Consider the following 72,089-nt stretch of genomic DNA (forward strand, 5'->3'; position numbering starts at 1 on the left):
ATGGAGCCCGGAATGGTGGGGACAGAAAGCATAAATTCCCCAACAGGGTCACCGGCAAGCAGGACACTCCTGCTCCAGCCCTTGGCTCTCAGATTCATGGGCCCCATCCACTGGGGACACGCTTTGTATAATGGCCGTTAATTTGGGATTTCTACTGTGACCTAGAGGACAATGCTCCATGTTTGCGGTGTCATCACCAAGCTGGTGCCTCAGTTGTGCCTTCAAAAAGCCTTCACACGTCTTCCTGATGGAAACTTCCAATGGGTGCAGTTTTGACAGGACCAGCGGATCCCCGGGTCGTGGACCCACTCCTGCACTTCTTTGCTGTAGAGCGGACCGTGCTCTAAGGCAGTATTATGTGGCATACCATGTCCATGGAGCAGGCACGCAGCAAGCCTCAGATCGTGGTACTGGCTGAGGCCTCCAGAGCAGGAAAGACAAACTTCTGCCCAGAACGTGTGCAGTGTCCAGCCAAGACAAATCACTGCCCATTCTGGGTAGAAAGGGTTCAATGTCATCAACGTGCCTCTGGTGGGTGTTGGTCTCCCCAAGGGACGGCGTCATCTCAGGGACCCAGCATTCCCTCAGTTGCTGGTGGGTGGCATTTGGCAGTGGTGGTAGCTAGGTCAGCCTTGATGAATGACAGCCAGGCTGTGGGCCCGCACAGCCTCAGCCCTGCTGCTCTGGCTGCTTCACCCTGTGCCCGTTGTGCCGGCACGTGGGCAGCTGCCGGCAGAGGCCGGTGGTGTCAGCCACTGCGCACAAGCTCTTCTGTTTGCCTGGCTATTTGGTGGCCCATCCACAGTGGTGGCTCTCTAATGAGCATGAACACAGGACACAAAAGTCATCACACATCACATTTAGGTATTTACATCCCTGTGCCTCTTCCCTCAATGTCTTTGACCCTGACCTTCCAATTTATCTCCTTCCAGATCCTTGACTCAGCCACTGCCACTGCCCACGAGTCCGCATGCGCACATTCCCATTCAGGCCACTCCGCTTCCACTCAAAGTGGATGATCCAGTGCGCTGTTCAACCCTCCACCAGTCGGGAGGACCCCCTCATTCCGTCTTACTTGAACAGCCGTACATGGGGTAGGGTTTAGCAGTGGTCATTTTTGACTCACTGACATAGTGAGAACACCCATGAACCAAGCTCAGCCTTTTCCTCCACTGTCAGCTGGGCTTAAGGACCCTTCCATGTGGCCACATGCGTGAGCTCAGAGACAGGTGTCAGTGCAACTGCTTTAAGGATGGGGGTCTGGGTCACACTTATGCTGTCTACTCCTGCCTCTGTCCAGTCATGGCTGGATGCACCACTTCGATTTTACAATGACTTGCTCCTGGGTCTGCTCTGCCTTGTAGCCTGGTGGTCTGACGATCCAGTTCACAGCAACCCGTCCTGGCGCTAAGCCCCGCTTATAGCCCCTGCTCAGGAGTCTCAGCTCTGCCAGAGGCCTGCAAGATGCCAGAGTATTTCTTTTTTCTTTTCTTTTTTTTTTTTGAGTGATATATAATCCTCTGCCACAGATGTTATGACTTTGCTCTAGAACCCCAAGCATCTATAAACTCGACATAAACCCCAAGCAGAATCCCAAGAGCCATTACCTCTAATACCTTAGGGTCTGCTGGGTCACATGGTCCAAGGGGCAGGGCTACTTGCACCACATCCCGGCCTGCGGAAAAGCCTTTCTTGCTGCTGGCTCTACTCGGAGCTGGCAGCCTTTCATGTCACGCGTGGGCCATGGCACTTCTCGGCATTCATGTGCGGAATATGCTGCCTCCAGCACCCGGTGGCAACCAGGATTTTGCTTTTTTCTTCATGGTAGGGAGTGAAAGATGTAATGTGTTTTTCCTTATAGTTGCATAGGATGCCCCAGCATGATTCAAATCTCTGGACCCCTAAAATTCTCACTATTATTGTAGGTCCTGAAACTTTGCAGGGTTTATTCTCCACCCTTTTGAGTACATGTGCTTCCAGTGCACTTGTTATTTCTTGATCACCTGGTATGGTCAACATGAAGCCCATACAGCGAACTAATATGACGTTCTGCTGCGTGTCTGAATGATCTGTATCCCTTCGGATACTCAACTGTCTAATGTAAACAGAAGGTGCGAGATTTAACATAGCACATGGGCAGACTGTAAATGTATGCTGTTTCCTGCCCCAAGTGGATGAGAGCTGTTTCTGACCCTTCTTAGTTACAGGAACGGGTAAAAATCCACTCCCTCACCAAGCACATAGCCCGTGCCATGCATCTGAGACTTGGGTAAATCTGCTTCGGCAAGATGCCATGTCTGGTGCACAGCTGTAATAGGAAAAGCCACCTGTTGAGTCTGCCACTGTATATTTTCACTCTCCAGGCCCCATCTTGCTTTTATGGAAGCCAGACCTGCATATCAGAATATGGTGGGGAACACCACACCTGCCTCTTTCAGACTTTAAGGGCGGCACAGATTTCTACCATGTACCTAGCTTGTGATATTGTTTTGCATTACTATCTTGCAGGATAAGGTAGATGAAAGTTTCCGAGGCTCCTACCTGGACTTCCCACTGTTACCCTACAAGCACGGGAACCAGTGTGGTGCGTCTGCTAATCACCAAACATGGGCACTGGGCGAAGTGACTCCTGGGTGGGATCCAGTGGCCCTGATAGGATCTAAACCTGGGTTAGGACTCCATTTAATACCTGGTCCCCAGATACCTCCACTTTAAAAGAAGGACCCTGTTCCAACACTATGCACTTGCCATAGTGGAATACCATCCTTCTTCCTGGGGACCTGGCCTCCCCTGAAGTCAGTTACTTGGTCTAAAGACTGATCAGATACAAACCTGTTCTGTGGACTGTATTTCTTTATTGGGACAATTGCTCCCACCTCTTGGTGGCACATCCTTGATCTCTTTGGATTGCACAGGCTAAACAATATAGTTGTTGGCTGCCATCTCTCTCACCCCTAGAAACACTGGGCTCTACTAACCATCTCTGTAGCTCTCTGAGGGTCAAGCCCCTTGGCTGGCACTCTGACCTGCCACTTATTAAACTAATTACACCTGTCCCGCTTCTGATGACTGAGCTGCCACCTCACCTCTGTTGTCGGGAGACTCTATCAGCCCTACTGCTACCAAGGAGCCAGTTCTGAAACAGAATTTCCTGTCATTACCCGCAACTGCAGAGGAGCCATCACTGCACTTGCCAACAGCGTCCGTGCCCTTCTTGCCACTGCATTCCTGTCACTTTTGCGAGTAGAGTGTGTCCTGGTCTCACCTGCACAACAGAGTTGCCGGATGGATTTTTGGCTTTATGTCATATATCCACTCCGTTTCCCACCTTGCCTAACCCTTTTGATCCCTTCATCCAGAGCTGCACTAGAAGTTCTGCCATTTTTACTTAACTGGGACCATCATGTCATCCCTGCTTCCCGGAGTCACACCGTCCGTGTGATACTGTCTTCTGTGTGCCCACGTGGGTGAGCTCTCCCTCATCCGACTGTCCCCTCGGTCCAGGAGCCTTAGTGTCCCGTCCGTTCATACTCTTCTCTCCCCTGCCGGGGCGTGGTTGCTGGGTCCCGCCACTCCCTCAGGGTGGTGCCTGTCCCCTCTCAGCACACCCAGGGCCTCCTTTGTTGGCTCTCCTTTTCTTCATGGCTTAGCCCTAGTGACTTGTCTGGCCGGGGACGAGGGGAGGCAGCCGTGTCTTCATGCGAGGGGCCTCTCCACAGTCATCAGGTGAGGAGGTTGTCATGGGCTGAATCTGTCTGCCCAAAATTCGTAAGTTGAAGCCTCAGCCCTGAATGGGACTGTATCTGAAGATAGAGCTAGGGTTAAATGAGAAGATTAGGGTGGGCTGTAATCTGCTAATATTAGTGGCCTTATAAAAGGAAAAATCTCTCTCTCCCCCCATGCCCCTTTGTCCTGTGAGGACACGGCAGTGACAGGGCAGCCGTCTGCAAGCCAGGAGGAGAGGCCTCACCAGAACCCAGCCATGCTGGCACCCTGACCTTGGACTTCCAGCCTCCAAAACTTCCAGCCTCCAAAACGAAATTAATTTCGTTTTTTAAGCGCCCAATCTATGGTACTTTGTTATTGAAGCCCAAGCTGATTAAGATAGATTTTTGTACCAAGAAGGTGCTAACCCTTAAGGGGGTGTGGGAGGAAGGGACCACCTTGATTAATTAAATATGGGGCTTGATCTTTGGCTTTTTATGTTCTTGGCTGCAGAGGATGAGATGCGGATCTTTTCCGTGCAGCCAAAGACGCCATATGGCTTTCGACTCAGCCTGTACTTTATGAGCACTCTCAGCCACTCATCGCCTTTCTCAGACACATGGATCACCCTAGCAAGAGCCACCCAGTCCACAGCCATCGCCACCTCCCTCACGCGCCTCCGAGGCCTGAGCCAGCACCTCGCCCAGGGCATTCTCTTCCACCGTTATCCCACCCGGTCCCCACCGGTGAAAGCCCTCACAACCGTGCTGCTCCAGCACTCTGGGGCTGCCCACACCCCACCCACCAGCGGGGTGGCGCCCGCAGTGTCAGCCAGTCAGCAGGGGACCCAGCTCCAAAGCCCCGTTTTGGAGGCTGCTTCTTTAACAGCTGTCGGCACCAGCTGTCTCAGGTTGGGTTTCTGGGGAAACAGACTCCGAGATGGAGCTTTCCGAGAGGAAGCTGGTGGAGGAGTGTCTTCAGGACCACATCTGTTGGGAGTGGAAGAAGTAGGGCTGCGCAAAAGGACGAGTTGACCTGGCCCAGTCGCAGCAGAGCCGCCCGCCACCCCACGGGGCTCTGCACTGGGGCTGCCTCCCGGCCGGCTTCGAGGGGTCGCCACACTCTCACAGCACCAAGCCGCTGTCTGGGAGCTCTTCCTGCGAAGAGGTCACAGCCCTGGATGAGATGGCTGTCTTCCTCTGAGGACAATTCCTGGAGGGCGCTCCGCCGTGATCTGTGAGCCAACGGCATGGCAGCAGCTGGGCTAAGCGCCTGGTCCCGGAGCTTTCTGGGCGGCACACCGCAGCCTCCGCTGCAGAGGGTTGCCGGATGTGTTGATGGGATGCAGCCTTGTTTTCCTCTCCCATGCACAGGGCCCCTGTGGAGGCGAGTCATAGACATTTGTTGCCCTGGTACCCAGGCAGTCCAGACAGGCAACATGAAATCAATAAAAATCACCAAAAAGTTTATAAGTTGGAAAAGTGTAAGCATGGCAGGGACTTCTATTTGTTCAACAAACCTCATCTCCTCTGGGCAGACAACTAGAGTACATTCCCCACCTCCTGTGCACTTACACGTGGCCATGTGACCACGTTCCGACCAAGGAAATGTGCATGACGTGAACTTGGCCACTCCCTGTCCTAGCCCGTAAAACCTCTCCATATGCAATCCTGTCTTTCCTGTCTTCCAGCTGAATTTGAAGGGTGCAGCAGGACTCCAGAGCCACAGAGGATGCTAATGCTGCAATATAGAAGGATTCTGTGCCCCTGGATCACCATGCAAAGGTCACCAACCAAACACCCACAGTGCACTGTATGAGGAAGGAATAAAATTTACTGTGCTAGGCCACTGAGATTTTAAGGCTATTTATTACAACAACTCACCGGCCCAGACTAAGACAGTAAGGTATCCCAGGGTGCCAAAGCTTTCCAAAGAAAAGTTGTTGTACTAATAACAGAAAACTCAGTAGAAAATAGAATAAGTTAATCCAAACCAAGCCCACTCTGAACACTTGGCTCTGAGTGTTTCATCTGTAAGGCCCTTTGTAGACCCTTAGGTGGCATTCAGAAACAGACATGGGTACAGCCTTGGACTTCATACTGTGAGTTCAAATTCTGCCTCTGCCACTCATTTGTTGCACAACCTCAGGAAAAATCATTTCATTTCTTTGAGCCTCAGTTTTCTCATCTGCACAATGTGTATGATAATATGACCTACCTCACAGAGACCCTGTGCAGCTCCCATCAGAAAGGCAGGCAAGGTGGTTGGCACATCAGTAAACACAGTGTCCATTTTCACTGCTGTTACTGTCGGCCTTTGAGCCCCAGGAAGCCCCAAGGGGCAGGAAGGCAGCATCATTCCTATCTTATAGATTGGGAACTCAGAGCTGCAGCGTTTATCAAGGCCCCCGTAAGAGAGCAATAGCCCAGCCTGGACTTCAGGTCGTGCGACTCCTGATTGCTTGCTATTCCCTGGATCACGGCCACATTCCCTCTGCGTCTCCGTCACAACACTCACAGCCGGCTCTGGGTGGTTTCACGGCTTCCTGTTAGGGTGCCTTTTCTGGCCAAGCTGCTGTGGCAGAGCTCACACCTGCAGGCTAAGGCACCTTGTCCCCGCCAGGCGCCAGGCGTGCGGTGCGGAAGGCCTGCTCCTTACTGCCGCGGGCACTCCCTGCCCGCTGCTCCTCATCACCCCCTCCTCCTAGCAGCCAGCACCTGCTCAGCATCTCCTCCAGGCACCAGCGCTGGGTTTCCCCAGGAGGACTCTCCCTCGGAGGACACTCGAGTACTTCGTGGTTACCATACCGTATTTTCTCAAAGGACAACAATAAAGAGGCAGGGTGGTCTATCAGGAGAGGAACAGACTTTATATTAGTTAGGACTCTTTCAGGTGCAATGACATCAACCCGACACAAACCGGCATAGGCTATCGTGATCATCCGTCCATCCCTCTGTCTCTATCCCCCTCCGTGTGGCCGGTTGCAAGCAATGCTGGGTCCGGGAGCTCAAATCATCATGTGAGGACCTGGCCTCACACTGGCTCACAGTTCTAGTTTGCCTTCTCTTATGTCCATTCGTAAGCAGGATCTCCCTTTTTGGTGGCGACCAGAAAACCCATTTAGAATGGGAGATTATCTATTTTCAACAATTTCAACAAAAGTCCCACAGCTGGATCTTACTGAGTCCCCTGGGCAGGTGTCCACCCCTGGGCCAGTCACTGTTGTGGTGCCCTGCCTGGAACACACAGCTCCAGAGGGAAGTTTGGGTGGAGTCATTTGCATTCAAAGCAAATGGACTGAAAATGAGGGAAATGTGGTTCCATAAGGAAAGTTAGGGCAATGTTGCTAGCAAAAGGGAAAAAGGAAACTGGTTAGGCAGAAAAAAATAGATGTCAGTACATCTGGGATTCAGGGTCCTGGAGTCTGGTCTCTAGCCCTAGCTTTAATCATTTCTAGGGACTCATGCAAGTCATCTTTTTCCTTGTTGCTGTTTCTTTGTTGTGGGAATTTGTCTCTTGAATTCTAAATTTCTAGACTTCCATTCAGATACTCCCCAGGGTTCTCACTGCATCATACATTGCACAGTTCAGAAATAACTTGTATTTGCATTGAGGTACAATGATTATATTCTCATTCTAGGGTGGGAAAACAGACTAATCAGCTTTTCAAAGTACCTCACATCAAGTAGTGGCATGTTGCCTTTCTCCTTTATCTCAGAAGATGCAGCCTTCTTAAAATCAGCAGCTGGTGTTGATTTTAATTTCTTTTGTGTAAATGTCCCTATAGGGCCTTAGTTGGATTCCAATTTTTGAACCGGCATTACTGTTTTAGAAAGCATGATCTTTAATTTATAATAGCCACAAATAAAACAAAATACCTAGGAATAAACTTACCCAAAGAAGTGAAAAAGATCTCTACAATGAAAACAATAAAACATTGATGAAAGAAATTGAAGAGAACACACAAAAAATGGAAAGATGTTCCAATGATCATGCATTGGAAAAATCAATTTTAAATTACAGATTCAATGCAATCTCCATCAAAATACCAATGACATTCTTCACAGAAATAGAAAAATGACACCTGCACTCGAATGTTTATCACAACACAATTCACAATTGAGAAGATATGGAATCAACCTAAGTGCCCATCGATTCATGAATGGATAAAGGAAATGTGGTACATGTATACACCGTGGAGTATGACTCAGTTATAAAAAGAAAAGAAATAATGTCTTTCACAGCAACTTGGATGGAAATGGAGACCATTATCCTAAGTGAAGTATCTCAGGAATGGAAAAACAAACACAAGTTCTCACTAATAACTGGGAGCTAAATGATGGGTACACACAGGCACAAAAAGATGTAAAGGACATTGGAAACTGAAAAGAGGGGAGACTGAGAGGGAGTGAGGGATAAAAACTTACCTGCTGGGTACAGCGAACACTATCCTAATGACAGGCACACTGAAAGCCCTGACTTCAGGACTATACAATGTATCAATGTAACAAAAACATTTGTACCCCATTAGTATTTTGAAATTTAAAAACAGAAAACAGAATTTTAAAATTTATATGGAATTACAAAAGACCCAGAACAGCCAAAGCCATCCAGAGCAAAAAGAACAAAATAGGAGGAATCACATTACCTGAGTTCCAATTATACTACAGAACTGTAGTTACCAAAGCAGCATAGTATTGGCATAAAAACAGACACATAAACCTATGAAACAGAATAGAGAACCATAAATAAATTCACACACCCACAGGTGAACTTATCTTCAAGTAAGTTGCCAAGAACATATAGTGGGGAAACGACAGTCTCTTCAATAGATGGTGCTGCAAAGACTGGATATCCATATGCTAAAGAATGAAACTAGACCCTTATCTCTTGCCATATACAAAAATCTAATCATAATGGATGAAAAACTGAAATCTAAGCCCAGAAACTATGAGACTATTAAGAGAAAACATTGAGGAAATGCTTCACGACATTGGTCTGGGCGAGGACTTCTGGAGTAATACCCTCAAAGCACAGGCAACCAAAGCAACACTGGACAAACGGGATCACACCAGCTGAAAAGCTTCTGCACAGCAAAGGAAACAATCAACAAAGTGATGAAACAACCCCAAGAATGGGAGAAAATATTTGCAAACTACTCATCTGACAAGAGATTGGGTTTAATAACCAGAATATATTTAATATAAAGAGCTACAACAACTCAATAGGAAAAAAATCAAATAATCTGACTTAAAAAATGGGCAAAAGATCTGAGTAGACATTTCTCAAAAGAAGACATACAAATGGCCAACAGGTATATGAAAAAATGCTCAGCATCATTAGTCATCAGAGAAATGCAAATGAAAACTACAATGAGATATCATCTCACCCCAGTTAAAATGGCTTTTATCAAAAGACAGACAATAATCAATGCTGGTGAGGATGTGGAGAAAGGGGAACAGTGTCCTTGCACACTGCTGGTGGGAATATGAATTAGTGCAACCACTATGGAGAACAGTGTGGAGGTTTCCCAAAAAACTAAAACTAGAACTACCATATGATCCGATAATCCCATTGCTAGGTATATATCCAAAAGAAAGGAAATCAGTGTATTGAAAAGATACCTGCACTCCCATGTTTACTGCAGCACTATTCATAATAGCCAAGATTTGGAATCATCCTAAGTGTCCATCAGTGGATGGAAAGATAAGACATTTGGTACATGTACACAATGGAATATTATACAGCCATAAAGAGAATGGAATCCTGCCATTCACAGCAACATGGGTGAGCCTGGAGGACATTATGTTAAGTGAAATGAGCCCAGAAGAGAAAAACAGATTTTCAATGTTCTCACTCATACACAAGAGCTAAATATTAAAACAACCGATTTCATGGAGCCAGAGAGTAGAATGATGGTTACCAGAGGCTGGAAAGGGTAGCAGGGATAGGGAAAAAGTGGGGATGGTTAATGGGTGCAAGAATATAGTTAGATAGTTAGATAGAATGAACAACATGTGATAGCACAAGTGACTATAACATATAAGTTAACTATAACTATACATATATATATAACTGTAACTATAGCAATAAATCATGGTGTATTTTAAAGAGTGGAATTGGAACATCCGGTGGATGCCCCAATTGATTAATACATATTGTATGTTTGTATCAAAACATCACATGTATCCTATAAATACAACTATTATGTACCCATAATAATTAAAAACAAAAAAAATTTTCAAAAGCATGGTCTTTATGAGAATAAACATTCTGTGTGCCTCTAAAATTCAGGTAAGCTGCTTAGATAACAGAAAGGTTATTAAAAGTTACAAGTTCTCATTGTTAATACTTTTTATTATGTAATAATAATAGTTTATCATTTATTGATCACTTTCTAGGTGCCAAGTACTGTGCTAAATATTGTAGAAACACAATCTCATTTTATCCCTTCTCAAAATCCTCCCAAGCACTCTACCAAGTCTGAGGAGTGCAGGTTCTTGTCCCCTGTCCCCTCCCACCATCCACACTGTTCAATTCTTTGCCACCAATATTTTCTAATAAATAGCCCACAGTCTTCTCTGACTTCTCTATTTATTTCTTCTTTCAGATTCAATCATTGCCTCTATTAGCATCACAAAAGGCCCCAGATGATGCTCAGGTAACACACACTCTTGTGAAAGCAGGAGGTAGGGAAAATGCACCAAACCCACCCACCGCTGCTTGGGCCAGAGGTGGCTCCCTTCAAACCCCAAAAGCCAGGCAGGCTGTGGAAGAGGGCGGGGAATGCAGCGCACAGAGCCTGCTCTGGCGCGGAGCGAGGCGGCAGTGACCGCCGGGATGAGCTGCGCCGGGCTGCGAGTCAAGCCGGCAGGCCAGCCCGCAGCCAGAGAGAACCGGGCGGGACAGCAGGCTTCCCGAGGACTGCCAGAAGGACCTCGCGGGCTTAAACCTGACAAACGGACAAAATCTCTTTGAGGTACGTCATTTAGGTACGTCAGTGCCAGCATTAGTATGTTTGTATTTGTACACCGCAAGCCCTTAATAAATACATTCTCTCTTGTCCCATGGAAATAGTCTGTACATAAATAACAGGACACCCCACTTCTGCTGACTAATCGTTTTTCCTTCCTATCTGTGTGCCAGTTGCACTTTATAAATGACTTTAATTTGCAGTGCGTCATGTTTCCTAGTATTTCTTGCCTCTAAATCCCCATGCAATATTTTGTATCCGTCCCCATGATAATTTAACTGTCTTTAACCTTTTGAGTGAGGTTTGTGTGAGTATACATATGTGTGTGTGTGAGAGTGTGTGTGTGTCTGTGTGTGAGTATATGTATGTGTTTGATAAAACCATCTACCTATTTCATTGCATCATTTTTAAATGGATCAATTTAACGGAGTCATTTTTAACATGTCTTGTGAACATTGTTACCATTAATATTAATTATTTGCTTTGCACAGATCTAGTCTCTGTGTCTGCAGCCAGAGTGAGCTAACCCCTTCGTGTGAATGCGGAAGTGGAGAGTGGGCTGGGCTGGGACGGTTCATCGTGGAAGCCAAAGCAGGTGTTGCTGATCAGATTTGTTCCCACCTCAAGTGAAATCCTCTTTCAAAATTCATCTGAAGCTTTTCCCAATAAACACCAAGGTGCAAAATTCAACAAAAGGCAAAATAATAAAAACTATTGTTTTTTAGGCACCTACTGTGTGCAAACTCCTCTATTTGCACAGATTCATTAATCTACACAAAGAAATTCTAGGAGGTGAGTATTATTATCTCCATTTCATAGGTGGGAACACTGAGGCTCAGAAAAGTGGATTCTTTCATCCACAGTCACACAGATAGTAAAAAACTCAGCTGCATTTTGATCTGACACCAAACCCTGCCTCCTAATCTCTGGCCAGTATAGCCAGAGTCTAATTTCTCGGTGGTAGGGGAATAAGAACTTTGTGCACAGTTCCTTTTGCCAGTGACATGGGCTCTTCCCTCCTAGCTTGGCCCTAGGCTGCCTATGAATTTGTCAAAGGTGTACTGCTGCCCCTCCAAGGCAGGGCCTGAGGCCATGCGGCAGCCTGCAACTGGCCCTGGCACCTGGGATTCTCACAGCCTAGTGGAGCTCTAGACAAGCCAAAATATACCCTAACCCACTTCAAAGTAGGACCCTTCACACAGCAGAGGTTGATGAAATTCTGTGCCAGGCACTGCCATAAGCACTGGGGCTTCAAGAGAGACAGTATACCTGAGCTCACACTAAATAAATTAGTAACGCAATATCCAATAATTAAAAGGGATCTCTATTAGTTTCCTATTGCTGTCATAATCCAGCACTACAAATTTAGCAGTGTAAAACAATAGCCATTTATTACCTCACATTTCTATAAGTCAGAAGTCCTGGCAGGCATGCCTGGTGGCTGATGGTGGCTCATGCCTGTAATCCCAGCACTTTGGGAGGCCAAGGTAGGAGGATTGCTTGAGGCCAGGAGTTCAAGACAAGCCTGGACAACATAGTGAGACCTCATCTCTACAAAAAGGAAAAAAAAAAAAGAAGAAGAAGGAAGTCCCAGAGGGCTCACATGAGTTCTCTGCTCAGAGTCTCCCAAAGCCAAAGCCCAGGTGTCAGCCAGCTGGGCTCTTATCAGGAGGCTCTGGAAAGAATCTTCTTCCCCATTCCGATCGATGGCAGCATCCAGTTCCTTATGACTGCAGGACTGGAGTCCCTGTTTCCTTGCTGTTAGCTGGTGTCCCTCTCTCAGCTTGGAAAAGCTGCCCGATTCCTTCTCGTCAGCCACTTCTCGCGCTCTGAGTCTCACCAGCTTTCTTTGCTGCCCCTGTCTCTGCTTTGAAGAGCTCACATGATTATACTGCACCTACCTGGATAGTCCAAGACAATCTCCCTACATAAGGTCAACTGATTAGCAACGTTAATTACATCTGCCAAGTCTCCTGTGCCCTGTCATCTTACATCTTCATAGATATACCAGGGACAAAAACCATGAGAGCCAAAGCACTGCCCAGCACAGGTTCTAACAGAAAAAATCATGTGACAGTCATTCATTCAATGAATACTTATCGAACACCTACTACACACCAGGCTGTGTTCTAAGTGTTGGTTACCTAACAGTGAACAAAACAGACAGAAATGCTTGGCCTCCTAGAGCTTACATTTTAGTGAATAAAAACAACAATAAACAAGACAAATGAGTAAACTGTATACTATATCTGGTGTTGATACACACCGGAAAAATTAATCGGGGAAAAGTCTAGGGAGGAGTTGGGGAATGTGGTTGCACTTTGACATGGAGAGATCAGGGAAGGGCTCACTGAGAAGCTGACTTGTGAGCAAAGACCTGGAGGAAGAGAGAGAGCAAGCCATTCATATAACTGGGAAAGAATGTTCTAGAAAGAAAGGACAATAGGTGCAAAGGCCCTGAGGTGGAGGCATGCCCGCATGTTCAGGCAGCAGCAAGGAAACCAGAAGCCACTGGAGCAGTAAGGGGCAGAGTGGAAGAAGAGGGGCACACGAGACGGGAAGAGCCAGGTCACGTAGGGCCTCAGAGGCTTGGGATGTGGCATGAGAGTAACAGGAAGTGCAGTGCGGAGGAGCTGCTGGTTCGTTTTTTGCGGTCAGACAGGGGATATTGGTTGTCTATTTCTGCGCAACAAATTAGCAGTTCAAAGCCACAAAGGTTTGTTTTCTTAGTTTCTGTGGGTCAGGAATCTGGAAGTGGCTTACCCAGGGTGGCTGTGATTCGCGATCGCTCACGAGGCTTCCCTCAAGCTGTCAGCTGGGGTTTCGGTCATCCGAGGTTCAGCTGAAGCTGGAGGATGCAGTTCCTTGCCAGGGGCACATCCCCACAGGACAGCTGGGCTGTCCTCGAGCAGGGCATCTGGCTTCTCCCACACAGGTCTGAGGGAGAGAGATGCCACACTGTCTTTTGTGACTGAGTCACGCACGCACGCGCACACACACACCTCCACCTGGTTCTAGTCTGCAGACCCTCGTCACCAGGGCCAGCCGCCACCCAACAGCAACTCGAGATCCAGATTGCTAACGCCAGGAGGCGCTGTCACTGGGCCGTCGTGGGGGCTGGCTTCCACAGAAGCCTCTCAGCAGACAGGGTATTTGATCTGAGCTCAGTGATGACAGCAAACCAGCCAGGCCTTCCAGGGCAACCAGTTCTTTCAAACACCGAGCGCAAAAGAAGAGATCCAGGACTGCAGAGGGAGGGGTCTGAGCAAGCGCAGCTCTGCCACCTCTGACCAAGTCCCGGACTCATCGTGCTCCCTCCACCTCCTCCCGTACCTGCCTGCCTCCTCCCCGGCCTCCCTTCCCTGTCTAGCCACCGGCATTCAGAGCCAAAGCCACACGCCCCAGGCGTCCTGGACCCTCTTCTCTGCAGGGGCTGTCCTGGCACCAGCACGTCCTCCGAGAGATGCCTCAAGGACGCCTCCCAGCAGACTTGGCTTAATAGGAAAGTCTGCCCCTCTCTTCCTGTGCCTCCTGTCCCCAACCCCATGGAAACGTCCGACAGGCAGGGACCCTGTTTCACTCACTTCTGACATTCCTTCCCCAGTCGGGTCCTGGTGGTCAAGGAACGGCTCGCCCAGACTCCAGCAGAAGCCGGGGCGGGGGCGCATGCTGCAGCTTCCGTCAGTCAGGCTCTGAGTGGAGAGGGTGGAGAACGAATCCGAAGAAGCCGATGGAAGCTTCCAGCGAAAGCCAATAGAACCCACCATGCAAGACCCACAGCTGGTGCCCGCAAAGGCTGCCAAACCCCAGGGCTTTGCCCAGTGATCTCAGAAGGCTGCTCCGTTCTCTGGTGCTTTCTTTCAGCCTTCTGCCCACATTTCCCTTGACAAGACGCCTGCCCCATCCGCGTCCCCCTTCTCCCACAGGGTTACCGTGGCTTCGCATGTGTGCGTTCGAGTGCGTATCTGAACCACTGACTTTCTGATGCAAACGTCCCAGGAAAGCAAAGCGCACTGTGCCACGGCTGACACTCTCCATGTCCACGGCGAGCTGACGGTGGGAGTAACCCCCTCCCCCTGAGGAGAGCAGGCGCCTCCGTGAGTAAGGAGCACTTTGGGAAGGGTGGGGACATTGGCTCTATGATAATTGCCCATTCTTCCTTCTGGGCCCTTTACAATGCTTGGAATTTATAAAGCCACTGTAGGAGTTTAAGCAAAAGCTCTTGCTTTTAATTAAGTGGCCTAGTTTCAGTAAATAGTGTGACAGGGACGAATCTATCAGTGGGGACTGATGTTATGAGCGAAAGAGCTGCCAGGCCCAGTGGAAAAGCAGTCCCCATATGGCGGGACTTGGAGGGAGCTGGTGCTGCAGGATCACAGACCAAACAGCGGCTCCAGACGCAGCTCCGGGCTGGAGGGGAGCCGAGACGACCTGCTTCCTGGGAGAGCAGCTTCAGGCCCCCGACCTGCTTCCTGGGAGAGCAGCTGCCTTGCTGGGGCCTCAACCCAGAGCCCACACGGCCGACGGGGGCCTGCGGACCATCTTCCCAGGCAGGTGCTGGGAGGGGTCCAGATGCCGGGCTGGTCCAAGGTGTGGTTTGCACCACATGCCAAAGAGAAATGCATGAAATGACAACAAAGTCATCTTCTTATTAAGAACAGCTAAAATAATTGAATTTAAAGAGTTACTTCTAATTTTGGATTCCTATAAATTATATTATTCCTTCTTTCTTTACCTAATGTAAAAATGTCTTTTCTTCAACAAGTGATTGTAATAGTAGACAGTTGGTTTTTTAACAAAACATATTTTTAGGGTCATAACTGGAATTCCATGCACCTTCTCCCACACACATGCACTAAAAATATGACTGGTGCATGGAATCCCAACAACTGACCACTCACATCTAGTGACATGTCAAAATGCCCGTGTTCAGGTGGGGGCTGAGATTCTGAGGCTGAAAACAGGTCCAGGAAGGTTGGTTAAAACTCCATCATCCATAGCCCTGCTGGTTTCTCCGGCCCTCACGCATGGTAACTTAGTGTCCCAGCAAGTGTGCAGCAAGTGTAACAGCAAGTATAACAGCGACTGACCCGGGAAAGAACCGAGCGGCACACAGAGGGTCGAGAATCAGCCTGTATTCCCCAGCGGGCTCAGGGGGGCATGCCACCAAATTCTGAGCCCTGCTTCGTTGTTCTCCCGGTTTTATACACTGGTTGGGGTTACACACAACCAATCAACTGTGAGCATGAGGAGTTATCCAATCAGCAGAAGGATTCAAAAAGTATCCAATCAGCAACAAGCTTTACATATCCAATCAGCAGTGGGATTCAAAAAGGATCCAGTCAGCAGTGAGTTCAGCCATGGGGCCCCGGGGTGGGGTTTCCCCATCATCAGCAGCACAGTGGAGGGGCGGCGTGAGGCGCCCATGACGTCTCCTCCAGGAGCGTTGGCCCTGCCAGGTGCGCTGGGTGTGGCATGGCAGAATGTCTTTATCCCGGTAAGAAACCAGCTGCTTGCCCTCCAGCTCTCTTTCCCCTTGACTGGCACAGGACTCAAATACCATCCACATCCACATCTCACGTTTTTAAGGTCCATGTTTTACTGCCCAAGAGGATGGGCCAGAGATCTGAAGTCAGGCAGGGCCGGCCACACAACCTGCAGGGACTTGTCCTTCGCAAGTTGCCTGACCTCTCTGATCCCCAATACTGGATTATTTATTTGCCTTCCACTCTACTAAACTCCATGTGGGCAGGGATCAGGTCACTCTTTTGTGTTTTTGTTTTTGTTTGAGACAGAGTCTCACTCTGTTGCCTTGGCTAGAGTGCCGTGGCGTCACCATAGCTCACAGCAACCTCAAACTCCTGGGCTCAAGCGATCCTCCTGCCTCAGCCTCCCGAGTAGCTGGGACTACAGGTGTGCACCACCACGCCCAGCAATATTTCTATTTTTAGTTGCCCAGCTAATTTTTTTCTGTTTTTAGTAGAGACAGGGTCTCGTTCTTGCTCAGGCTGGTCTCAAACTCCTGAGCTCAGACAATCCTCCTGCCTTGGCCTCTCAGAGTGCTAGGATTACCGGTGTGAGCCACAGCACCTGGCCTAATGTCACTCTTGTTTACAGCTGAATCTGCAGCACTTGACACAGGGTCATGCTTGCAGCTGGCATGCAAAAATATGTAATAAGTGAATCTTATCCTATAAAGGTCTCAAGGCTGCAAGCCCTAGCCTTTATCTGTGGAATGTGGGGGATAATGATACTTCCCTGGTTGAATTCTAGGCAGGTTTTGCAAAATTATAGCCGCAGATATACTGTCAGTTCTCTACCACGCAGACACCAAGGATGGTGGCAGGAACGTTTCGACCTGACCAGGGAACAAGATTTCCCATGACCCAGTCCTTGGACACATCAGCTGTGTAGCAGGATTCGTGGAAATCCAGGCAGGTCAGAGAGGCACTACAGAGGCTCCCAGAGTGGCTTTCCAGAAAATAGAGTAAAGGGTACATACTGAGCACATCCTCCCCCTCCCCCAGACGCAGGCTGCCTTGCTCAGGTATCTTTCCTGCCAGGAGACACTTGCACAAAGTTGGTATTTGTGTCACATGGGGAAATTTTAAAATGCTGTATTTGGAAACATGAATGTGTAATGTCTCCCTGGAAATCTACACCTTCTCAGTGAAAGATACAAGTGCAGTCCAAGACAGACATGTTTAATTAGTGGGCAAACTTGACATTTCCAGTGTTTGGACTAGACAGAGGAAAAGCCACGAGCAAACCAAGATCTTTTCTTCATCCCCTCCCCCGGCTTGCTGACAGAGAATAATTTATTGGGTTTAAAGAAAAATGAATGTCTTTACAATAACAGGAGAGAAAAGGCCAGAAGATCCAAGGGTGGTTATTAAATAATTGTCACCACTAAACATGCATCTCCCGCATCTCCTCCACGCCTGCCCTTTCGGGTCCCTGCTCAGTCAGCTCTTGTCCACTCACGCTGGCACTTCCACCCACTCACCTCCTGGGTGCTGGGCCTCAGAGGCCCTTCTGCACTGCCCTTTCCAGCCCCCACGTCTGAGATCTGCAATTCCGAGTTTGGCTATCTAACGCATCTGAGTGCCCCTGCCTTCCTCAAGCCCTTGGTTGCTGGCAGCAACTTGCTAACTGGATCCCCACCTCCTGCTGCTCCCCCACCAAGCCAGTCCATACATTTCTGCCAAACCAGCTTGGCAGAGCACGGCTCTGTTGTGCCCTTCCTCCTTACCAACATTTTCAGTGGTTCCTCACTTGTTCAGCAACATGGATTGAACACCTTCCATGTGCCGGGTGCCAGGAGTCGATGGTGAGTAAGGTCGCCGTAAGAGGAAGCCCAAACCTTTAATCTGGCGTTGAGTCAGCTTGCAGCTCCCTGCAATGTTGCCTTCTAGATGCGTCCACTGCCCAGCAGTTCCCTGATACACCCACCCTCAAAAGCACCTTCTCTGAGAAACTTCTAGGCACAGTGCTGACCACTTTTTGCCTATTTTTATTCATCACCCATGCATTGCTCACAAGACCAGGATTCTTGCCGGTCACGCCGGTGTTTACACAGTTCCCTCGCCCGTCCGCTCCTCTCCCTTCAAGCTCCCGCATTCTTTCATAGCCAGTTAAATGTCACAGCTGATGTTCTGGCTGGAATATTATTAATGTTATCCACCTTTATGTTATCATAGAAACTTCCTAGAAGTTCCGTTGCACTATGTGATATATTTTGCCCTATATCGCAGAGCACACAGAAACTGGTAACCGAGGGAACACGTCAGTTGGAGTCCAATCAGAAAAACAGAAATGAGAGGATGTCCCAGTTACTCTAATTTGGTCACCACACATGTATCAAAATATCACATGTACCCCAGAAATATGCATAACCATTATACATCAATTAAAAAAAGAAAACACTCCGATATGCCACATAGAGGGAACTTAACTGATGGGAGAGCAGAGAAGCCGAGCAGAGGGTGGCGAGCTGGCCGAGCGTGAGCAGCAGCAAGGCGCTGCCAGCGCCGGAGGCCGGAGGGCAGTGGGCTCCCGGAGCAGAGGCTGGAAGGCGGCGGCAGCCGGCAGGCGCAGCGCCTGAGGAGGCGCCAGCCTAGCGGGGCCGTGGAGGGAGACGGCCCGGCTTCTCTTTGCTGCTGCCCTTCGGCTCACGTGGCAGCTGCCTTGGGCTGGGCCCAGACGGAGGTCAGCGGCATGGGAGCCCGGCCGCCCCGCCCGCACGTGGAGCAGACAGGGCAAGAGTGGGGTGGCGCAGCAGCCCGGTTCCGACCTCACGCTTCTGACGCCAGAACACCGCAGCAGGGCAACGCATGGTCCGGCAGCTCGTCGCCGCCGCGGAGCCCACGCGCCGCTTTCGAGGGATGCGGACCCCTAGGGACAGCTCCTTTCCCTCGTCGTGCTCCGCCACCAGCCGCTCTTCTCTTCACTCCCTTGGGCCTGCCCTGGGGAAGCCACCTTGACTTTCTCCGGGACTGGGCTCAGGTCGGGACTCGTCTCTCACCGAGTCAGCCCTGGTTTTATGGAGTACCCTCAGTTGCCGAGTGAGGCTCCAGTTGGCCGTTCCTACTGATGCTCGGGGACCTGAGCCGCTTACCTTTGCCCCTTTGGTCCTTCCCATGACGCTGGGCCTTTGGCCCTGCAGGGCTAAGGGCAGTGCTCCACCAGGCTGTGGTTTGCAGCCCAAGAGCATGCTCCGCTCTCTTCTGGTCACTGACTTTGGCACTGGCGTGACCTCTTTAAAGTTACAGCTTTCTCCTCTGAAAAATGTAGGCAGTAGTAGCATCTACCTTACAAGGGTTATGTGGGAGTTAAATAAAATGATCCACATAAAACTTGGCCCAGTGCCCAGCATATAATACCTTTAGCACCTGAGAGCTGCCCTTGTTTATATACACAAATACTTACCGTTGCGTCACAGTTGCCTGCGGCACAGCATGCCAACGTGCTGGACGGGCTGGGAGCCTAGAAGCGATAGGCTGCACCACGTAGCCTCAGTGTGTAGCAGGCTGTGCCAGCCAGGTCCCTGGAATCACACTCCATGACACTCACACAATGACAAAGGGGCCTAGCGACGCACTCCTCAGAACGCATCCCCATGATTAAGCAACACGTGACTGTATATATCCTACCAAGAAGCATCAAGAAGAAAATAATATAAGTACATAAAAATCTACCAGTCACAGATAACCCACTTATCATTTTTCTATATGAAAATCAAGTCTCTTTCTTATTTTTTTCGTAAAAATGAAATTATAGTATACTCTTTTAAAAGTAACCTTTTTATCCAAGCAAAACCGTTTCTTCAATAACTTTCTGGATCAGTGCATTTCGTTTTTGACAGCTGCACTGATACAAATGTGCGGTAGTTCGTCTAATACATTTCACGTTTAAATATCTTCTTTTGTGGACATTCAGGCTGTTTCCAATTTTTCACCATCACAAACACGCCTCCAAAATGCTGCCGAAAGGGGACAAATCCCACCTCTCTTCTGAGCACTTTAAATCCTTTGGGCTACAATAAAACGTTGAGTTTTCAAGCACATTCTGTGGGTCCCTCAAAAGCTGCCCACACGCAGCAAGGTGCCCCCGCCTGCCGTCTTCCTGGCCTGTCCTCGGGGCCCGTCTTGGCCTGTCCTCATGCCCCATCTTGGCCTGTCCTCATGCGCCGTCTTGGCCTGTCCTCGAGGCCCCGTCTTGGCCTGTCCTCGGGGCCCCGTCTTGGCCTGTCCTCATGCCCCATCTTGGCCTGTCCTCATGCCCCATCTTGGCCTGTCCTCATGCCCCATCTTGGCCTGTCCTCATGCGCCGTCTTGGCCTGTCCTTATGCCCCGTCTTGGCCTGTCCTCATGCGCCGTCTTGGCCTGTCCTTATGCCCCATCTTGGCCTGTCCTCATGCCCCATCTTGGCCTGTCCTCATGCCCCATCTTGGCCTGTCCTCATGCCCCATCTTGGCCTGTCCTTATGCCCCGTCTTGGCCTGTCCTCATGCGCCATCTTGGCCTGTCCTCGTGCCCCGTCTTGGCCTGTCCTCGCGGCCCTGTCCTCATGCCCCATCTTGGCCTGTCCTTATGCCCCGTCTTGGCCTGTCCTCATGCGCCGTCTTGGCCTGTCCTCGTGCCCCGTCTTGGCCTGTCCTCGCGGCCCCGTCTTGGCCTGTCCTTGTGGCCCCGTCTTGGCCTGTCCTCGTGCCCTGTCTCTGGCCTGTCCTCGTGCCCTGTCACTGGCCTGTCCTCATGCGCCGTCTTGGCCTGTCCTCGTGCCCCGTCTTGGCCTGTCCTCGCGGCCCCGTCTTGGCCTGTCCTTGTGGCCCCGTCTTGGCCTGTCCTCGCGGCCCCGTCTTGGCCTGTCCTTGTGGCCCCGTCTTGGCCTGTCCTCGCGGCCCCGTCGCTGGCCTGTCCTCCTGGCAGCCGTGGGGGCGGCTCTTGCGGGACTGCTGGGCCCCCTGAAGAGCAGGTCCAGGCCGCTGGTGTTGGCGGCCTTTGCTAGACGGAACCTATCCAGGTGTTTTCTTCATGCCGTGGCCCCTGGTTGGGGTGTGAGCGCCTTCTCTGAGGCTCCATACGTGTGTTACTAAAAACGATGCGTATTACTAACACCAGCCAGGACCCGTGACATGCTTTCTGTGTCTCCTGTTTTCTTGGGCCCTGCAGGGCAGGCTTTGTGTCCTTCTCGAAGCTTCTGGAATTTGCTCCTGAACTGGAGAAGCCACTGGGAGAGTTGATCAGACTCCGCAGATTGGGGAGAACTTTGAAGCCAGTGCCTAATGCTCTTTGGGCGTGGCCAGTGATGTGCCTGTCTCTAATCTCAGGCTTTCTGTGTAGTCATTGTAGGAGACGGACCTCCTAGACATAATTATAGGGAACTGGGAATCGTTCTTTGTCCCCAAACTGATTCCCCAATAACCTACAATAGTGCCTAAAACTCCACCCTGACAAGAGAGTGATATTAAGGTGATATGAAGGTTTTTGTAAATTCCTCTGATAAAATCCACAAATGCCAGGGAGAAGCAACATATTGGTACATTATCAGCCACTAGCCCCCTGCAGGTATTTCCTTGTGGAATGGAGTCTGTGCTAGTTTGCCTAGGCTGCCACAACCAAGCACCAGACTGAGTGTCTGAGACAGCAGAAATTTGTTTCTTGCAATTCTAGGGGCTGGACATCTTGAGATTGTTGTAAACCAGCAGATCAAGGGGACCCAGACACCAATCAGCCAAATTAGTTTATTTCTACCTGCGCAGGTGCTGTCACCACTCCATGCAAGGAGGGAGAAGCAGCCCCGAACAAAGCCTTTGTGGTTTTCTTATACCCTGGGGGCTGGCAGCTAGGCAAGCGAGCAATCACAGAAGCAGAACTTTGCGGTTAGTCGTTAATCAAGTGAACAATGGAAAGGTACATTGAGGGACAAGGGACTTTTCCTGGAACAGGACCTCTCTATTCTTTTTGGGAACAGGTCTCCTTGACTCCCTCCTCCCTCTTCTGGGAACTTTTTACACGGTCGGGACCTTTTACTAATAGTTAGAGCAAGACTGACTCCATTTTTAGATTTACAGGAGCCATCTTTGGTCTGTCTACTTCAAGACAAGGTGTCGGTAGGGTTGGTTCCTTCTGAGGGCTGTGAGGAAAGGGTGTGGCCAGGCCACTCTCCTTGGCTTATAGACGGCCGTCTTCTCCCTGCATCTTTGATAGTCTCTCCTCTGTATGTGTCTGTGTCCAAATTCCTCCTCTTATAAAGAGACCAGTCATAACTGGATTAGGGCCTGCCTTAATGACATCACGTAGTCTCCCCTTTAAAGGGCCTCTCTCCAAATACAGTCACATTCTGAGGTAGTGAAGCTTAGGACCTCCCAAATAAATTGTGAGGGGCTGGAATTCAGCTCATAATAGAGTATAACTATATGAAATAACATGGAAAGATCTCAAAAAAGTGTAGATAGGAAAAAGCACATTGCAGAGTGATATTCTATATACCATCATTTATAAAAATGTTTTAAAACATATAATATCCTACATTTGTTTATGAACTCATAAATGATAAGACAAGAACAGGAAAAATAAACATATATGTCATAATAGCTGTTCTCTCTGAGGATGGAGAGAAAGAGGGAATTGTAAGGATTTTAGAAGGTAAACTTTACTGTGTGTATAACGCATCTTTAAGCTGTGCGCACACGACAGCACCGAGGTTTGCGCCTCCTGGGCGTGATTGCACCTGTTACATAGGACACTCTATATTCCTCTCTGCTTTTGACATTTCCCATGATTTAGAAAATGGAGAAAAGAGGCTACGGACCACTGAGGAAGCACTTGCTCTGCTTTGCGTTTCGGATCCTCTAGGAGGGCTGGTGTTGGTGGGAGGGTGGCCCGAGCTGGGAATGGGCATGCTTCATGAAAAAGGCTGCCATCACTGAGGTCCCAGCCCAGGTTTCTCAGGACGGGACCCCAGAGGCCTCTAAAATGGAACTGTAAAAGCCCAAAGGACAGCCCCCGACAGAGCGAGATGGGCGGGGGCTCTTCACAGCCTTTCCCCTTTCCCACCTCCGCCCACCACTTTCTCCCCTCTCTGGCACCAGGGCCTGTGAAGTGCTTCCAGCCCCGGGAGGGAAGAAGGAGCCCTTGGTGCCCCCGCAGGCTTCGGAAGGCAGCGCTGGGCGGCCTGCATGGAGGTCTCCGCTCTGCGCCAGCAGGGAGCCAGCCAGGGGACACCCGCTCTGTGAAGGGGACATCTCGCCGGGCTTGCCAGCCACTCACAGCACATCTGGGGCTCCTTCAGATTTTTTAAAACTGTCTTTGTGGCTTTTTGGTGTCCATAGTATCACCTGATTCTCATCATAAGCCACGGGCCAGTCAGGGCAGACAGAAATGGGCCTGAGCTGGGCTGTGGCGTGCCCACCCTCCCCCTGCCCTTGAGCAGCTCACTCTCCCTGCAGCTCACCAGACCCCAGCAAGCCCCTTGTCTGCCCTGCTCTGGTGGCATCTCCCACCCTCCTCCGACTCGCTTCCTGCTTCTGTCCGATCCTTCGGTTGCATTAACGTGTGTGATGAACATATTGCAATTCAGACGCTACACACAGATGTGCAAACATGTGGTATTTTTTATGTTCTGTAGCAGAATTAAATTTCCTATGAATGCCTCACTACTCAATGGTGCTGGGGCATAAGGAATTTAAACTCTCCAATGGGTATCTCAGTATCAAGGAGTTACCAAAATGCTTGGGTAAACATTTAGGAAACTCAAAGTTTAATTCATACTGTTTCTGCTACACCTTCCCTGGCCTTTGTGTTTCGAAGATGACACTGCACTCAGGGGCATTTTGTGTGGTAGCCTAGTGACCGTGAGGCAGGAGCTTCAGAACCAAGTGCTATTGTTTTGCGGGGAGGGCGCTTGGCCTGCTTGTTTTGGGCGTGGCCATGTTTTAACACACACCACTGCAGTCATGGTGGTAAAATGTGCAGTGCCCCAAAGGACCAGGCCTCCCTTGGTCCCAGCTGACGCAGACCTTCCCAAGCTCTAGGCGTCCCTGCAGCGCAACTCAACCACAGCCTCGCCCCTTCCGACGGCTGTGAGACCTTGTGCTTCACTGGAGGCAGGGAGACCTGAGAGGTGCCAACAGCCACCACCCGGCTCCCTACGCAATCCCCTAGGCTGATCCAGACTACAGCCTGCGTAGGCCCGTGTTGCTCCAGCCTCACGTTCAACATGAGGGTTTTTCTAGGAGGCTTGCAATATTTTCCAGACTGAACCCCAAGATACAAAGAACAAGCTCCCTCAACCGTAAGTTCTCCAATGGAAGCTCTCTATGGAAGTGTTCCTGAGTTTGCCTAGCCTCCACAGCCTCTGCCCTCGAGGAGAGTGCCGAACCCCAATTTATGACCTCTTCCCTTCCTTACTCCACTTTTTCTCCCAGGAAGACCTCCTCCCTTCCTTCTTATTGGACACTCTCTTTATATCAGCTCCTGAATTCTCTCTGTCCACGGTTACTAGTAAGGCTCTAGGGTCCGGAGCAGCTAGCCTTGGTTATTGATTTGTAAATAAGGCGGCTCTTGGAAATTATAAAACAAGTTTCCTTTTGACAACCTAACTGTGGTCTTAAAAAGTAAGCTTTGAGACTCAAAACTCACCAGGAAAACAGGATGTACAGGAAATAAATACACGTTAGATACTATGAACCCAGTAGCGCAGCCCTAATCGCCCTGGAGGGCAGGGCCCCAGCACAGACCGGGTGAAGCGTCAGTGGTCACATCAGCGTTTGCTAACCTGAGGACAGAAGATATAGAAGCTGTCCTGTCCACCTTGCACCTCCTCTGCAGCACCGAAGTCTCACCAGAGGTATACCAGATGGCTGAAGTAGCACTCCCGAGCTCTAGGTTGCCTTTTCCTTCAACCCAAAGAAATTCCTTCAGGTTCTCTTCATTCATCTGCCCCTCCCCCTCACTCATCTAATAGGAAAGTGGGCAACTGCTTTGAAATGTCACACCTGAAGTTAGCTCAACTTGAAAAGCTTAAAGATAGTCAACTATTTCGAATAGTTCTTCAACTATTCAAAGAACAACAGTGTTTCCCAGAAACAAATACTGTTAATAGCTCCTCCGACATGCACTTCAAGGTCCCACAGGGTGACAGGGTTGATGTGTGAACAAGGACCCTCCTGCCTCCCTGCCCTGATCCTTCAGGCTTCGAAGTCCCTTCTCCATGGACACGCCAGGTCTCTGCAGCCCCAGAGCGCGTAGCACAAGAGGTGCCCCCACACCTGAGTCCTCGGACCTCGGCAGGCCGGGCCACTCTCATCTGTCAATATCAACGTATAAAAAAGTACATGTTTTATCTCAGCACCTATTATTCTGTATTATAATCATTCATTTTGTTTGTTTATAGAAAGATAATGTAGTAATCAGGAGCTTATGCTTTGGAGCAAGAGTGCCTGAGTTCAAATTCCTGGCTCTGCCACCTGCTATCTGCGTGATCAAGGCAAGCAATTAGCCTCTCTGTTCCTTTGTTTCCTCCACTGCAAACTGGGATGGTAATTGTTCTTCTCTCATAGGGTTGTGCTAAGAATTACGTGACTTAGTAGAGAAAGCCTCGGACTAGAGCTTGCCAGGACGCGTGCTTTGTGTGCGTGTTTGCTGCCATTAACATTCCTCTGGACCCCTTTCCTCCAACAGGCAGGAAGCCACTGACGGCAGGTGTTAGAGGGTTTCAGAACCGTGGACAGCGCCACACACCATAAAGGTTGTAGTCACATTTTCCCCTCTCAGTCATATTTCTAAAAACACTTTTAAAATCTAATGATAAATAGTAGAAATAGGTACTTGTTGAGCAATTTAACTCATTAATGAATGAAGCATAGCTTCAGCTTTTCAGGACCATCTCTGCACCCAGCATACCTACCCTCCGTCTCCTAGTGGGTGTTCTCTCTCTCTCTTTCTCTGGCGTTTCCTGGTCCCAGTCACATGCACATCCTGGTCACTGTCTTGAGTTTATCAGGAATGCTGATGTGAGATGGGCAGGGCAGGGGAGTTTTACAGTCTGGAGTTGCAGACACCTGAATATGCTCAAAAGTCCTTTCAGATAGGCCCTTCCCAGAACCCCCTATCTAAAATCACAGCCCTCACTTTGGCATTTCTGATTCTTCCTCCATGTTTTAGTCTTTATCCCTAGCATTTATTGCTATCTACCTTCCTAGTTATTTTACATATCTTATTTATTTTCTGTCGCCCCCACTAGAATGTAAGCTCCCTGAGGACAGGGATATTACTTTTGTTTGTCCTTTTATACTTAGATTCTAGAACAGTGCCTGATGCATAGTAGGATCTTGATAAATATCTTTGAATGAATGAATACATATACATAAACACATACTTTTAATAATATAATTCATACAAATTTCCAGGGCTGGAGATTTGAGTTTGTCTTAACACATAGACCTAGTTCAACTCCCCTCCTCCAAGTCCTAGAACGCAGTCGGCAAGCGAATCAAAACTGCCAAACTCTTCTGCCTGGGATCACAGAGAGATGATCTTGCTGAGGTCTAAAAGCAGGAGGAAAACGTTCACTTGACATTTAACAGTTCATTGAAATAGCAAACCCAAAGCAGAGACCCACTGCATTTTCAGCAGCTGCCTGGCTCCTTTCCAATCAATGTCTCACTTGGTTCTGCATCCTGACATAACTCTTCAACTGCACCTGGCAGCCCTCGAGGGAAAACATCAGTCACCTAGAGTTTGGTGCTGCCCACACCCTCACCGAGACATCTGAGATGGCTGTGAGACTACAATGAGCTAACAAAGGTAACTCATACTTGTTAAGCCATTACTGTGTTCCAGGTGCTCTACTGGGAGATTTATTTGAAGATCCACCTAAAACCCTGGCTACTCCTTTGTAAGTGACAAAACGATGACACAGGGGTATTAAGGCCCCGCAGCAGGTCAGATATAGAGCCAGGATTTTCATTCGAGCCCAAGGCTTCCATACTATGCCACGTTGTCCTGCACCATTGAGGGGTAGGGGACACAGACAGGCTGCCACTTTTGTCCCATGGGGCCAAAGATCAGAAAGGCACAGATTCTCAGATTCTTCCCCCAATGTCATCACTTCCCCTTACAAATCACTGGCCAGAACTGGCCAGCAAGTGCCACCCAACCCCAAGGAACTCAGGAAGTGAAATCACACCACAGTCCAGAAAGGAAAAGGGAGCAGGATATTTGACAGCCAGCACTGAAGATTGCCTCAATGCATAGCGCTGCAGTGTGCGGGCACCTCCTATCTGGCTGTGACTAAATTCCTTGCTAACCTGGTGGGATGGGAGCTCAAAGTTCAAAGCAAATAAAGGCTAGACATAGTTCCTGCACTCAGGCATCTGTGGACTGAGTCCTACACCTGCTAATTGTCTTTGTAGTGTAGCAAATGTATTTGAATTTTATACCAAGGATTCGGGCTCAGTCAATACTTCCATGGATGGATAACTACAATCAAGTACAACCTGTGCTGTAAGCTAACCAAGGGCCATTCTTCATAGTGTAAGAGTGAACCTTGATCCATTTATTGTTCTTCCCATGGGCCCTCATTTACTAGAGACAACACTGTCCAAAACTGGATTGCTGAGATGCTTGGAGTGGTTATAATTTCTGCTATGGCTGATTAAAACCCCGGTGTTTAAGGTCAGAAGAAGCCCTGCTTCAGTTCTAAAAGCAATAACTGGCTGCCTAAAATGAATGGCAGTGATCTGGCTGGGGCTGAGGAATGGAGGCTATCTGGAGATGAGACTCTCATGCATCCAATGTCTTCAGCTATCACTGAAAACATGCTTTGTATATTTACACTAAGATCACACAGTGCAAAAGGACAAAAGAGAGACAGAGACAGGACAACAGAGAGAGACACAGAGGCACTAGGGTTGGCATCACAGTGTCATAATCAACATTCACTGGGCACTTAGCTGCCAGGCACTGCCATAGATTATGGCATTTAGTCCTCACCACCATTCCGTGGCATGAGGATATAATTATCTCTATATTAGAGATGAGAAAACTGAGGGTCAGAGAGGCTCCGTGACTTTCCTAGGGTGCTGAGGCTAATCAAAAGTAGAACCCAGTTCCTTCTACTTCAAGGCATGCACTTTTAAGCACAGCTGTGGTGGCCTGCCTTGGGCAGACAAATCTGCTTGTATTAACAGAGCCAAAAGTTAGGGGTGGGACTTGGGCTGGTCAAATAATACAGGGAGGAGCCAACAGGACTGAAACAAGGTCAGGAGCCTGGCCTGACCCAGGACAGATCCGGCCACGTAATTGGGCTCCCAGGTAGGGGGCACTATTCCAATCTGCATGTTACATCAGCATAATGTAGTGTCCCCTTGAACTCCCCAAATTGTTCTTGTTTGGACCTTAAATTAGACGGCCATCTAGCTTGGGCCCAGCATGGGGTGAGCCCCTCGGTGGGGCTGATGCCCCACTTGTTTTTCACTTGTGACTTAGTAGCTTGCTTCACAGGAGCAACTTTGGAAGAGAAACCCTGGGACAGAAAGAAGCAGGGCTGGGGGCAAGTGATGCTCCCCAGGATCCTGGGGGTGGGAAACTGTCTGTGCAGGGAGTCTGGGGAAGCCGAGACCCTGGTAGGCGCTCAGGGAAGGGAGGGCTCAGAGACCCCCACCCCCGCTTCTCTCACCCAAAGCTCCAGTCAGGGTGGGCGTGGGGCGGGGCTGCCTCGCGTTCTCTCTGACATTTGGAGGGTGAGCTGTGTTCCACACTATTAGCCCGTGGCAACCAGGCAGCGAGATGAGACTCTGCTGCGTCCCCCAGCCCATAAAGCCTGCCCTGCGCACGGTGGAAATGACAGGCTTATATTGCAGGGCGCGTGTTAGGGAAGTAGCCGGAGGTAGCTGATACCATTAGAGGGCAGGTAGTTTTATTGAGAATTGCGAAATGAAACTGTGTAACCATGTGCCTGAGTTTGAATGAAAAACTTTCCCCCAAAAAAGCAAAAAGACAAACAAAAGACAATAACTGAAGCTATGTGGTTTTTTCCTTCTCTATAGAATTATTATAGCAAGCTGTAGCCAGGAGTCTAGAATTGTTTTTCCACTTAAAGACAAAGCAAGATTTCCACAAAATACAGTTAACACCCTAAGGACCAAAGGAAGGAAGATGATTACTGCCAGAGCGGCCCCAGGGCTGCAGTTTCCCGCAGTGTTTCTTGGGAAGCGAGGTGCCAAAGACATACCACAGAGGCCTGGGGGCGACATGGGCACCCAGAGGCCAGGACTCTGCAGCCACATGCAGCCCTAACTGATGTTAGTCATTGCAAACACTGAGGATCTGGACATGAGTTCGTTAGAAAACAATTTTTTGTTTTGTTACTTTTTAAAAGTTGTTTTTATTAAGGCAAAACCTAACTATGGTGGGAAAAAAATCAGAAAATGAATGGTCTCTGATGGGTGAGAGCAGAGATGGTCCGGGCAGGGTGGAAGGGACACTTCTGAGTGACAGAATGCGCCATGTCTTGAGAGGGTTTGAAATACGGGCACGTACACATTTGTCAAAACCAGTCCAATGGCATGCTCACGGTATCTGCATTTTACTCTGTGAATGTAACCTCAAAAGAAAGAAAAACTGTGAACCCAAAGATTGAACTGTAGTTAATAACATGCATCCTGCAGAATTTAGGGGAAATGTTCTGATGCCTGCGATTTACATCAAAATGCCCCCAAACGAAGACAGCTTGGGGCATGGCGAGAGAAAGGAGAGGTGGATGGACGTGTAACAGACAAGCGCTGTCAAACACAGAGGTGGAATCCAGGCCGTGGGGACACTCATGTTCACTTTAAATGCTTTGAACTTTTTCTGTATGTTTGAAAATTTTCATATTAAAATATTGAGATAAAAGATTACTTTCATTAGATCAGTATTTCCTGGACTTTGCTGATTAAAATCTCCTGAGATATTTGTTTTAGAAATATAAATTCTAGGACCTCTTCTTGGAGACTCAGAGTCAGCAGGGCTGGGGCGGGGTCTAGGCCACGGGCATTTTCGTGGAGCCCTTCCCAGTGAGTCTGAGGGTGGGGAAGGCTTGGGGACACAGGCTCAGATTAACTTGCCCCAGAAGCTGAGGCCGGACAGAAGGAGGAAGTGTGGCCAGTGCGAGGGTGGGAGCAGGGACAGCCTCGCGCTGGCGTCAGACTCGCATGGCCCCAGGAGGTGCAGGTTTAAGAAGCTCTTCAAGTAATCACCAAGCATGGTAGGTTTTGAGAAACCCCAACTTTGGAAACATCTGCCCACAGAGAGAACACCTCAGCCAAACTCTAGCTTGCCCTGTTCCTAAAATTGCCCCAGGCGTGCGAGTAAGCTGCAGGTCAGGGCCGGAGTGCGCCAGTGGGTCGGGGGTCGTCCTCCGGCAGGGCTGCCGCTGGCTGTGGGAGGCGATGCCTCCCAAGGGCGCGACAGCTGGGCACGGCCGCACGTCTGGGCGGGGGAGAGAGCTGCTCACGCCCGTCGGGGCACGTGCTGTGGGCGGGTGGGATGGACGGGTCTCAGCGGCTGCCCCGAGGGGCTCTGCTCCAGCTGGGGGCGCAGGCTGCACAGGCGGTCGGCACTGAGCGGGTCCAGATGGCAGGGGCTCGGGAGAGCTGGGCCATCCCAGGGACCTTCTGAAAGCTGGAGACTGCAGCTGATACAGGAACCAGGCAAGACGTGTGGCAGCAGAGAAACCGCAGCAGCAGAGCCGGCGCAGAGCAGCGCGGGCTGCTGGACCCGCCGCGCAGCCCGCAGACACACAGCGGTGGGGGGCATCAGCGAGCAAGGTGCAAGAAATACGCAAGAGCAAAACGCAGAACAGCTTCACCAAGAAGTGGCTCCAGGGAAGGACGGAGGAAGGAAGGAGGCGAAGGAGCGGGCCCTTGGCTCCATCTGTGCTCGCTACTCCCAGGAGCGGAGGGACAAAGAGTAGAGCAGAGAGATGAAGTGACGGGATATTGGTTTTTAAGCTCCCATTGGCACACTTGGCAGGTGATGCTCAAGCCCGTGATGTTGGCAAATGCTGACAGGAACTGCAGCGCAGCTCTAGTCCCACACTGCATCAGGGCATCGTGACACTCCAGTCCCCAGAGCCCTCACAGAGCCTCCGCCCTTCCTGAATGACCCGAGCATGTCTTGTGACCAAAGTGATGTGAGGGTGCTGTCATGCATGTTTGCATCGGCTCTACATGATAAAAAGTGTCTAAACTTCGCTTCTGCTTTCGGGGTGGAGTTCTCTCCCCAGATGTTGGGTTCTGGAAACAAACATTAAGCAAGTACGAATAATTCTTAGAACGTTGCTTAAATCACCAATTAAGCCAGAGTTCAGTGGCCTGTGGGGATGAGCACAGAATGGAGACCAGCACCTCACAGCCCCTGTTTAAGATCACTAGTAGTTTAAAATCCACGCCCCAGTTCCTAGAGGCAAGAGGCATGCGGGAATGCAGGTGACCAAGGAGCCCCACATGCGTGCCCTCGTTCTGGCTCATTCACTCCTGAGCAGAATCACTAAAACTGTGCAAATTGCTTTTTTCCTCTATTCAAATTTTTCTCTGTGCAAAGCATGGAGAGTTTCCGTACCATTGAGAGGATGCACGTAGCATGCAGTGCCGTGAACCAGGTCAGGAAGCCGTTGAAAATCATGGCAATACCCCCCCCCCCCCGTCCCCAAACACCAGCATGATTCATGTTAATTTCCATGTTGCAGCTAACATTCAGGGTGGAGGCTACCTGTGTGTCTTGTGCCAGTGTGGGGGCAACTGCTGGGCACACAGGTGCTCTAATCAAGGGCACTGCTATGAGAGGGGAGTGAGGAGTTTCTGCTGGAAGAGGTAATCCGGGGACGAAGGGAGCAACAGTCTGTGCTGAAGGTGACCCGCCTGGTCAAGGGATCAGGTCAGCTCAAAGGCAGGAAAAGGAAATTAATGGGACATCTTCATACCTGTCCTTTTGGATCCCCCCACCTTCCCCAGCTAATCAAAAGCTGCAAACAGCCCACACAAATGCTTTTTGATTTTTAAAAGTTTGGCTACTTTCACGTCATAATTCACCTTCTAGCTGTTTCTTGAAACATCAGGCAACCTACCAGCTCTGAACCTACCTGTGTTGCCCTGGCAACCAGGGGCTGGAGCTGAGTGATAGCCACTCGCACTGCAAGGAGCACCCTCTGATACAGAGCAAACCCCACCCTTCCAGACCCACTTGTTTTCATCATCAGCCTGTCCCTGAAGGCCAGGCCTAGGGCACTCGACCCTCAGTGTTGGCCGTCAGAAAGGTGGCAGGTATGATGGCAGAAAGACGTGGTTCTTGGGCATACCCACTTTGTAATGCTGCCCCCAAACAGATGCAAAGCCATTTCCTGAGAAGGAAAGCCAACCTCAGATCCCAGCCCTGACACCACACTGAGCACCAGGGTTCCAGTGGAATTTGAGCAGAAATCTCGTCCCAGCTGGCTGGGCACACCCATATCCCCACCAAGGAGGGGAGTCAGGCAGCTCACACCACTCACGCGGTGCTTCCCCTCCAAGTCCCGGATCTTCCTGTGGGGGTTTTGTGGGGAGGGGGGTGCAGGCCTGGCTCGGAGGGAGGTGGGGATTACTGAAAGGCAGTTGTTGAGCAGGAAGGTTTGTGAATAATTTAACAACAGCCTAGTTCTCTTTTCTTCCACCTCTCCCTATAATTTTAACTTTCGCAGTGCGTTCGTAAGTGGGAATGGTTCTGCAAACAGCACAGCACCACACTCGTTTTTGCACAGAGAGACAACGAAGGGACAGGGACTTGAGAAAGCACCCGTCTCCCGGGGTTCGGCTGGATAGGAACGGGCACTCCCCGCTCAGCCCACTGCGCTTCCAAAGCACTTTCGCGTCTGCTTTATTCACTTCTCGGCAGCGGCTGAGAAAAGGGAGCCTCTTTAGGGCCATGGAAACTGAGGCCCCGATAAAGCTAAGTGACAGCCCAAAGGGCACATTGATGGTGAGGGTCGCAGCCGAGACCGGGGTTCAGGAAGCTCCTGTGGGTGCCCCTTTTCCTGGCGGATTTCCTGGCAAACTGACTCATGAGGCTCAGTTGCCACAGGCCCTAGGGATGCCTCTCTGCCCCAGCGCCTGCACTGTGACACACTTTACCTGTGGCTGCCGCAGCCCCAGACAGGAATGAGTTCCAGCAGCGGGGCGTTCCTGTGGAGTGCCTGAATGAGCTGTCACGGCCCCGCTCCCCTGCATGCTGACAGGGGCGCCTGGGCCCTCCCCACTGTGCCATTTCTCAGCATCAGAGCTCAAGCAGACAAGCTCAGCTGGGCCAGGACAGTTTGGGCAATCCAGGTCTGCAGCTGTGATGGAGGCCTGGCATTTGAGTCTATCGATCAGTGACACACGCGAAACACAGGCAGAACCTGCACGGGGAGATCTTGCTGTCAGAGCTGAATAGAGGCTTCTTTTTGTTTTGAAGACAGCTGTAAAAGTAAGAGAGGGGAAGGAGGAATAAACAGCCACAAAGCAGGAGAAAGTGGCACCTACAGATTTTTATTGGTTTTAGAGGTTCAAGGCAGGGGCTGCCAAGAGCACAAGGCTCGCATGGGGTGAGTTCCCGATTTGCAGGCGGAGAAGGGGCCTGCTTGTGTGCAGCAGCCTGGTGCAAATGTTGTGGCTGCATGCCCATGAGGTGACAGCTTTCTGCCCTGAGTGCCAGACAGGCCACTTGCCTTCCCGAACGCTGTTGAAGTCATCCGGTTGGGAACGTTCTTCCCTGTCTCTGTAAACGCCAACCCCAAAGAGAAGCAAGGCTCAGGGCATCTTGCTGGGGTGAGAAAAGGCACCTCCTCCTGGAAACAGGAGAAAGGAAGGGCCAAGGGGAGCGAGGGGCCCTTGCGCAGGGAGACCATGTGGGGTGGAGAAGCAGAGTACAGGGCTGTTGTGTGCTCTGGGTCAAGTCATCGACCTCCCTGAGCCTCAGCACCCTCATCTCCTAGACAGTAAGGAGACAAAGGTCATGATCTTGAAGATTCCATCTGATCTCGTGAAATGACTCCAGCGATGCCCCAGCCTGCAGGGCTTGGCTGCAGTGGAGCAGGGAGCCGGGCTGACCTCGCAAATACACAACGATGCTGTCTGGGCAGAGGGGAGCCTGGGAGAAAGAAGGCCCAGGCAACTGGGGAACCTCAACTTCAGTGAGCGCTACAGAACCCCAGTGAATCTACAGAGTTTCCGACCCAGGGTGGAGCCTGGGAGTCTGTATTTTTACAGAGTGGCTATTGCAGGTAATTCTGATGCTGGGAACCTGTGGCCCACACACTTTGAGTGACACTGCCACCATTGTGAAGGACATGAGCTTTGGACCCAGAGAGCTGGGTCAGGTCTCAGCTCTGTCACTTTCCAGCTATGTCTCTTAGCCTAGTAGCTTAATCTCTCTGAGCCTCAGTTCCTTCATTTGTAGCTGTGGACGACAGTACCTGCCTTACAGTGTTCTTGTGGGAATTAAAAGAGAAAATACCCCTTAATACCATCGCCTTGGGGTTGAAGGCCCAACATATGAATTTTAATGGGACACATGTACTCAAACCATAGCACTTCCAGATGCTCTGGCTCAAACACTGTCCTTCAATCTTGGGCCACTATTAGTTAACTTTTGGGGAGGAAAGAATATAAAGGAAACCCTAAGATTCCCCCTTACACGTCAGAAGGCCCCAAACTCTAAAGCCTGTGGGAGCCAGGCAGGAATTGCCTGTGTGTGAAGTAGCCCAGGGGCAGCCACTGAGTGGCCAACTGAAAAGTGGGCATCCCGTTTAAAGGAGGGAGCTCCTACTCAGTGTAACCGCTCCTCGCCATACAGGAGGGGCGTTCTGAGACCCCGGAGGTGATTTTGCTTTTTTTTAAAGACTGCTATGGACTGAATTTTGTTTTATCCCCAAAATTCATCTGAAAATTCTAACCCCAAGATGATGGTGTTAGGAACAGGGCCTTTGGGAGGTGATTAGGACCAGAGGACAGAGCCCTCTTGAATGGGATTAATGCCCTTATAAAAGAGGCCCCAGAGACTGCCTTGTCCCTTCCGCCAAGTGAGTACACAGCTAGAGGCAGCGTACCAGGGAGCAAACCCTCCCTGCTCACCACCAGTGCCTTGATCTTGGATGTCCCAGCCTCTAGAACCAGGAGAAATAAATGTTCGTCGTTTATACGTTACTCAGTGTTTTGTCACAGCAGCCTGAATGGACAAAGACATATATCTATATTTTTTGGTGAATCTTATTTTTAAAGGTTGTCAATTAAATTAGTCCTTTTTCAAAACACATTTCAAAGACCCAGAAATCTGTAGCTCCTCCAGGAAGTCTTCTTTTATAGGTGGAGACCAGCCTGGTCTCTCCCTCCCCACCCCGGCCCCAGTGCTCTGCTCTGACCCACCCACTTGCCCACAACGTCCTTCCCAGCTGTCTCACGTGCTTAGTGAGAAGCATGGACTTTGCCATTAGTCAGCACTATGTTCAAGCCCCAGTTCCAGTAACCACTATTCACGTGGACCTCTGTGAGCCTCAGTTTCCTCACCAGTAAAACAGGACTGTTGGGCCCCGCCATAGTGCTGACATAGGGTTAAAGCACAGGGCCTGTGGCAGTAAATAGTCTACAGATGATTGCTTTCTGAGTGCAGGGACTGCATCTCTGTCATCTCCCCCACATTGCACAGGACTAGGCACAAAATAGCGTTGGTTACTTGATTCAGTTTTTAAATATGGAGAGTTTTAGCTGAGAAATGTTCCTTTAAAGGATTTTATACAAGTTACCATGCAGTTCAGGCACAAAACAGAACGAAGTACTGCTGTCTGGTCAGGACCACTAGCAGTGCAGACAGTGGGGTCCTACAGTGTCAACCCCTGAAACCACCAGCCCACCATGTGAGCTCAGATTGACTTAACATCCTTTGGAAAAGGTGAGAAAAGTAAAACTGACCTCAAGGTTGTACCTTTGCATGCTGTGTCTGTGTTTACCTGGTAAAATAGGAGGAATTGAAATTTTCAGTTCCAACAAGCTGAAAAAGGATGCCTGGACATTTCTTTCAAAAGCAAATGGAGCTTCTACTTCTGATTAGCTGTTTCTGTGGCCTTTGATTCCAACAGTATTGGAAACAGCCTCTTAAAGATGTGCAAGTCAAGCATACAGCGAAACTTTATTTGTCAGAGAGTGAGAACAAATATTTGGGTAAAACAGACCAGAGAAGGCAAACATACTTGTGATTTGGGGTTTTGCAAGATTCCTTCTTTTAATGGCCCAGACGATGACTGAGAAAATCAGTACCACTGGAAGAAAATAAGTGGTGACTATTTTTTGTCTAAGGGAAGTAGAGAATCGCACCAAATACGCTATCCAGATAATGCGTGTCTGTTACACAGCCCGGGCTGCAGATAAGAGTGGGAAAGAAACAGCTTTAGAAACAGGAGACCTGCGTTCTGGAGTTCAATCCTGGAAAACCACACATTTTATCAGACAGTGCTCCTGTGCTGGACTCTGAAAGGCTGGGCTTGCTATTGGGACAGACTGAAGGCCCAGCAGTCCTTTCCTTTGAAAAGTATGGCCAGGGCCTCTGGAGTGCTTTGACCCCAGCCTGTGCTGCTGCTCGAAACGTGGGGTTCATGATCAACCACCTTTCCTTAGATCTAACCAGTGTCTAGCTCATGACGCCACGTGCTCGTGCCCGGTTCCAGCAATAGGCGTGCTTCAACACGACGTGCCGTGCTTCCTGGCCATCGGAGGCCTTCTGTTTGCAGTCCCGTCCTTGTAGGAAGCGTTGGTCCAGTCCACTAGTCCTTTATTCTTTTCTGGGAACTGCCTTTCCCCGCAGCGATTATCTGATTGTCCTCTGGCAGGCATGTTCCTAATATTTGATGCTGCCCTGAGGTACAGCTGGTTGGATCCAGTGAACCCCAAATGTGCCACGTTCTCCTGGAAAATTCTGTTTGTAAGCTATAGAAAGTGAGAGTGGTAGCCGACCCAAGTCAGTGGCAACTTTCTAGAGGGGTGGCCATGTGTTGGTCAGAGTCCTTTTGTTGCCAGCAAAAGAGACTGACTTTGGTTATTTATCAAAATGGGTATTTATTAGAATATGGGTACCTCAGAGAATTGTTGGGAAAATGAAAAACCTAGATAGGCACAAAGCCCAGGCAACCCTCAGGCTTTAAGAAATAGTAACTTAGGAATAGTCTAAAAGAGATGCAGAGACCAGCGGGTCTGGGCACCGCAGCCCGAAGAGATGGGGCCCAGGCGTTCTGAATCTCTTTGAATTTCTGGTCAAGGTTCCAACTCTGGGGAGTGGGCATCTGATCAGCCTGCCTTGAGTGAAGCGGCTTTCCCTTGACCAGGGCAGTGTAGGCCCCTGCTTGTAATTACACAGGCTGCATTCAAAAGGGAAATGATACTTTTCAAAGGGAAACTGGCATGATGTTAGAAAGGGAAGTGAATATTGAACGACCAAAACAGCAATATTCAGGGGCACCGGCGATGCCCTGCCTTTTCTAGAGACATCTTACTCTGTCTTTGTAGGGTTCCATGCTCTCCTTCAAGCAAATTCCCTTTTCTGTTTGAGCTGGTTTGAGTTGGTTTATGTTACTTTCAATCAAAAGATTTTAAACTCAGACACCATTCATCCATTTCTGCAAGAAATAAACCTTAGCTTTGGCCCTCACTTGAAACAGACCTGCGCATCGACTGGGTAGCCCGCAAGGAATCAGTGATCTGTGAGGTTGGCATTGGTGTGCACGGCGTGAGCTGTGTGTGCGTCAGCCTCGGATTGCGTCCCCTAGCCTGTTTACTTCCGTTCGCTGAGACTCTCGGTGACCAGCCATGCCCTCTTCTCCAGCTCCTCGGTAGATAACAGGCAATTTTTAAATAAAACAAGGGGTCTGAGGTTGCAGATGCTCCCACAGAAAGCCAAACAAACCAATGGAGCCATGGTAACAGTACAGACGTTGCTCTGTGACCTTGAATCCTAGAGGAGAGACACATGCTTATTGAGGCCTGTGGCTCCCAAGCCAGCCAGAGACAATTCTAGGGCACGGATATTCTGCAGTCCATTTTCCTTGGATAAAGAAGGAAAAACAAACTTCTCTGTTTAGTGAGGGAATGGGCCAGAAGCTCTCTGAACCACTTAAATTTGGGAGGTGTCTGCAAGGGATTCAGAGTCCCTTTCCATAGAAATGTTCTAATTGAAGGTGTAATATTATTATAATGACAGCAACAAGACTAATAATAATAGCTCAATGCTTTACGTAGTTGCTACTCGTCTGTGTTTCAGCAACTTGTCTTCATCCAACCATAGTGCTGAATGTTTGCAATGCCAAAAATAATCTATTTTTCATCACACATAACAATACCATGTAGAAATGGTTCACCGTTTTATCATGACAGCAAAGAAAGGCTAGCTTCGAGAAGATTTCTCTTCTGACGCTCATTTAACTCATGTGGAGCCATCCACTTTACCTTGCTGATTTGTTTCAAATGGCCCAATATTGTTGGAATAGTAATGTCAGACTTGCTGCTAATCACGTGTAGGTTGAGACGGATTCACTTCCACTTAGCTTTCAGTTCATCATTATCCACCTTGGTGTCAGGTCGCCCACATGGGTCATTTTCAAGATTGAAATCAACAGAACCATCGACATACTATGTGTTCGTTAGCCACATCCTTCCCAAACACTGTGCTGATATTTTGAGCTGTCTGTGCAGCATTGTTTCCATGACGGAACTCATATTAATAAAATAACACGAATTTTTGATTTATCCATGGTTTCACAAAATTGCTCTAAAAACAATTTGAAAGATAATCACAAGCCCAAAACCATGTGTTTGAAAGAATAAGGATGTACCTTCACAACAAAAATAAAACAAAAGTATCAAAGTGAAAATGTCAAAGGTATCAACTATCAAATTTAGTACTTAGGGAAATGACATTTCATATTTGATGACCTAATAGCTAAATCACAATGTACTGTGTATTCTACACAGTAGAATGAATTTTACATCCTATTGATGAATTTTACACCTTATTGCAATGGAGAATCAATAAAAATGAGAAAATGTTTCCTTCTGGGGTGGGAAAAGGCAGGGAAGAAAAGAACTTTGAGTTCTTCCCTGAGGGTTGAAAAAGAGGCTACAAGGTGAGAGAAATGGCTCTTACACACACACACCCCTTAATATTTCCTGAAGATTCAAATCATTTAATTCAACTTTAAATTCTTTCTCATGCTCACCAATCTTAGGACAGGATGTTGCACCTTGTAGGTTTTCAGTAAATGTTTCTTGAATTGGCTCAAAGAACATGAAACTCTAAGTCAAACTCATCTTCTCTTGGTTGTTTTAAAAATAAAATTCAACAAGTTGTGTTTTGTTGTGAAAAGTATAGGCTGGCATGTTTAAGATGAAGTGTAAATCATTCTAAGTTTGGATGGTGTGAGAGACTCTGAGATTCTTTCCTATTTGGGGAAGAGGCAGGAAGGGAGGATATATGTAGTCTGATGCAATTAATGATGGAATTTTCTTAAGTGAGGGTAAACTTAAAATATTACAGGCAGTCTCCTCTGCCCGTACTCCAGGAGTATGGGCTTCCCAAGGGAGAGCCCACATCTGTCAGGCATTCCCAGCTGTCAGCCCAGCTCCTGCACCTTGTCCTGCCCTCCGTGCAGTCACAGAGGCCTTCCGGGTGCTCCCCGCACAGAATACGCCTTCTGCATCTGGATCTGCTGCTATTAAATGCCATGTCTCTGAAAAGCAAAGTAAAGCGAAGTAGCATGGAATGGCACCAGGGATCCAGAAGCCGCCCGTCACTGACTGAGCAACCGTGGACAGTAACACCCTTGGAGTGAGGCTCAGTCTCCTCCCCAGAAAAATAAGGGTGACAGGTCCTGCCCACAAACTTCACATACTTGCACAAGAGTGTTTTGGAGGTCATTTCCAAGGGCTCTACATTTTTAATGGATTGATGTTCTAACATTGTCTCTTGTCAATCAATTGATAAAGTTAGCAAGACCCTTAGGAGCTAAGAGAGTGGACTGGGAAATTTCAACAAGGAGCACAAGAAGAGTGATTTGAGAGGAGTTGGAGAGAGGCTTGGTCTATACCTAGAACCCTTAACCTGGGCAGAGGAGTTTGCAATTGGACCCCGAGTCTGAAAAGTACACACGAAGCATACAGAAACGTGGAGACGTGCATTCTGCCGGAGACATTCTGTCGAGCCTTTGCTTCCATCAGGTTCTCAAAGAGTCCCACTGTCTAGAACGCTGAAGGGCCACTGGTCTGTGACGGTGGCAGCCACACCCTGAAGGTGGGACCCTTGAGCAGGATTAGGACACTGAAGCCACTCTGGAGCTGGAAGGGGAGAGAAGAGTGCAGAAGAGCCACAAGGACGATCAGCTCGAACTGGCTCTGTCATCACTGTGCCTGGTGCCCAATCAACAAGCCCAGTAACAACCAGCATCATGTTTTACTCCTGGATCAATTGGCTTCTGCTACATAACAAAGCATTACTTAATGTATGACTCTATGGGTCAACAATTTGAACTAGACTAAGCTGGGTGGTTCTTCTGGTCTCAGCGGGGCTCACTCACCAATCTGCACTTAGCTGCCAAGTTGCCTGAGGGCTGGTGGATCTGGGATGGGCTCAAGTGCGGCAGCTCATGGCTGGTTCCCACTGCACCTGGGCGGGTATCCACGTGGGCAACGGGAAGCCTCTAGGGGCCTAGGCTCAGCACTGGCGCACTGTCACTTCTGCAGCACAGCCACAAGGCCATCCTATATTCAAAGGAAGGAGTGGATTCTACATCTTGATGGAATGAGCTATCAAGTCATATTGCAAAAGACATGAATACAGGGAGGAAAATAGGACTGTGGCCCCTTTTGCAATCGACCACCGTGCCTAACTCATCAGCCAATTTTCGTCACTTTCATTAACAGGAATTCTGTTTTTCTCCTTGTCTTATACAAGCATCCTGAGCTTATATATGACACCGGGGCCCCAGAGAGGAGGGTGACCTAGCCAAGGTCACAGAGCCAGTAGGCAGCCCAGCCAGGACTGGCTCTCCCTCCTGTCATTTCTTCTCTCTTCACCCCACACCTCATTCAGTTGCAGGTTACCCTGTGTGGGGACTTACCAGTGCTTCTCACAGCCTTTGTGATGAAGGACCAGTTTTTGTTATTATTGTTTTGTTGGTTTCCTTCCTGAGCTGTCGAGGACCAGCTGTGTGCTGCTCATGCCAGGCTGGGCTCATCGTGTGAATTCGACAGCACCCAAACTGCTTATGATCTGTTGAGTGAAGTGAGTCCCCTGGTTACACCCTGTGGGTGTTACCACAATATCAAATTGCTATAAGCATTTCTAAGCACTTACTCTTGCTTTCTGCAACTGCCCTGCTGGTGACCAGCAGCTGGCAGAATGGTGCCACACCTTGAGTAGCGCTGCTCCACATCCTTGGCTCGCTCTGTCTTCATCATATCCTGCGAAGGTGGAAAACTGAGGCTTAGTGGCCCATGTGATCAGATATGGAAACTGAGGCCTGCAAAAATAAAGGGTTCATCTGCGATCACAAAGTGCTAGGCCAGGGCCGGGATCCCGGGCCACCCTGTGCAACGCTTTTTCTCACCCTGCACCACCTCACGCTGCCTCCCTCAACTGCAATTTTAAAATCAACAAACCCCTTTAGTCAAAGAAATCAGCTTTCTCTTCACATCCCAAGCCCAAAGCTCAGCTCAAGTTACTGAGGCTGATGAAAGTTTACCTTTTACATTGGGGATTTATGCGTTATTTACATAATCAGATCTCCCCCCTGTGCTCAGAGAAACTAATTCCAAATGCAGTTACGCGCTATTTCACGTGGAGACATTGAATGGGCTCCTCGCCACTCCCCCAGGAGCGGGCGGTCTGGGCGGAGGCGGAGGGTTGGGCGCTTGTGCCCGGAGCTGCGCTCACCTGCAGCCCGCGCTGCCTTCTCCTTGGGCCGATGCGCCAGCTCAGAGGACAGAGCGTGGTGGGGCGGGAGGGGGCGGGCCCAGAGCTGTGAGAGTCTCTCCCCGCTTCTGCCAGCCCGCAGCGTCCGATGGAAGATCACCCGCCAGCCGTGCGTGCCTCCGTGCGGCTCGGGGAGGAGCTCCGGCTCCTAGCGCGCCGCCACGGTCCAGGGTTTCGTCCGGGAGACGACTCTGCGCCCGGGGCCCTGCGCACCTGCCACGCTGGGCCCCGCGACGGCATGACCACGGTCTCGGAAGAGGCATAACCCCTCTGAGTTCTCTCCTGGGCCTGGGCTTCGGGCTGAGAGGAGCCCTTTGGCCTTGGCTTAGCAGATCTTAGGCTCCCCAGACACTGCTTTGCTAGCACACAGGCAAGCTGGCGTACCTAACTGGGCCAGCTCTGGGGCTCGCACTTTGACATGAAGGGATTGAAAAAACAAACATGGCCACTTTGGGATCTGAGAGATCAGCAAGGGGGCCTGGACCCTTGGAATCTAGACTTTCCAGGCTGGAGGGGAAAGGGAGGTTCTCCCAGCATCATTTCATCTGGGGTTTGCTAACTGTGCTCCATATCCTCATTGGTTTATATGTTAACTACCAGATGAATTTCCGGTAAACAAAAGGCACAGTAGCTGAAAATACAAAAAGAAACCACTGAGTTATTTCAACACTCTCATTTCTAGATCAAGAAACTGAGGTCCAAAAAGAGTGACACACTAAAGATCACCCAGATGACAGAGGACAGACACAGCACCAGGATCCAGTAGTTTTTCTCTCTGGCCCAAGGATCTTTCCATCATATTCATCTAATGTTCCAGTTTCTCTCTATTTACAAAGGCTTTCCTGGCCCCAGTTTAAAGTGGCAAAGACCTCCTGACACTTTGGGGTCCCCGCTGCTGCCTTGAGGTCTTGCACACGCCCTCTGTCTGGAAAGCTGTCCCTGTAGGTGCTCTTGTGGTCTTGTGGGCAGCTCTTATGGTCAGCTCCCCAGTGGCACTGAGATCTTCTTGATCTAGTGTCAGTTCAGGGAGGTTCTCCCTGCCTTCCCTTCATAAAGTGGCTTCCCTTTCAACCTTATAAACACATGCCAGGCACCTTCTTCCACATTCTAGTTTCTTTATAGCTCCTATTAGTAACTGAACTTATCATTTATTTATTTGTTAGATTAATTAACATCTGTCTTTCCCAAAAGAATATAAAGTCTTGAGATTAGGGTCATTGTCTGTCTTATCTGCCATTTTACCTACAGATTCTAGCACCCTGCCTGACACATGGTAGGCACTTAATAAATCTTTGAATGAATAAATGCTTACTTCATTTTGTAAATCAGACAGGAGACCTTCAGAGCAACAGCAATTTGCTCCGACGTCCAGTGGTGTTCGCCATCACAAATTGCCCCGATCACACTTGTCACACACATCCTTGAAGGAATCTACGTGAATCCCTCATTTCTAAGATGCTCACAGCTGAGCTGCTCTGGCAACATCTCTGCTGCTAAACACAATGGCCATAGAAAAAGCATCCAGACTCACTTGGCCTTGGTTTCCTGGGTAACCAAGGTTGCATGCATAGATACACATGACTAAGCAGGACTCTCCCAAGGGGACATGGGCATTGAAAACCCAGGCATCAGCTACATGCATTTACTCTCTTGAGTAGCCATGGCCTGAGATTCTGATGATCAGCTGAGTGGCTCGATCTCTGGAGCCAGACCCAGATGATCCCCCCCCCCCAGCCGTGGACAAGATGCCCACCCCAATACCAATGTTTGCATACAAGCCCAGGGAACACTAGGGCTTTAGGCTGTGGAAGATGTCATTGTGCACTAATTCACATTTTGTTGTATGTGTACTATTGAGATCAGACAAAATTTGAGTGGCCCCGTCTTCTATGCACAGTGCCAAGTCATGCTTAATATGTTGACCTAAAAAACATTCCATTTTGAGTAAACTCATGAAGAAGATACAACAATTATAAATATTTATGCACCCAACACTGAAGCACCCAAATATATAAAGCAGATGCTAATGGAACTGAAAGGAGAACTAGACGGCGATACAATAATAGTAGGGGACTTTAATACCTTACTCCCAACCATGATAAATCATCCACAAAATCAATGAAGAAACAACAGATTTGAGCAACACTATGGACCCAATGGACCTCACAGACCTATACGGAACATTCCCTCCTGCGGCAGCAGAATACACCTTCTTCTTAGGCATACACAGGCATTCTCAGGATAGATCATATGTTAGGCCACAAAACAAGTGTTTAAAAATTCAAAAAGATTGAAATTATATCAAGTAACTTTTCTAATCACAATGCCATGAAACTGTAAATGAATGACATAAGGAAAGTTGAAATATTCACAGATAAGTGGAAATCAAACAACACACTCCTGAACAACCAATGGGTTAAAGAAGAAATAAAAATCAAAATACCTTGAAACAAATTAAAATGGAAACACAATATACCAACACTTACTAGCTGCAACAAAAGCTGTTCTAAGAGGGAAGTTTATCGCTGTAAATGCCTACATTAAGAAGAATGAAAGATCTCAAATAAATAAACCAATTTTACATTTTAGGATCTATACAAAGAAGAATAAACCAAGCCCAAAGGTATCAGGAAGAAATTATGAAGATTAGAACGGAAATGATAAAATAGAGACTCAGAAAAACAATGGGAAAGAGCAATGAAACTAAGATTTTGTTTTTTGAAAAGATCAATAAAATTAACCAAAATTAACAAGCCTTTAGCTAGACTAACCAAGAAAAGCAAAGAGAGAACTCAAATAAATAAAATTATAAATGAAAAGGAGATATTATAATCCATACCACAGAAATACAATGGATCATAAGATACTACTATGAGCAATTGTGTGCCAACAAATTGTATAACCTAGAAGAAATGGATAAATCCTTTCAAACATACAAACTACCAAGACTAAATCATGAAGAAATAGAAAATCTGAACATACTAATAATTATTAAGGAGATTGAATTAACAATCAAAAACCTTCCAACAAAGAATATCCCAGGATCTGATGGCTTCACTGGTAAATACTACCAAACATTTAAAGGAGAATTAATGCTAATGCTTTTCAAACTCTTCCTAAAAAGTTGAAGGGGAAGAAACACTTCCAAACTCATTTTACAAAGCCAGCATTACCCTGATACTGAAACCAGATAAGAACACTATAAGCAAAGAATATTATAGGCCGATATCCCTGATGAACTGCATGAAAAATTCTCAGCAAAATACTAGCAAACCAAATTCAACAGCCCATTAAAAAGATCAATTACCATCATCATGTAGGGTTTATCCTTGTAATACAAGGATGGTTCAACATAAGCAAACCAAGAAATGTGATACACCACATTAACAGAATGAAGGATTAAAATTACTTGATCATTTCAATAGATGCAGGAAAAGCCTTTGACAAAATCCAACATCCCCTCATGATAAAAATTCTCAACAAGTTGAGTATAGCAGGAATGTACCTCAATATAACAAAGACCATGTAGTATTATATAAACCCACAGCTAACATCATACTCAATGGTGAAAAGCTCAGAGTTTTTCCTGTGATATTAAGAACAAGACAATTGTGTCCACTCTCACCACATCTATTCAGTATGATATTGGAAGTCCTAGTCAGAGGAATTGAGCAAGTTAAAGAAATAAAAGATATGCAAATTGGAAAGGAAGAAGTAGAATTGTCTCTGTTTGCAGTTCACATGATCTTATACAGAGGAAACCCTAAAGACTTCATCAAAAAACTGTTAGAACTAATAAAGGAATTCAGTAAAGTTGCAGGATACAAAATCAACATACAAAAATTAGTGATTTTCTGTACACTAACAATGAACTATCTGAAAAGGAAATAAGGAAAACCTCATTTACAATAGCATCAAAAATAATAAAATACTTAGAGATAAATTTAACCAAGGAGGTAAGAGATCTATACACTGAAACTATAAAACATTGATGAAAGAAATTGAAAAAGACACAAACAAATGGAAATATATCTCATGTTCATTAATCAGAAAGAATTAAAATAAAGTGTCCGAACTACCCAAAGTGTTATATAGATTCAATGGAATCTCTATCAAAATTTCCAATGGTAGTCTTCACAGAAATAGAAGAAAAAAATCCTAAAATTCATATTGAGCCACAAAATACTCCCCAATAGCCAATGCAATCTTGGGAAAGAAGGGAAAAGCTGGAGGTATCACCTCCTGATTTCAAAAGATATTATAAAGCTATAGTAACCACAATAGTCCTATCCTACCATCAAAGCAGACACATAGACTAATGGAACAATATTGAGACCTCATAAATAAATCTATACATAAATACAGTCAGCTAATTTTACAAGAGTGCAAGGGGAGAGGATAGTCTCATCAATAAATGGTGTTGGGAAAACTGGACATCTATATGCAAAAGAATTAAATTGGATCCCTATCTTATACCATTCACAAAAATCAACTCATTTAACTCAAAATGGATTAAAAACTTAAATGTAAGACCCCAAACTATAAAATTCTTAGATGAAAACATAAATAAAAAGCTTTTTGACAATGTTTTTTTTTATATGACACCAAAAGCACAGGAACAAAAGCAAAAATAATTAAGTGGGGACATCAAACTAAAAAACTTCTGTACAGCAAAGGAAACCATCAACAAAATGAAAAGACAACCTACAGAATGGGAGAAATATTTGTAAACCATATATGTGATAAGGGGTTAATATCCAAGGTATATAAGGAACTCATAAAACTCCAAGACAAAAAAAAAAAAAAAAACCAACAAATTGACAAAGAAATGAAAATACATTTTTCCAAAGAAGACATTCAGATGGCCAACAGCTGCATGAAAAGGTGCTCAATATCACTAATCATCATCAGGGAAATGGAAATCAAATCACAGTGCGATACCACCTCACACCTGTTAGAATGGCTATTAACAAAAAAGCAAGAGATAAGTGTTGGCAAGGACGTGGAGAAAAGGGAGCCCTTGTGTACTGTTGGTGGAAACGTAGAATGGTGTAGCCATTATGGAAAAGAAAATGAAGTTTCCTGAAAATATTAAAAATAGAACTACCATACGATCCAGCAATCCCACTTATATGCATATATCCAAAGGAAATAAAATCGGTATTTCAAAAAGATATCTGCATGCTCATGTTCATTGCAACAGTACTCACCGTAGGCAAGATGTGGGTTTATTGATGGATAAATTATAGTATATATTTCATACACACACACACACACACACACACACTGGAATATTATTCAACCACAAAAGAAAGGAAATCTTGCCTTTTGCAATGGCATGGATGAACCTGAAGGACATTATGCTGAGTAAAATAAGCCAGGCACCAGCAAGACAAATAGGCCATGATCTTACTTCTATTTGTCAATTATACCTCAGTAGAGCTGGGAAATATATTTTAAAAAATAAATTTTAAAATTAATAACTTTCCCTTTTATTTTGGCTTCCTCTTTGCTGGAGAGGAGGGAGAAGGCTATGAATATAATTCCTTTTATTCTCTCAATCAGCCTAATCACTTATGCCACCAAAACCTCAGGTTCTAGATATTACATAAGTTTGCATGGAAAAAAATTTGCACACTGGTGGTTTGCATGAGCAAGAATGAGTAATGGATGCATTATGGTGGACCAACACAGTATTTTTCTTAATTAATTAGTTGTACTCATTTACAAATCAGCAGCTTCTCATAGAAATCCGGATTTTCATGTCCAAGAGGCCTGTGTCATCTCCTGCTCTCCTCTGGAAGTAGGCACCGAGACCAGTGCTTTGGTGTAGGCAGTTTATGAAGAAGTTGATCCCATAAATCAGTCGTAAAAGAGCAGGAAGATGAAACAGACAAGGAGGAAAAGTTGGCAAAAGGCTAATAATGGCTGTAAGCATCTGAGGCTTGATTGCACTGGAATTTCTGGGATGCAAGCAGAGTGGCCGAAGGACAAGAGAATACAACATTTGTGTACCGTGCCCACCTCCCTTGGAGGCATTAAATTCCTCATGCTTTTGCACACTTTCACAAACTAAGCCAGGTTTGATTATAGGCTGATTGGAGTCCCATGACAAGAGAAGAATCTGTAACTAAAAAGAGAAAGACATGTAGCACAAGTTTGAGGTGAGATATTGTACTTGGTTCGTGAGCTGGAATTTCCCACCACAGTTGCAACTGAAATCAAAAGTGGAACGTGGCGACATGCCCTAGTACCATAGTACAGTCCACCCTTTGGACCTGTCGGATGCACTAGCTAACAACTGTAGTTCCTCCTAACACGTGATATTCCTTCTGATATAAGATCTTGGCTGGAGGGTGGAATGTTTTATAGATTTCCACTTAGCCTTTTCCACTTTAATGGCTGTTATTCCATAGATGAGGGACTGACATGAGAGTCAGACCAACAGGTGAGTATGTTCATCCCACTGACGCACTCAGAGATTGAGTAGATCCATGGACCCACTATATCCACTATAAGATGGACTTGGGTCAGGATTGCATTTATTATCCGTCCCTAACCTTTTACTCTAACCAAGGGGCCATGATGTGTTTCAACTCCCCTAGATCACTGTGATCTCTGTCTTTTTATGCAAAAACTCTAGTTAGTTAGTTCATTGAGATAGCTCTAGTTAAGCTCTGGGGAATTCTTCTTTTCTCTCTTTATGCTGATAAATCACTGCCAGTTCTTTTGATCAGGATTAAGAGAATGTTTATTGAATAAACAAATAGAATGCCACTATGGTAGCATTTCAAGGTTTTTCTTCAAGGGGAACCAGCTTCTCTGCTACCAATAGGTCCTGAATCTGATAACTGATTCCTGTGTAGAAACTGAGCAAGAAGTTGTAATTTTCCATTTCTGTGGCTGATGTCAGCCTCTGCTCATCCATTCTCAATTATTTCTCATTATACAAGTCAAGTAATACCCTAGTCAGCATCCCACGTATCTCACCCTTAGGAGCGTCATCATTTATCAGCCATTCTGACAGATCCCTGTGAGTCAAAGAACTCTGGTTGTCATCCTACATTTGCTGCCAGCTGGATTCTCAGTTCCAGAGCCCAATGCCATGGCAGGATGTCTTGGCCCACGGCACGCAGCCACCGCCAGGCTTTTCTGTCTTTCTCGTGCCCCTCACTAGTGCATCCTAACTGCCCAGCGAAAGGCATGACCTCTGAGCCCTCGCAGGGAAACATTTGAGGAGAGAGTACTCAGTGGTAGTCCATTCCAGCATTGTTACTTCCTTTAGCCTTATTACTCATTCCCTAATACTCTGTCGTACCAAACTCTCTTATTGTAGTCTATCATCATGCCCAAGCTTCAACTGATCATCCCAGAAGCTTAATAGGACCAGCTTCAGCTGTCCTTACCAGGATGCTAATTCTAAATCACAAGAGAGTGCTCTCATGTCAACAAATTCCCCTCATACAGCTCTGTGCTCTGTCCCAGCTAGTCCAACTCCATCAAAGTCTGCTCTCTCACATTTCCCAGGTCTTTGCTGATACATATTAGCTAGGTCCCAAACTCTTTTAGTGCGTAAGCTTTCCTTCTCTTCAAAGGGATTATACTCCCTCACTTTACCTTTGCTTAGGCATTTTATTGGTCTAGTTATTGGCATGGAGCAATGGGGAGAGGGCAGAGGTGGATATTTTGGAAGAATGCATTATTTAAAGAAGCATCCATCCCAGGAAAGGTCTCTTCTAGAAGGGAGGTTGTTCTCTAACAAGAGAGAAGGGCTGCAACTACTATTGCCCTCAAGGGCTCAGGAAGATCTGGGCATTCAAGTTTTACAGACATCTACCTGAATGTTCCAAGTTCGTGCCCTACTCCTTCTCTAACATGGTCCTGACTTTAGCACGGGACATCTGTTGAAGCTGTGCATTTGATCTCCAGCCAGAAGAGACAAGATTCATCTCTAGCCTGCTATGGAGACTGTCTGCATTTTACAATATAAGGATGAATTATCGGCCGGGCGCTGTGGCTCACGCCTGTAATCCTAGCTCTTGGGAGGCCGAGGCGGGCGGATTGCTCAAGGTCAGGAGTTCAAAACCAGCCTGAGCAAGAGCGAGACCCCGTCTCTACTATAAATAGAAAGAAATTAATTGGCCAACTGATATATATATATAAAAAATTAGCCGGGCATGGTGGCGCATGCCTGTAGTCCCAGCTACCCGGGAGGCTGAGGCAGAAGGATCACTCGAGCCCAGGAGTTTGAGGTTGCTGTGAGCTAGGTTGACGCCACGGCACTCACTCTAGCCTGGGCAACAAAGCGAGACTCTGTCTCAAAAAAAAAAAAAAAAAAAAAAAAAAAAAAAAAAAAAAGGATGAATTATCAAGATTTCTGCTAAAGGCAATGAGGACTCAATTCCATTCCAACCTCTGGAAAGCACACAGAATGCCTCCTAGAATTATCCACCAGAAAGACAAGAGGCTGGAGCATTTGCCCATGAGCTCCCAGCTCCATTGGACAACCACAGCCCCGTGGGATGTTAACTTACCCACATTTTTAGATTTCACTTGTATGAAAGTGGGGTGTTGTCATCACAAGATGACTAAGAGCTCACATGGATCTGTCCTTGATAGCTGAAATAAGAACAGAGCCAAGAGGATGCAACATGGCAGCTTCATCTACCTTCAAAGACATCTTCTAATGTCTATGTCTTTCATGTGGCAAAAGTTACCTGGAGATAAGGAGTGGGTGACCACCTTGGGTAGAGCATATACTCTTCAACTGGTCTCTATATGGCCAGCTACACTAATTTAGAACAACTTACCTTGCCTCTGTAGACAGTAGGCATTTAAATCCTGAATCAGAATAGTGTAGACAGAGAACATGAAATTTAGAAGAACAAAGAGATAACGTGAACCAATAGTGAGAAAACACGTATGTTAAGATGCAATTGACACAACATTTGGATATCTTTGTTTTGCTATTCTTCCTCATTAATTTCTCTCCCTACATCTCAAGCCCCAGCTGTTTGTCTTATGAGAGGGAGTAAATGACTCCGTGACACCCATAACCGTATCTAGAAACAAATCTATATTCACCACTCAGACTTCCGGCTCATCTCATCAACAATTGTTCCCTGGTTATCTTCACTTTGATAGTTCAGAGCCACTTCAAACACAAAGCGATCCCAAAGTGAATCCTCTTTCCACAAAATATACGTCTCCTCCTAAACTTCTGTTAATTCTATATATTTCCTTTTCTAATATCCTGTCACTCACATCTATTCTGGGTTTGATATTGGCTTTCATCATCTTTCACTTCAACTACTGCAATCATCTTATAACTGGCCTTCCTGCCTTTAGTTTCTCTCCCCTCTAATCTCTCTTTCGTAATACTGCCAGAGTGATATTTATAAAATGCAAAATGGAACCAGCTACTACACTTTCTAAAACTCAATGGCTCACTGTCACACATAGCATAAAATTATTTGTTCTTTTAACAAAGAAGTACCGAGCACCTACCTATTTTCTTGCTAGGTGCTGTGTTTACAGTGGCAAACAACACGGAAGTGTATCCACGGAGCTTTAAATGTCATGGCGTTTTAAAAAGCTTTATCCCCTTAAGTGTGGTCCACCAGTATAGTCCCGTTCTATTTCCTGCTTACCTCCAAAATTTATTTCTTGAAATGCTTCCCCCTCTGCCGAACCATTCCAGTCATATTGACTTGCAGGTCCCTGAGGAAACAAAACCCCTTGAGGAAAGGGGGCTGTTTTATTAGTTTGCCAGCATGCGAACACCGAATGAACACACGAACTGTAGACAGCCGCAGGGTAAAGCTAGCATGAGCCAAACAGGGCACCTAGCACACACGTTTAAGGAGGCACTCACTCTCAGGGTGCACCCTAGGTGCTTTGTTTACCTTGGTTTATCCCACACCAGTCTGGGCTCTGAAAGGCATTAGAAGCCAGTGATTACTTTGTGGGGGGTGGGGAGGGGCTGTGGCAGAGTTTTGTGTGCTGTCCATGATGCTAAACATACGTGACCACCATTATGTGCTGTGTAGAAACTGCACATCTCTGGTTTCCTTTGTCTATATGCGGCCTCACTTTTCCATAGATTTTTACTTGAGAACCAAAGTGGTTAAGGTGTGTAGCTCACCACAGGGCCCAGGCTGCTCTCCAAAATACACCAAGAAGACCAGACGGAATATGTCTCTGCCATTTGGTTTCTGAAAAACAGGTGCTGTGTATTCTCTGGTGCCTAGGGAAGCCTAAAAATACCCACCCCCAACTCTGCGGGACTATTATAAAAAATGTTCTTCAAATTATCTCTATATATAACATCCAGGAATTTTCAAATGTTTCTGGGATATCTTTTTAATCCTGAGAGCTAGCCGTGTTTTAAAGAGTTATTCTGAGTCTACCCAAAACCGCTGGCCCAATTAACAAGCCAAAACCTCAGTAAACAATCTGAATAGTCTCTACTCATGTTGCCAAAAATCTGGATAGGTTGAAATTTTCCCACTGAATTTTATCCTACACAACACAACCATTATCTAGAATGAAGATCTAAGTTAAAGGGAGAAGTACAAGTTCCTCGGTAACAGCTTTATTAACCAGATGTTTGGCTTAGGTGTTTTTTATATTTGTGTGGTCTAGCGATCCTTTAAATGAACAAAATCTGTTAGGTAGTACATTGGTTTTGATTACTCTTTCAAATTGTCTCCTGCAGTATACACACAGACTCAGTTTGCTGGGAAACTTCATTTAGTAGGTGCAGAGAATCCTAAAGTAAAAGACCTTGAAGATGAAACTTACCTAGTCTATTGTCTATGTTTAACAAATGAAGAAACTGATGTTAAATAAGTATTTTCTTGATCAAGGTTATAAAAGGGGCTGGTGACAGAGCTAAAATCAGGGTTCCGGTTTTCCAACTGCAAAGCAAACACTCTTTCCTCTCCCCAAAGCAAACACTCGCATGAAAATTTATCTTTTTCACAAGTTCTGGTCATTTGATATTGGAACTATTAAGGATAATGTGTAAAGAGAAATACAAAAGCAATAAATAATAATAATACTATGTGCCAAATACTGTGCTCTATACAATGAGTCTATGAATAGATATGACTACTTTTGCTGTTTTTGTCTGCTGTTGTTTCTATTGTTGTTGTTATCATCACCATCAAACTCCTTTTGCAATGAAGAAATTAAGATTTACAAAGGTTAGGTGACTTGTCTAAGGCCACAGAAATAGTAAATAGTTAAACAGGGATTTGGATGTAGATTTGGCCCAAAATATGCGCTCCCTTCACAGCACTCTGTTCTGCCTTCCTATTTCGGTGCCTTGCTTCTTTGAAGACATTTGGCTTTATGTTCATGTACATGAAATACACTAAATCTCTGGTGATGGCAGCATTTTACATTTCTAACCAGATGCAGCTGAGCAGATCAATGTATGAAATAAATCACAAAATAGAGAGGGAACTTAATGGGCAAGCTGTCTTATTATCTATAATTACATAATCTCAGTAGAATTCAAATGAATGGTACCCACATCATGATGTTTGACTACACCTGGCTAAATAATATCTGCTATTATTATTGTTATTACAAAAATGGTAAACACATATCAAGTGTCTATTATACATCAGTTAATTTACAGAGCAGACTTTGCATAATCCTCAAAACAACTTTGTGATATAGGTTCTATTAAAGCCATTTTATGGAGAAAGAAACTGAGGTCTAGAGAATTCATATCACTTGTCCATCTTTTAATGTAATTTCAGCTGACTTTGATGTTTCCAGGACTTGGCCTGCTTCAGATGACAAACCACTTTCCCGGAGGCACCATCCAGAACACGCTTCCCTAGTTCTGCCAGGGCAGCAAGTGCCCGGCTTGTTCCACTTCATTTTGGCTCCAGAGCACTTCAGTGTATACGGTGACGGCTGCTCAGCAGAACCGCGTGGCTTGCATGGCACCAAGCACACCTCTCACTATCCCACGGCCCAGCATGTGCTCATGCTGTTCCCTTGCCCTGAAAGGCCCTTCCTCTCAACTCCAAATACTCACATCTTAACAGTCAAAGCTCGATTGGCAGCTCCTCCATGCCATTCTCCTTGACTTCTGCCCCAGAAAAATAATTTCTACCCCCTTTTAACTCCCATAGAATCTCATCTAAATGACTCATTATCCTGTTCACCTATTAATTCATTCACTGGACAAGGGAGGATCTACTCCTCAGTAGAAATTGTGCTTAGAAGTTAAGTTGGTTAAAAAAAAAGTCACTTATTAAAACATCTTATGGTAGTTACTACAATCTACTTTTTGTCCTAATTATTCACTTTTTTTGCTTTCATTCTAATACATTCCAAACTCTTTGAGGACAAAAATCATATCTCATTTATCTTCATACTAGGAGATAGGACACCAAACAAATCTTCAATAAATAATTATTTATTAAGACAAATATATTATCTGAAAAAAATTAGAATGTTAGTTAATTTCACAATTTACATAAATTACCAAATCATTATTTTCATTAACAATTGGTCTAATCACATACAAAGTAACCCAGAAATGATGTCATCAAAAATAAAAAAGACCTAGAAATGAAAGTAGATCAACACTTCACATTTCATTTGCTTTTGGTTTTCTTCTTTCAAAAATGTTTTGTTTTATGTTTACCTGCATGACCTGCTCCAAATCTCTAGAGGAAGGTTCATGTTAAGCGTCGGTACTGGAGGTATATTACAAAACAGAACTGAGCCTGTGAGCAATTGGGAATGTCCACCTCACTTTTGGGGCCCATCAAAATCCTGCTTCCTCTCTGGACCCTTGCCCTGCAAGGAAATCAACAGTTGAACCTGGTCCTGACTTGACTTCAGGTCTTAGAACCTGGAACACCTGGCTTGGGGTAGATCTTTGTTTTTGTTTCTTTTAATATGACCATGTGGTTCTCTGGCACTAGGCAGGCTCTTCCCCTCAGTTGGTGGCTCTACTCTCTGCCATCTGTGAGCTCACCATCTGCAACTAGAATCTATAAACTCAGTGGGGTGAAGTTCTGGTTTTTGCAATTGTTGCTGAAGCATTTTCCCCTCTTTTTAAAAATTTCTTCTGTCATTGTAAAGAGTCCTCAGCCCTGTGCAAGGTGAACGGTATCTAGGAAGTCAACTTCAAACCTGCAAGTGGCCATCACGATGTCTTCGGGAAACATGGGTTGACTCCTGATGGACCCTGAGCCTAGAAAGCATTTCCTATCTGAGGGCACCCAGGAATCTGGAGTCTCAGACTATTAGGGAAAAATCTTTCTGGCCAAACCTCTGATTACAGGATGAAAACCCAGCTCACTTCCAGCCTTTGCGGCTGATTATTTCCATATCTGCCATATACAATTCTGCACTTTTTCTCCTGAAGTTGGCACAGTAGAGGGGTGTGTGTGCATGGAGGAAGGGTGCCCTTCAGGGCAGGTACTAAATTGGTTGTGCACATCTGAATATCTTCCGTGTTCATTAAACTAAAACCTCCAAAGGAAAGGGCCCAGAGGAGAGAGCAGAACATTTGAGACAGAACATCAGCAGAACATCTGAGACACCAAGGAAGTCTTCCAAAGAGTTCAGTTTCAGTGAAGTATGTTTCGTTTTGGTGTCACAAGTCTCTATCTTCTAAATCACCAGCAAAAGAGTGTGAGAATCAACTGCTAAAAAGATGTCCACAGGCTGATCAATTTGGTGACTTTATCTTCCATCAGTGACCTAGGAAAATACACCTGAGAGAAGCCCTTCCCCATTCCTTGACACTGAAAAATCTGCATAGAAATAAAATGTCTATAAATCTCCTGCGAGATCGCTTGCCCCACTGGAGCCACAAAGCTGCGTTGTTATGGAAATGCAGCAAGATGGGGTCACAACGCACTTTCTGCCTTTATTATCATCTGCTATAGAAAGTTCTCTGATGCAAGGCCACTATATTTACTCTCATTTTATAGACTATCGTTACAGTAACATCTTTATTCCACCTAAAGGACTCAAAGGCCATGGTGAATGGGTTCCCATCTGGGGGAAGTCAGCCTTGTTGAATGGAGTCCTGTGTGGCTTCTACACGTGATTATCTCCTCCTTCTGCTGAGAGCAAGCACAAGGCTCCAGGCTCACAGCAAGGCCGCCTGTGCTCGGGGAAGCAGCGGCTCCCGCGTGGAGAAGAAACCCCCATGCCTCTTGGCTTTGCTTTTGCATGGGAAATGTGAAGAGTCCAGGACAACACTCGAATGAAATTTAGCTGCCCCAGCTGCAAACACGTAGGAAATCCAATGACTGGCGTGTTGTAATCGATGAAATAAGGAGAAGGGGAAGTGTGTTTGAAAGAGAAGGAAGAACACACTGTGTGTGTTAATGAGCAACGCTGTGGAGACCTAAAATGTGAACCCAGTTTCCCCGTCGTTACAAAATAATTCCTTTGGGTTGAGGTACATTTTTTCCTTTAGAAAACCTCTGTTTTATAATAGATATTGACCCCTCTTTACATATCCAGCCATATAAATTTCCTATGGAGTAGCTAACATGGAGCTCAGCTTTCAATTCTATGGTTTGACTACTGACTTGCCATGTTGCCCTGTGAGCCCATTTCTTTCTTTATAATAAGGAACTACTAATAATGCCAAAGTTTGACATGACTGTAAGGGTTACATCCCCAGCATGAGCAAAGTGTCCACAGACCTGAGTTAGAATCCTTGCTCATCTGTTATGACCTTGAATATTACATAACTTTCTTGAGACACAGCTCTAGGTCTATAAAGTGCAAGTAATGATACCTACCTCTTCAGGGTGCAGTGGAGACGAAAGTATATAATGCAAGTGAAGCTCACATCCTGCTGTGCAGCACATGGTTTAGGAAGTGTGAGGGCTACAGAAAAAGTTACATAAAACCACTTACTCCCAGATGCTACTGTTTGAAACATACAAGAGGTGGAGAGAGAGGTCCCTTTGTTCTGGGTAAGAGGAAAAAAGCACAGTTCACCCTGTATTGTCCCCCACATGCAACTGAAACCCTGGACTGAATGCATGGGACAGCTATCTGAGGACCCTGGAACAGCAGCAGGCGTATTGGAGAAGGAAAAGAAGCCTGTGAGTTTTCTCATAGAGAGCTTCCCGAGATTACTTCCCTCACGCTTCTCTAGGCCTGAACTCAAACACAGTCAAATCCTGGAGGCTTATACAAGGCGTGAACAGGAGCTTCGACAAAAGCCATTGATTTCTGGCTCAAAGAGTCAGAATGAGGGCACTTACAGAACTGGGAAACAGGAGCAAGTCCCCTGATTTTTTTGTTTTATGCTGTTTTTTTCTCCCCCCTTGGAGCTCCCAGGTAGCCCCCAGCCCGAAGCTGCAATCCCACAGTGGCTGGGAGGCAGGTAGGCAGGCCAGGATGCAAACGGTGGTGGCTGCCAGCAGACATCTACAGCTCTGAGGGAGGGGAATCTTCTTTCTGACCAGAGTAATTGTCACCTGAATAAGAAGGGGATCCCTATTGCTTTCAGTCTGTCTTCCTGCCGTGTGAGCACAGAGGCAATTCCGGTGTGGGAACTGTGCAACAGGGTAGGGAGACCAAAATCTCAGGTTTCTAGCTGGAGGGCCAAGAAAGGAACATTTGGGGAGCCAGAGAGTGTCAGAAAGATTAAAGAGAGGAGGTGGCTTAAGAAAGAGATCTCATGAAGTCATGCTTGAGTTTGGGGCTCACCCACAAGCCGTGCGGGAATGAATCTGACGGGGAACAGCAAATGTGAGGCGTCCAGAGCTCAGCCGCAGGCACACACCTGCCTGGAGCAGCACGCACGGGAACGAGCTGGCGGCACTGTGAAAGCTCTGGAATGGAGCTGACACGGGAGCCACAGCCCGCCAAATGTTGGCTGTGGCCTAAATATGACTGAGTTTATTGCCTTGTAAAAAAAAAAATCTTCATAGTGTTAAAACAAGTTCCACAATCATATAGCATGGTATTCAAAATGCTTAGGATATAATCCAAAGTTATTTTACATAGGAAAAAATTCTCAACAATTTGTAAAGGAAAAGAAAATCACTAGGCACCAACCAAAATAACAAAGATGTTGAAATTATCAGACATTTTAAAGCAGCTGTTACAATCATATCCCAAGAAGTAAGGACAAATAAATGCTCCTGAAACAGGGAACGTAGAAAGTCTCAGCAGAGAAACAGACGCTATAAAAAATAATGAAGAGGAATATTAGAAATAAAAATTATAATAACCAAAATGAAATTTCACTTGATGGTCTCAATGTAATTTACAGAGTAAAGAGTCAGTAAACTTAAGGTGTATCAGTATAAAAAATGAAGAATAAAAGCAAGAACGGACTCTGAGGAAACTATAGAACAACACACAAAAGTTTAACTTCTGTGTTTTCAGAGTAGCAAATGACCAGAGAATGAGTGTGGTGCAGAAAAAGTACTTGAAGAAATAATGTTTACAAACTCTCTAATTTGATGAAAGAAATAAACTTGCAAATTCAAAAAATCTCAGTGAAACCAAACCAGGAAAACTCAAAGAAATCCACACAAAGACACATCATAATCAAACTAATGAAAATCAAAAATCAATGGAAAAAATCTTGAAAGCAGCCAAAGAAAAAGGAACATTACATATAGGGTAACAGCAGTTTGAATTTCTGCTGATTTCTTATCATGAATCATGGAAGCTTTAAAGCAGTGGAACATTTTTTTCAATGCTGAAAGCAAAACAGACCTTGCCAGCAACAACCAAAACACCTTGCCAACCCCAAATTCTATATCCAGCAAATATCTTTCAGGAGTGGAGTTGAAATAAAAAGATTCTCAGATTAAAAAAAACAAAACAAAAACAAAAACAAAACAAATCCATGACCAGCAGAACTGCATTAAAATAAATGCAAAAGAAAGTTTTTAAAGTAAAAGGGAAATGATAACAGAAGAAAACCTGGAACTTGAAGCATGAAGGCAGCACAATAGAAATGGTAAATATCTGGGTAAATTTAATAGACTTTTTTTCTCATCTTAAATTCTTGAAAATATATATGATGATATAAATATGTCTATATCTCTTTGGGTATGTTTTGCTGATTTGTGGAATTAGAGGAATTCATCCATTTTATCTAAGATATAAAATTTATGTGCACAAATATTCATTTACTGTTTGTGGGGCCTGTAGTGATATCTCCTTTTTCATTTTTTTTTTTTACTGGTAATTTGTGTCTACTTGGGTGTTTTTCATTTTCAATTTGATTGGAGGTTTTTCAACACAAAGTGATGAAACAGTTGAACATCTCTATGCCCTCCAAAATGAACCTCGATCTACACCTCATGTCTTAGACAAAAATTAACTCACAGATCCAAATATAAAACTATAAAACTTCTAGAAAAATAGAGAAAGTGTTTATGATCTTGTGTCAGGCAATATATTCTTAGATATGACACCAAATGCATGATTCTTAGAAGAAAAATTTGATAAATCAGACTTCATCAAAATAAAAAACTTTGTTTTGCAAAAGACACTGTTAAGAGAATACTCAAGCTACAGATCAAGAGAAAATATTTTCAAGTAACATATTTAAAAAAGAGCTTATGTCCAGAATATACTAAAGAACTCTTAACATTAAGAAAAAATCTCAATAAAAATGGGCAAAAAAATTGAAGAAATACTTTATGAAGGAAAACATATTGATGGCAAAAAAGCACATGAAAAGATACAGTCAGCTGATCAAGATCAAGTAAGCTAAGTGCTGACCAAATACAAAACATTGGAACTCTCATACATTGCTGGTGGGAATGCAAAATGACACAGGTATAGTCACCTTAGAAAACAGTTTCTTATAAAAATTCACATATGCCTTCTCTTAGGTATTTACCCCAGAGAAATGAAAACATATGTCTACAGAAAGACTTTCATACAAATGTTCATAGTAGGCTTATTTATAAAAGCTGAAAAGTAGATACATCCCAAACGTCTATTCACAGGAGAGTAGAAAAATTATGGTACATCTGTATAATAAATTATTACTCAGAATAAAAAACAATAACCTATTGATATACACAGCAACGTGGATGAATCTCAAAAGCATTGTGTTGACTGAAAAAGGCCCATCTCCAAGGTGACATGCTATGTGATTCCATTTATGTGACATTCTGTGAAAGGAAAATTATAGGGACAGGAAACGGCCGGTGGCTCCCAGGAGCTGGGCGGGAGGGGCTCTGGCCACCCAGAGCAGCACAGGGAAGCGCCAGCACGGCTCTGTGTCGCGGCTGTCGTGACAGGAACGCAAGTCTGCACCTGTGGTACAGCTCCTGGAGCCGCACACCAAAAATAAGTAATCTTATTGTCAAAAACATTTTAAAATGTAAACAATTTTTTAAAGTAGGAATTCAGAATATCATCTAGGTTGAAGGAAGAGTAGTTGGCTCCATGTCAGAGATGAGATTTGCTGAGAGACTGAAGAAGGATGAGCAGGACTGGAGTATTTGAAGAGAATAAAGAACTGTTGAGTGACTACTGTGAAAGGTGTTGAGACTAGGCATGATATATCTGCAAAACAGAAAGTGAAAATGCCTCTGTTATTCGAGGAAATGGTAGCTAGAAGAAAATGTTGTGGGCTATAATTTTGCAGTAATTCAGAGGCCAGATTAAAGACTAGGACAGAAGTACTATAGTATGTCCTGGTTTGCATGACATTCTCCAGTTTGCGTAACTGTATTTGGTAAAATATCCCCAAATCCTAAAATAATGAATGAGTTCCACAAATATAAAATGTAACTCAACAATGTACATTCACTGCAGCCTGTTGCATAGTTTGAAAGGCTCTGGATTATTCATAATACCCTACACACTCTTTTATTCCCAAGAAAGCATCTTGGAATTTCAATAATCACAATGATACCATGGGAATAACCGTGAGTCTATTGTAGGTTATAAAAAAATAAATAATTCACAAACTTTAGTACTTTGGTTAATTTGACTATTTTTAGTAACAAATTACTTGCAATACTACATTAGGTTATTGCAACTGAGGATGAATTTTGTAGTCATTTCAGTGGGCCCTGAAGACAGGTGGCCCTGTCGCCAGCGTCGCTGTGGTAGCAGGCTCTGCCACCAGGCTCTGCTGCCGTTGAGTGGTGGATGAGGCGGACGAGGTGCTCGTCCCCACGGAGCTCTGAGCCTAATGGATTTGAAGGAGACACAGGCCCGAGTCATGGTTAAGGGAAGACAAGATTAAGGGATACAGAGGGAAAGGCAGAAGCTCATGCTGCCAGGAGATATTAATAATTTGTATGTGGATGGAAAAATTGGTCAAAACTCTTCTTAGTTGCCAATTATAGAAACACAACTCAAGTTGGCGTACACATAAGAGTGCTACCACTGGCTCACGCGACAAAAGGTCCAGGGCTGGAGAGGGGCTAGGCACTCCATCAGCAGCCCAGCCCCACTTCTTCATCCTGCTCTCCTCTGTGGACTCTTCTGAGACTGCTCCTGTCCACAAGGTGGCAAGAAGGCCCCCAGCACCTCACACTTACCTCCTAGTCCTGGAAGAAAGAGAACTTGTCTTTTTCAACTTTTCCAAAAATCACATCCCTGACCTTTGACTTAGATTGGCCCATAAATCATGTAATCACCTCTGTATCAATTCCAAGAACATGGAAATAATGAGGGGTTGACTGGCTAAGGCCAGGGCATATGTCCATTAGAGGAGCCAAAGTTTGGGGTCATTCAAATTTGAACTGAGAGTGGGGGAGGGGAGATTTTTCAGCCCAAATCAGCTATTGTATTTGGATGAAGACGAAAAGACTGATGGCAGGCAAAGAAGTACAAGTTGCCTAGAATGAGATTGATATGGGCAATAAGCTCAGCCCATTCTAGATCCATTAACAAGATTCCAGAAAGACTTTAAACTGGGAGAGTTCTAGTTCAAAGATCTATCACTTTACTCCAGCAAGAATGGCCTTTATCAAAAAGTCCCAAAACAATCAATGTTGGTGTGGATGCAGAGAGATAGAAACACTCATACATTGCTAATGGGACTGCAAACTAGTACAACCTCTGTGGAAAGAAGTATGAAGATACCTCAAAGAACTATTAAATAAAAGTAGACCTACCATTTGATCCAGCAATCCCGCCACTGAGTATTTACCCAAAGGAAAAAGATACATTCAATAAAAAAAGACATCTGCACTTGAATGTTTATAGCAGCACAATTCATAATTGCAAAGATGTGGAAACAACCCAAGTGCCCATCAATACATGAGTGAATTAATAGAATGTGGTATATGTATACCATGGAGTTCTACTCAGCCACAAAAAACAATGGTGATCTAGCACCTCCTGTATTATCCTGGATGGAATTGGAGCCCATTCTACTAAGTGAAGTATCACAAGACTGGAAAAACAAGCACCACACATACTCACCATTAAATTGTCCTAGTCAATCAAAACTTATGTGTACATATGGAAGTAACATTCATTGGGTGTCAGGCAGGTAGGAGGGGGAAAAGGGGGTGGGTAAACTCACACCTAACAGGTGCGGTGCACCCTGTCTGGGGGATGGGCACACTTGCAGCTCTGACTTGGGTGGTGCAAATGCAATTTATGTAATCGAAGCATTTGTACTTCCATAATATTCTAGGGGAAAAAAGTCTACCCTACACAGGTACTCATATTATAAAAGCTTTTTATTCTCACATTCATCTCACTTAAGAGTTTGTATCTTTACTGTTTTGTCTCGTATCTTCAGACGTAAGACCTCTCCTGGGTGACTGGTAAAAGGAACCATTGTTTGGGAGAACGCTTGTGAACTTGGAGAGAGATAATTCACATGCGGATCCTGAGGATCCCTGCTTGCTGACTCTCAGCCCTCGTCACGGAATGCAAGTGGTGTGAGGGCAAAATGAGATCCGTGTTTCATGCAAGAGCCTAGAGGAAGACATTCTTGCTGTTGACTTCTTATAAGTTGGTCTTGCAGTGAGAGCCTTATGGCATACACCTTGAGGGGAGGGAATGATTTCTCGTCCTGTCCAGTGTCCCAGAGGCCTAGCGCAGGCCTCTACAGGGCCTTTGCGTCAGCACAGCAGGTTCTCCCTAACTGCTTATGTAGCGAGTAAATCAGAGACTGAGTGAAGAAAGGAAGGAAGGAACGACTTTGGGCTTAGATTACAATACAAATTTCTCAAAATGATTTATTTTATCATGATCAAATTTTTAACATCAATGAGAAAAGATAAAAGCCTGATTCTCTGATCTCTGGAAATATTGTGTGTAGTTCTGGGCATACTTTTAAAAGACATAAAGAAGCTAGGGGAAGTGAGGAGGAGGACATCTAAAATGATCAAGGAGTTGGGGGACAGAGATGCCATTCGAGGATAGATGAAAATGGGCCACTTTGTTCTGGAAATATAAAGGCTGAGAAAGAAATGATCAAAGTCTCTAAAATCTTGGAGGGGATGGATGAGGTGGAGATTTCCCCTGCCCCCAATGTCCCTTCATACCCACATCACAGACAAAAGTTGGGGGGTCAATCCAATGTGATCTTTCTCATGATTTTCTCATGCAAATGGAGAACCATTTTTGAATGAGCCATTTTCAAATCCACCTCAGGAACAAAGCATTTAAGTGACTTGGGCGTCTAGAATTCACTGAGGACAAGACTGAAGAGGAGCTTTCTCTAAAAGCTATTCATCTAAAAAGTTGGAGGTTCTGTAGAAGATCTGATGGAGAGCCAATCGTCAAAGAAAAACTGATGATATCCTAAAATGGCAGATAGTAAGTGAACCTGTACATCTGAGCTTTTAACAGAAGGAGGAATTGCAGAGATATCTGTCTGGGCTTCCGGCTCATCTCCTCCAGGGAACCTTCTGCTCCCACCAAATTTGTTGCACATGTCTCTTTGAATTATACTCATGAGTAACAAGAGCAGGGCTTTCATGTCAGACCAGAGCTTAAGTACTGGTTTCACAACTATTAATACACTAGTCAGGTGTTATTTTGTTGCAAGTGATAGGTAATCTGATTCAAATTGGCTTAAGTACAAACAGAATTCTCGATTCAAGTTAATGCAGTTGTAAAAATTATGCCAGCTCAAATAGTATCATCACATCAAAATACCTCTCTCTCTATCCTTTCTTCTGTCTCTAACTCCTATCCCAAGCTAAGCTCTGCTTTCCTCGGCATTTAGCCTACAGAAATTCATGGATTACTCCTGTGCAGCCTAACAATTCCAACAAAGTTAGAGCTCCTTTCCAGGAACATTAGTAAAAGTCCTGGGATTGAGTATCCTGGAACCAGCTAGGTCCCATGTCCAGCACTGTGGACAACAGGAAGAAAACTGCTGACTGGCCAGATCTGAGTCACAAGCTCATTCTTGAAGCTGAGGGAGTGTGGTCACCCCCATTTGAATCATATGGACTGATAGGGAGACGCCCAAAGAAAAGTCAAAGGGCTGGTAGCAGAAGAAAAGAAAATGAAAGGAGGCTGGGAAAAACAGCAGAGGCACATTTCTGTTGATGAGCATGCCCAGCATCTCCTCTGAAAAACATTTTGCCAACTACCTGTACATCCTATGAACCCTTGTGAACCAAAATCCTCCACCGCCACCCGCAAGCACTATCTCCCTTCTCTGAATTCCAGTGGCACACATTTTGACAGCTCATCTTCCCTCTCCCAGGAAGGTCCTCAGGGTTGGGGATTGTGTGCCATACTCCTCTTGTACTATAGGTGCAAAGCAGTGTCAGCTAGAACAAATCAGGACACATGATGTGCACCTGGAAAACAAGCCTCTTTCTCAACAGGGAGGTGGATTTCAATTCAAACCAAGGAGCAGAGCTTCCCAGCAAGTGTGAGGCAGGGACTGGACTTCTCTGATTAGGGAGGCCCTGGAGGGGACGTAGGTATCAGGTGAGTAATTGAGCTAGATGAAATTAAGGGTTTATCTTAAACTTGGTCCCACTGAAACAGAGGCAGAAGTCTTATTGGCTTGTGCGTTTGGGAGACACACCTGTAAGAAAGTAAGAAAAGTTGGATTGAACAGAGGGAAAAGCTGATCCACAATGAGGCTTCAGCTGAGGATACAGCCGATCCTAAAGGGAATTCTGGAGCCAGGGTGACACTTCAGAGTCGCTCCCAATTGAGACAAAGTGCTGCAGTTTGCATCAGCCAGTCATGGCTGTGAGCTTCCCTATGGGAGAGCAAGGGAGTTCCTCGTTCCTGAGGACAGCTTCCAGCGAGGGGTGCAGCTGTGCCCCGGCGCACCTGACAGTCCCAGCAGCTGGGGAGTAGGCGTGTGAGCCTTGAAGAGGGGATATGGTCAGAGCCGAAGACATCTGAGATGTCCACTTGCTTTTAAGTCTTTACATGAATTATTTGACATTCTCTACCTCTGACCTGCTCATGCCAAATCTTAGTACCAGGTATAATTGGAGTCTGGTTGCATGATCAATTGCTCAGATCAGAGTGGGGAAAATAAGAAAATAAATGGAAAAGTTGGACTTGATCACTTTCCCTAGAAGAGTCATTTCTATTAAAAATAAATCCTTCCTATTATGACTTAAATTCCTGCTAATGGCTCCCCCAGCCTCCCTAACAACCCCATCTCCCATGGAACTGGCAAGACATAGTGATCAGGACAATTTTTTAGATGCTGAGAGGCTTTGATGCAAAAAACAGGTTGATTGCTGTTGGAGCCATTGCCCAGCCAGAGAGCCCATGGTGTCCCCGAGAACCAGCTGTGTCGTGTGCAGGCTCTGGTGGGGTGGAGAGGGACTTATTCGTAGCTTTCCCCGAGTTCTGTGGTGTAAATACTCCCACTGTGGCCTGTTTCAAGCTGCCAAGATGATGTCACTAAATACAGAGTTGGAAAAACTGCACATGATCCTCTCTCGCAAATCCAGACAAGTCCAGGCTGGGATTGACTCTAAGATCAGGTTTCCTGGACAAAATGGTTAAAGTGTCGTGGCATGATGTTGGAGGTGGCCAGGCCATGGCTAAGGAAGGCGTCAGGGAAGACCTGCATGAAGGTAAAGTGACACTGTGAGGGCGACTTCTCCCAGCGCCAGCCGCATCTTCAAGCATTGCCGTGATGGGTGTATACGCACAGTAACTTCATGAAAATTCCTACCTCAGATGACTCGTTGTCTCTGGGGCCCCACCCTGTCCTTGGGTGGAGCCAGTGGGGCCTCCAGAGACCACCGATCACTCTCTGTTTGCTTTCTGCTTCCTACTCTCCTCTCTGAACTTAAGCCCTCTCTTCTGCTCTCTTATTGCTCTGATTTCCATCCTATTACCTTGTGCCTCTTTCAGCATTTCTTTGCACTGATGCACAAACTTGACTGTCTATTAAGTTATTCAGACTTGACTATCACATTAGTTTCTCCGGGTCTTTTAGGTCCTTTGTGACTTGGTCCTTCATTTATTCATCTAAAGGATCAGTGAACAATACTGGGAGGAGGCACGGCTCGGCCCTGTCTGCCAGGGCATGTTGGAGGAGCCGTGGAAGGGGCAGTGCAGATGTCCCCCATGATGCCTTTTCCGGAAGGCCAGCATGTGTCGTGAGGACATCCCCTCCAGTTTCCCTCCAATTCCTTTCACTGCCCCCAATAAGAAACCATTCTCCCCATCCAATCCAGGCGGGTCTCACCTTCCTCAAGCTCTGGGCACAAACTGGACCACGTGTGCCCCTGCCCACATGTCTCTTCAGTCCCCTGAGGAGAAAGAAGAGCTGGACTTCCCCTCGCCTCCCGCGCCCGCAGCCCTCAGCACAGGCTGGAGTGTGTCCTCGGGCACAGCTCTTCCTCCCAGATGCGACAGGAAACAGTGCAGGCCCCAGAAAGCCCACTCTCACCTGGCCCCACACTGGGCTCCGGCGTGGGCTTGCTCTCGGCAGGCTTTCTCCCCCGCACAGCCGGGCCGCCCTGCGCCCGCGTGTGCTCGGAGTCCCCGAGGGCTGAGGGCCGGGAGAACAGCCAGGGCTCCCGGGGGGTTTCTCGTTGATTCTGTCCCTTAGTGATCTCTTGCGGGTTGGTGGAGATGGGGCCTGAATGCCTGCTTCTTCTCCCCTCCGCTAAGTGCGGCGTGGACTCGACTTGAACATGGGACACCCGAGGAGCCCGCACTGGGGCGCGGGCACGGCACAGCCGAGCTGCCGGCGCACAGATGGAGCGCGCCCAGAGGAAGCGTGTGGGTGCCGTGGGGGCTTCAAGGGCATGAGTCAGGAAGGACCGGAGAGAGGACGCCAAGAAGGTTTCCGATTTGTGGGGCTTCTCGGGTGAGAAACTGCACATTAGGGCCTTCAGGCGTGGTCCGACCCTTAGATGTGTTTGATTGACCTGTCCGGTATTTCTCTTTTAATTGAATTTGTGGCCAACATTTAAAAATCAAAAGATTTCACATGAATGTCCGACTTCCACCTTCTCTTGCAAAGCCACGTCGCAGTGCTGCATGGGTGCCCTCACGGCAGCAGGGGTGAACATGCAGACGCTGCCGCCTCTGCAGACGGGCATGAGCCCTCGGCTGCACCACCTGGCCCAGGTGGAAGTGCTGTGTTTGCGTGGTTTGCCACCCTGCCCTGCATCTAGAACTGAGCTTTTGTTTCTGCCCTGGCTGTGGCCCCCTCTCTGTGCATGCGTCCACGCCTCTCCCCTTCGCCCCTCCTGCGATCGCGCCCTGCCTCTCTGCCCCACTGCCACCCAACATCAAAGCAGCTGGGTTGTGGGCAGGGCTGCTCACAGGAACCTCTGGGGTTCCTGTCACCCCTCCAAATAGCACGGGCACAGGGGAGCTCGCCACCCGCCACAGCCAACTTCGTCCTTCCCCCGTGACTCCGTTATTCCAGACTCAAATCCAAGAAGCCATGTCTCTTTCACCAGCTACATCGAATTAGTTAATACCCTGCAAGTTGTGTATTTTCTCTCTTTGTCTTTGTCTTTGTCTTTGTCTTTGTCTTTCTCTTTGTCTTTCTCTTCTCCTCCCTCCCCTCATGTCTCCCACCTACCCCACCCACTGCCTTTGCCCTCAGACAAGCGCCCACTAGCCCTGGTCCAGACTCAGTCTCGCTCTCCCGACTGTTGTACTCAACATCCCGTCTCTCCTCTTTCCAACCACTCTTTGTGCCGTTGCTGATGACACCATTGCGCAATCTATAGCAGTCTGCAGCTGCGTGCATCAGAAGATTTTCCAACTCACAGGCTTTGGATGGAAGGCTACCAGGCACAGAATTGTGCAGAACTCCTTAGCAGGGCATGCAGGCCTGGTTATGATTTGTTCCCAGCCATCGAAAGCTTTCCAAAGCCTGCAAGGGCAGTCAGAAAGAGCTCGAGCTATGGAGTCGGGCGGACTTGGCTTAAATGCCCAGCGCCCCATCAGCTCCTTGGCCCTCGTTTGTGAGACGGGAACACACGTCTCTAAGCTATGGCCCTTCGCTTTATCTCCTCCTGTTAGAAGCCTCCCCGTCTTCAAGACCCCAACCAAATGCCATGTTGCATTGGAACGTTTTCCTTTGGGGCTCCTTCTTCATAACTACGCTTTCACTGGAACAAAACATGTCTCTTTAGAGCAGGGTCAGTAAACTCGCTGTCAAGTAGTTTCGGCTTTGTGAGCTCTTCGGTCTCGGTCCCAGCTCCTCAGTTCTGGCCGCCAGGGTGCAGAAGCAGCCGCATGCGGCATCGCGCCAGCACGGCTTTGTGTCCTCTCTTCTCCCTCCTCCCTTCATTCCTCCTTCTCTCCCTTTTTTCTTCTCCCTCTCTCTCTCTTTTTGCCTCTCTCTCTCCCTCCTTCCCCTACTAGGTTCTGAGCTCCCTGAAGACAGGCGTGTATTCACCTTTCCTTCACCCAAGAAAGCCTTTCTCCATAGTCACCTCACATGACCTCCCTGCTTTGGGGTACTGCTACCAACTTCAGGTCAGTACTCGGATTTTGCCAATGTCTATGGCTTGGGCGGATTCACAGGAAGCACAAATGCTAATGGAGAAAGCATGTGTTCAGGAAATTTCGTTTTCTCATTAACACTAAAGGTAGGACAGAACTCTGCCAAGAGTTTTGAGAGTTGGGGATGACTAAACCTGCAAAGACCCCAAAGTCATGATGACACATTTCTAAAACGCTGTCTAGCCCCTAAACTGGAAAGCCTTTGTTATAGATCCTGCCCTCCCCAGCTCTCCCTGCAGCCCTGAATGGGCAAATATTGTCATGCTATTTTTATAGCTGGGGAATCACCGCTGAGAGAGGTTAAATAACTTTCTCAGAGGCTCAGCATGCCAAGGAGAGAAAGCAGGTTGTCTATGCAATTTTTCCTCTCCTAGGGCTAAAGAGTTAGAAGTTCATCCAAGACTGCAAGCAATTAAGTTGGGCTTCATTTGCTGAGTCTGGGGCAGACAGCCTGCTCTGCCAGGGTGATGTTTTTATCATAAATTCCTCTCCACCCCAGGTGTCTCCTTCGGTCTATAGAACACAATTGCACATACTCTCTAAGTGCCAGCTAAGAGTTTTTAAAAATTATCAAACCCTCTACTCCATCATGATTGGCTGCCATGGTAGAAATACCACGTTGCTTTTGCCTTCCCAGCGCCCATCCTCCCTTTTCTGGTGGTTCCACCTCGGATTTCTTTTGGAGGAACAACCCATCTTCATGTTTAGTCCATTGGTTCACGTAAGGTCTCGTCTTTCAGTTCCAAAAGAGATCCCGACCAATCAGAATATTTGACCGCCTGGGCCCGGGGCTCAGTTGGGGAGTGGAGACGCAGCTGCACATGAGATAAAGTCCAGGGTTGTGGAAACTGTTGGCAAAGAGAAACCGTGCGCACTCTGGCTGCTTAGCCGCTGGTGCCGCCAGGGACACCTGAGCAAAGGGCTGCAGGAGAGCGAGTCTGACACGGAGGAGGGCAGAGCCAGAAGATGGGGAGAGGAAGAGCAAGATTGGGTATCTCCCCCGAGTTTCAGGACCCATTTGTACGCAAATCCAGACTTTCTGTCTGTTGAGCTAATAAACTTCCTTTGGGTTTTTCGTCGAGTTCGAGTGGGATCTTGAGGCCTCGTACGCCTTCCGTTTCTCTGAGCCTATTGCCCGCATTCCCTGCTCTCTTCGTGCGGCTCCTGTGCCTTGCATTCCCACTCAGAACACTTCCAAATCCATCTAGATTCAAGACTCAGGTCAGTTTCCATGACACTCTTCCAGGCCCTCACACCATGGACCCCCGGGGTCCGTCTCTGTCTGAATTGCCACGTCATGACTAGGGTGATCACATGGAGATGAAGAAAGGTCGATGGGTTCGGGGTACCTTCTGGAAACAGTGCTAACAGGAGTATTGGAAGCTTTGGTAATGGGTCATACATGCATGGGACTGTTTTCTGTGACCAGTGTTTTTTGAGCTGGTCATGTCCATTTAACCATCTGCTCCCACGACTTTACCCTATTTAAATTACTACAAAATTAGATGCATGATACACATTAAGGATGCCTAAGTTCTATTCTCATTAGTCTGTGGCAATCTCACACACTCGGTTTTCCCACGGATATAGTAGGATAGCAATGGAAACACCGATGCTTTCGTTCCCCTCTGTAATAACAATGGAAATCCTGCAGCCATCCGTTAAAAGTGAACATTGACGGAGCCAAGGCACGGAGTGTGTGAGAATCGCGCCTAGCACGTGGTGGGCACCACACGAGAGCTGCCCTTGCTACTGTGGCGTCACCCTCAGCAGCACTGCTGCCACCACCTCTGCGCGCTGTGTCACCATGTCATAGACCCAGGCACTGAGTCCTGGGAGGAATTCGTGTCGAGAAGTCGCCCTCACAATCCAGAACATGATCACATTAACGTTTTTAGATTCTCTTCAAAATGGAAACACAAAATTTAAAAGTAATAAAGATCCTGAGACTACAGAAATAGCAGCCAGATTTGCCAAAAATTTGAAAGTTTGTGCCAGTAACGTGCTGACCCAAGGGGCTCTTTGGGGCAGGGGTAGGTAGAAAACTACAGCAGGAGACAAGAAGTCAGAAGATTTATCCAGGAGAAGGTTGGGGTGGCTGGGACGTGAGAGCGAGAAACAGAGCCTCTTCCTGATTTCAGCCTGACCTGCCAGATGACTGTGGCCCCAGTGACTGTCATTAGAACTGCAGCACCGGTGGAGCTCAGATGCATTTTTAATATCTTCTAAATGCTTAATTTGGTTTTGCTGGAGATATGTTTCATCATTCCCTCCTGTCCCTTAATTAAGCTAATGACTTTATTTCTTTTCTCCTTTCTGATCAGCTCGTAACACATTTCCCAGGCTGGCCTCCCTCCTCAAGCCTGTCGTTTTTGATCTGTTATTAGCTTTCGAGCTCACATTGTTCTCCATGTGTTGGAATGTTACTGACTGAGACTGATCCTTTCAGGGGCCTCTGGGGCTGGGGGACCTCAGCTGGCACGACCCCTCCTCCTCGTACACAGAACAAAACCCCTTACATGTGCACACCATCTAACAACTCACTGGGCACTGGCGCACGTCGTCTCGGCCAAGCCTCTTGAGAAAGCACTGAGGCAGGCACGATTAACCCACCATTTTACAGTTCAGGAGTCTGGATCCAGGGAAGTTAATAACTGACCTGGGCCGAGCAACATGCAGGTCCTGGAGGCACTCCACTCACCCTCCAACACGCCGCTCTTTACTCCACCCTGCGGAGCCCACATTTTTTCGTTGAGCCTGTTGTGCTTTTCTGGGCACTGCAGGTGTGCACAGGTCATGGCGCTTCAGCCAGGCAGGTGTAGACCATCAGGGCACCTCCGAGGATCAGAGAAGAGTCGTGCTCCGGGTGTGGTGCCGTCGCGCCATTTGTTCTCCTTGGAGCAGTTACACTTCAGAGAAATCTCAAGACGACAGCTCCATCTTCGACGAGTCGATTAGAGGGAGCGCGTGCGTGCCCTG

The sequence above is a fragment of the Microcebus murinus genome, chromosome 20 (assembly GCF_040939455.1).
Source record: "Microcebus murinus isolate Inina chromosome 20, M.murinus_Inina_mat1.0, whole genome shotgun sequence".
Taxonomy (NCBI): domain Eukaryota; kingdom Metazoa; phylum Chordata; class Mammalia; order Primates; family Cheirogaleidae; genus Microcebus; species Microcebus murinus.